This window comes from Gigantopelta aegis, chromosome 3, assembly GCF_016097555.1.
Source record: "Gigantopelta aegis isolate Gae_Host chromosome 3, Gae_host_genome, whole genome shotgun sequence".
Classification (NCBI taxonomy): domain Eukaryota; kingdom Metazoa; phylum Mollusca; class Gastropoda; order Neomphalida; family Peltospiridae; genus Gigantopelta; species Gigantopelta aegis.
Genome location: NC_054701.1, coordinates 7,746,505 through 7,818,593, shown reverse-complemented (window position 1 = coordinate 7,818,593; position 72,089 = coordinate 7,746,505). Strand labels below are relative to the sequence as shown.

General features: G+C 37.8%; 1 protein-coding gene across 1 annotated transcript; it reads right to left on the bottom strand.

Moving 5' to 3' along the window:
* Positions 1–26,898: 26,898 nt before the first annotated feature.
* LOC121367458 (beta-1,3-galactosyltransferase 1-like) lies at positions 26,899–57,343 on the bottom strand. The gene is made up of 2 exons (XM_041491638.1): positions 57,114–57,343; positions 26,899–28,261 (listed from the first exon to the last, which is right to left on the bottom strand). The coding sequence occupies exon 2, from the start codon at positions 28,253–28,255 to the stop codon at positions 27,002–27,004; it is 1,254 nt and encodes a 417-aa protein (XP_041347572.1). The 5' UTR covers positions 28,256–28,261; positions 57,114–57,343; the 3' UTR covers positions 26,899–27,001.
* Positions 57,344–72,089: the final 14,746 nt, after the last annotated feature.

Sequence of the window (72,089 nt, the reverse complement as noted above, 5' to 3'; positions counted from 1 at the left end):
ATAACCAGCAGACAGCCATGCCATGGATACATGGTTGATATACTTGGGCAATAAGAATAACAAAACCACCCAATTGACCCTTTGCCACCGCCCCAAGAGCAACAAATTCATATGGTGTATAAAACAATGTTTGTTCTTGACTAATGTAAAGAAAACAAAGATTTTTTTCTCTGGAGCTTGGCGTGACCAGCCGATTGATCAGGTCGGGCCTTCCTGACCTCCCGTCTGCATGAACTCCGGGCCAAAGTGGTGTATTGTCAATGGCAATATACTCGGTTGCAGGCATTAACCATAACTCAACCACCAGGATCCCATCATCCACTTCACGGGTCGCACCTCACGGCAAACAAGGCGCCTCATACGACGAGTTGTGTATTTATTGGCCATTCTATAAAAGAATGTTCACCCCTGCACCACGTTGAGGTTAATGCACACGCAGGGGATATTTAAATGATATGATGTAGGTGGGGCATGTTAGAAGAGTTAAAGAAATTTAATTGTGATGTTACATAAATGGTTTGTATTTTTTAATTTATTCCATTTAATTACCTTAAAAACAAAATATTACATAATTGAATATATATTGGAAAGAAGTATTGGAATGCAGTATGTGATTTCGTTCTAATGTAGGGGAGACTACTCGTGTGCAGCACGTTTTTCGGTATAGGTCTCACTACACAGATCACTTCCGGGTGAGAGTTGATTGATGACGGTCCACTATAGTTCCTAATTGTGACACATGTTATGGTTCACATATTCACTTGTAGGAAATGGTGAAGAATTAAAACAATATGTATGTTTAATGGTAAGCCTTCTGGCTGTATTTTGCCCATGTTATTTTGTAATATTGTGCATCGACCTTTTGGGACATGGGTATATAGCGCAAGTGACAGCCGGAGTGAATCGGTTAATGAAGCCTTCTGGCTGTATTTGGCCCATGTTATTTTGTAATATTGTGCATCGACCTTTTGGGACATGGGTATATAGCGCAAGTGACAGCCGGAGTGAATCGGTTAATGAACCACCTGTTCGGACCAGTGTAAAAAGAACGCAGGTCCGTAGGACCTCGGTTCCTAGGAATAATAGTCCTATCGGACCTCCATAGCTTAGGAACCATAGTCCTACCCGGACGTTCATTCCTGGTTTATTTTTAAGTTGTTTTTATCCTAGGACTTGTATTCCTACCGGACTTAAATTCCTTCTACAGCAGTGACAGAAATACTAGTCCGGCAAATTAGATGTCCGTTTATTATACTCTGCAATTTGCACGAGCTGCCAGAAAGACACGAGAAAAAACAGTGATGGTTTGGCAGCCTTCCCTCGTAGTGTGATGGATAAGTGTACGAGTCTTTTAAGATAATTGTGGGTTCAAATCTCCATATTTTAAAGTTTGAGTATCAACTTAATTTAAAACAATTTACGCATAGACTTGTGGATCAGACACGTAAGTGAATGTTTGTAATCGTCTTACATTTTTGTTAGCATGTTGAAGTAGGACGAATATCTTGCTTTTTGCAAAAGTATATAATGCAACTGCAGATATAAAGTAGGCTATATGTCCATGTGTTCAACACGAATAAATATACCCACCCCACTCAATATGTAGCCCAAAATTGATATAAAAAAATATATATGAAAACTGGTAACTCCAAAAAACTTAACATTTGGTGAACAACAAAAGACAATTCCTATATACACTAACATAATTTTTAATGTAAGTCCGTGGGACTTTTATTCCTGGTACTCCTAGTCCACAGGACTTTCAATCCTATTATTCCTAGTCCTCTGGAATTTATTTCCCGTATGTTTGCTTATTACATATATATGATTCCTGAAAATCCCTGAAGTAAAACTTTAAAAACTGTACTTAGTTCTAATAGTACTTATAACTAGTACTATAATGACCAGTTACTACAATATAAAATAACAGGAATAATAAGCATAAAAAATTGACTTTTATTGATGAACAATTAAAAATAGCATCAAAACACTTAATTATTACACTGACTGCATGACCATGAAAAGCACAAGATATGAGTTGGGGAAAGGGTCTGTATTATTATACCTGGCCGTTCGGAACACCATAAGCATTCGAGACTGGGTGGAGGTAGGAGTCGGGGAGGGTGTCACTCTGACTGATTTGTTTGGAATCCTATTTAGCGTCTTGGTAGTAATGCGAATATAAATATACGTTGTGTTCACATTCGGACATTTCCGTTTCATTCGGCCAATAAAATTCAGCAAAAAGGGAGCCTGAATGCCTATTGCCACCAAAACTGTCAGGTGTAAAAGTGTCATGATTAGTTAGTCTGTTTAAAAAGATCTTTGTAAATTGTGTGTGCATATTATTGACAGTATGATAATTGTTCAGGGGTTACCGTTTTGTTTTAGTCGGTGTAGTAGCCCATTGAGCTGCTAAAACCCACTCTTAGTCATTGATATTTCTTTTAATTGATAAACATTAATGAAAACCATTTAACATATGTTTTATCGATGGTATGTTTGTTGGGACTAAGATATCATAGAGGCTAGAGTCTGATATGTCATATGTTGGACATTAATTTTTGAAAATGAGCAAACTTGACAAAGCAGGCACACGTTCAGTAAGCTATGCAGGGGAGAGGTCTAGAAATTTGCTTTGAAGAGGGGTGTTTAGAACAAGCCACCCCACCCCACACCCTGAGTACACGCGCCTGCAACATTATTGACAATTAGGTACAAACTTAATATTATATAAGATAATGTATATAAGGCAAATATCACATTTTTATAGGTAAATTATTATTATTATTATTATTATTATTATCAAATACCAGTATATAATGTCTAACAGATAATTGTGTTGGTATATCATATGGGCAAGTTATACTTATTTGCGAGTACTAATATGCTTCGAATTATGGAAAATGTTTTTGAGTTACTTTTAAATGTTTAAACATTTATTAGTTGGAATAATACGCAATGAATAAAGACCTTGGTTCTGCTCATGTAATAAGGTCAACAAAATGTTTACAAACTCTTGCAAATGATATAAATGGAAAATATTGGAATAAATAGAAAATATTTAAATAAAGAGAAGCGCTAGTATCCTAAGTTAATTAAATAAACCAAAAAGGAAACTGTTTTTCGTTTTGTTTACATTTATAATTTAATTTTTATGTGTATGACCGGACTTAAATTTTGATTGTCCAGGAATGCAAGTCCGTCCCGGACTTGATATCCTGTCCCCTGCGTGTGCTGTAACCTCACCGTGGTGCAGGGGTGTAACATTCTCTTTGAGAATGGCCAATACAGCACAAATTGAAGTTTAGAGTAAAATTCGGTGTCCGTAAAATTCTGTGATATTTGTATTTGTATGTTTGCACAGTTCTTTACACTGTTTTTGTTTAAACCTTGAATTTTTATGTTGATGTTGATCATCACTTTATTTATTTGCATTACCATAGTTTGACACCCAATAGCCGATGTATTTTTCGTGCTGGGGTGTCGTTAAACATTCATTCATTCATTCATTCATTCATTTGATATCCTGTCAGTCAGACCAGTATTCCTAAGGAACGTAAGTCCTAGGACTTGCATTCCTAGGTATATTAGACCTAGGACTTGCATTCCTAGGAGATTAAGTCCGGCCAGACAACTGTTCCTACGAACTTGCATTCCGTTTACACCGGTACTACAGCCAGATGCGGTCATATAGCAAAAAACTGAGACGGAAATGTTCCCAATTTTGGAGTGAAAATAAATGCTTATATAATGTATATTCGCAATGGTGTATGTTGTTAGTGCCAACGAGAACCCGTTCTATTGGCAATCTTCGTTTGAAGTTGGGCAATTTAACATGGGTTTCAATGGCAGATGACATCTGTGTAGTGAGACCATAGGCTAGAAAAGATGTCAGGACACTCCGACCTCAAGATAAATAAACCACGTTAGCCAATTAACAGTATTTTCAGAGTAAATATTATCGACAAAAGCAGGCATATACATGTTATCTGTTCCCTTGACTGTTTTTTCATACATGAAATAACTTGACAATAAATGCACATCAGCAGAAATTAGTAAATTGCTACAGAATTAAAGTAGGAATCAATACATGGCCAAAATATGAATCGATACCCAAGACACAGTATCGTGTATTTTCAGTAGTATCGGGATATATTGGTGTATCCGTATCACCCCTATTAATGATTTGTACGTATAGTTAGTAGCATATAAATATAACGTTTAGCTGCTTCCGGTTTTCTAAATATAGCTGTAGCGGGAATTGGCGAGTTAATGGTGGCATTTTGCCAAGCGTGATTACTGCCTGTTTTTAATTAATATTGCTTTTGTTTTTGTTTAAAAGTTATAAAGTTTAGTAATGGAAATGGATTGGCCGACTACAATTAAACACATGCCCTATAATGCTCTGAAACGCTAAACCATATCCCATGACACATGTTTTAATGTGTAAGTTAAACACACGCAACAACATTCACAAACAAACAAGTCATGCGATATGTATACTTAATTTTAAAGTATTTGACAATATGGGAAAGCAGATTTCGATCATATGATAATTATTTTGTGTACATACGTTTAGCTACAATACAAAACAAAAGCCCCCTCCGACCCCGCCCCATGACTCCCCAACCCATCCCAGAACAAACAAAAGCATACCATTTAAATAATAATGAAGAACTGCTTTGTGTAACACAGTTTGAGACAACCACTCCACATAAAGTAACAACATTTGGACACATACCCACCACCTCATGCATTAAATGATATTTGAATGGCTGAAACCACAATTGTTAAAGCAGTAAAATAGTAAATAGTTAATACAAAAATTCATTAATGGTAATTTTTATATGCCTATCTATGGTGGATTGTATTATGGTCTGCTAACATAATTAGAATTGAATCATACCCGTAACATATTCATTAATATTTATGGTTTTCCATCAAATTCCTGATGGGTGTATCATGTACCTTACCGGTACTCTTGTTTTTTTTTTTTTACATACATTAAATATTATACATGTTCTCATTTCTTTTTTCAGGTTATTGTACATCTTTAAAACTGTGCAACTGAATACGTACCGGTATCCTTCTTTTTAATTACAAATATATACAGTGATATAAATTGTGTTCAACACTTTTAAATTTAACCATGGCAGAAAGAAAATTAGCAAAATTTATTGCAGAACATCAGGTTAATATTCCTTCAATAGATCCCAGCTGTTTGTGTATGTCTGGTCAGGTACCTGCGACATTACCAAAATCTTTTCTAAGGAAAGATACATTACATTGAGAGATGAAACCTCTCGAACAGTACAAGACATTGTTAGCATTTACAAGCAGTTAATGACCTTTGTCTTAAATGTGGGTGGGAAAGTTAGGTTTGTCGGTACGATATTCCACTCAGCTGTTGACTGGAATGCATCGAAAGGTCTTACAACAACTGATCAGTTTTTGTTGGTGGATTCACAAATCAAAGAACAAGTGGATTCACTTAACAAAGCGATTGAAGATTTGAACAGTGATCTTGGTCGCTGTACCTTAAAATTTAATTGTGACCTTTGTCGTACTCGAACAGCCGGCGAATGTTTACTCGAACACCGCTGAAAGATGGTGTGCACCCAATTCCAATACTTGCCCAAAAGTGACTATTGAGGTTGCATTTGGACATTGTTGAGGAATGTTATAAACTTAACTGTACTGTTTCCAGTCCAGAACTGGAACTGCATGCTGATCAGCAAGAAGTGCTTGCCCTACTGTGTACTTGAAATATTTGTTTGGTGAATCTGGTACATGGGTTAGGTATGATGTATCTAGTGCTGTTGCAGTAAAGGTTATTCCACATTACCATTGGTCACAACTACCATATACTTGTATATGTAGGTTGCTCTGTACAATTGGTAGAATGGCATTCAGGAATAGCACTTCCTAGACAGGACAGCACAACCATATCTATCACAAATATGGGTCCACCAGTGCACTTCAAGCAGATACTCTACCACTGACGTAATATATTTTATATTGTGCAGTGTTCGGGTCTTATATGAATAATGGATTTTTTTTTGGCCAATGGATAAAAATTATTGTGGATTGAACGGATTATTTCTTGTTTTTAATCCAAAGTTATTACTATAAAATTGCAGTAGGCAAATATTTTTAGAGTTGCTGTAGGCAATTATCCTAAGGTTCATACCCTGTGTCACATGCCTAATTGTAGTTTTTATATTTCAGGACATTGGCTACAATTATAAAGTGAACTTGGTACCATACGTTGCACATAATATATATATGTGTATTGCTATTCGAAACAAGAGGGAGAATTATAAATGAGCAATAAACACCTGCGAATTGAAAGGAGTCATAACCATGAAATAATCACATTCTTCATTATTTCATCACATTGTTCATTATTTGGGTTAAAATGTTTACTCCTGTACAAGGATACATATATAATTGATGTGTTTAATTAAATTACTGAAATATTAAAAACTTATAACCACCTACAAATACTTTATATATATTTGCAAACATTACATTTCAAGTTCATATAATTTGGCAATGTCTGTATATAAGAAACAGTATATGCAGGGCTTCTACATTATGGTAGCCTCACTCCCATGGCTAGTAATATTCAGTGTTGGGCTAGTAAATAACTACTGAAAAAACCCAACCTTGTCTTATTTTGTAAACATGAATATCCTGACCCCTCTTGTCACCTCCAATCTAGGTTTTTTTTAAGCTCTATCTCCCTCTTTAGACAACATATTGATTATTACTATTAGTAAAATTGTCTATATTTAAAGTAGGGCTAGTTAATTTTTAATCATGGATAGTACATTTTTAAAATCACTGATCCATGGTTAAGGGATTTTTTTTATAAAGTTCTAAAAGCCCTGAATATATGTGAACAACAGTTTCACTAATTGTTGTATGAATAATTAAATAATTAATTTTTGAATGTAATGGTTGAAAATCTAGCTGGGTTACAGCGACCACATTTTATACGTCATTGGGAGTCAAGGTGGCACTAGAAGTGTCTTTCTTCTTGAAGGCAAAATAAAACTTAGTAGTTAGAAAAACATTTTTGTTCTCATACCCTGACTTATGACCAGTTATGTTTTCATGTATAAAAAATTACATGAAAGGCCTATTGAGAACAAAAATTATTTTAGAAATGCTGACAATTAGGCCGAAACCTTTGGGGTGACGCAATATTAAAAGAAATTGCAATTGAATGTGTAGGTAATATTTTCAATTTCCTACAATATAATTTTTTTAAAAATTAAAAAATGCAGTACTCCATAAATTATTCAATGGATTGTCTTTTCTCTAAAATTATGAATGAATGAATGAATGTTTAACGACACCCCAGCACAAAAATACACATCGGCTATTGGGTGTCACAAATGGTAAGTATATATTTATGTAAAACCACAGTGTAAGGAGCTGGGGGTGAAAAGTATAATACAATACATAAAATCAAGGTAAGTACATTTTAAAACTTTGTATAGAAATCAGTGTTTTAAAAACTTTACAATTAATTCTGGATGAAATTTAAAAGATTCCAAAACATTTCTGTTGCCAAATATATCATTTCTCGACGGCTTGAGATGATGACACTTCACCAAAATGTGGCGCACAGTGAGTGTACATCGACAATGTTCACACTGAGGGGGAGGGTCCTTCTTTAAAATAAATGAATGCGTCAAACATGTATGGCTGACGCCGGCACGGCACAAGACTACTTCATCCGTCCTGCATCGCCCGCATGATGACTGCCACTCTCCCAGGACTGCCTTGACAGAATGAAGCTTGTTCGCAACCGCACCGCCCTGCCAAGTCGAAAAGATATATTGGTTAAAGGGACATTCCTGGGTTTGATGCACGTTTTAAGATGTTATCGACTAATAAAGAATTTTTAACGATTGTAATTACATATCAAATATATTTTTCTGCATAACATATTAGTGGCTGTATATTAAATGTGTTTCTAATCGTTCTAATATTTGTAATAGGTTAAATTTCATTTTATTTCCAAAAATATAATTTTTTCGTACGTACGAAATTATTTGAAGACAATATCCAGTTTGGGCTTCTTACAAATATTAAGACGACCAAAAACACATTGAATATACAGACACTGATATTCTAAACCAGAAAATATATTGAATATGTAAGTTTAATCGTACAAATATTTTATTAATCGGAAACATCTTACAATGCAGCAAACTCAGGAATGTCCCTTTAAAGGGACATTCCTGAGTTTGCTGTACTTTTTAAGATGTTATCGACTAACAAAGACTTTTTAACGATTGTAATTACATATCAAATATATTTTTCTGAATAAAATATTAGTGGCTGTATATTAAACGTGTTTCTGATCGTTCTAATATTTGTACTTGGTTAAATTTCATTTTATTTCCTAAAAAAGATTTTTTCGTACGTACGAAATTATTTGAAGACAAAATCCAGTTTTGGCTTCTTACAAATATTAAGACGACCAGAAACACATTGAATATACAGACACTGATATTCTAAACAAGAAAATTTATTTAATATGTAAGTTTAATCGTAGAAGTATTTTATTAGTCGGAAACATCTTACAATGCAGCAAAGTCAGGAATGTTCCTTTAATGATTGCCCAGGTTTCAGCAGTAAAGATTGATGCTGAATCAGGAAAAATCTCATGGGAATCATTGCGTCTGATGGACACACAAGCCACTGAATTCCCATCCCGTGATCCGTCTGTGTAAACAGGAATGTAATCACAGTACCTCTCTTGGATTTCCATGAAATGTTGTTTATAAATAACTGCATATGTGCGATCTTTTTTTAGATGCACAAGATCGAATACAATTTTTGGTGGTTTGATACACCAAGGTGGCAAAATAAAATATGACGGCGTTTCCAAAATGTCTGTTAAATCAATGTTGGAAACTGATAAAAACTGCTTAATGCGAAGACCAAATGTTCGAATCGCATCAAATAACCTCATATATTTATTATCAAACACCTCATTGTGTGCAGGATGTTTTGGCATTGATTTAATCTTTGTAGAAAACTGCAGAGAAAGCTTTGCACGTCTAGCACCCAAACTAGGTTCGTGTGCATCGACATACAAGCTCTCCACAGGAGATGTTTTGAAAGCGCCAAGACAAAGCCTAAGTCCCTGGTTGTGTATAGGATCTAGCATTTGCAAGTAAGACTTACGTGCTGACCCATACACAATGCACCCATAATCAAGTTTAGACCGAACTAAAGATCTGTAAAGTCGGAGCATAACCTTTCGAACTGCTCCCCATTCAGTCTTGCCAATAACGTTTAAGATATTGAGGGCCTTTAAGCCCTTCTTTTTCACATACTGTAACTGAGGAACAAAAGATAGCCTCCTGTCAAAAATAATCCCCAGAAATTTGGTCTCCTCCACAACTGGAACCGGAGTTTTGTCCAGAAACAGATGAGGATCTAAATGGTGACCTCTTTTCTAGCAAATATGCATACAGACTGTTTTTGACTTTGAGAATCGAAATCCATTGTCAGCTGCCCATTGCTGAAGTTTATTCAAACAAAGCTGCAACTGACGTTCAATGATACTCCGGAAATACTGGAAACCAACGCGAATGTGTTCTGACCATTTCAAAAACGTTTTGAGAAAAAAATACCCACTGAAAATTTAGCGCAGAGAGCTGACCCACCTAAACGACCAACAGTCAGATCTCGAAGACTGGAGAAGCCCCACAACCGATTCTGATGGTGCCACACTTGGGCCAACCAAATGCCAAGTAGAGATGATGCATGGGTAAGCCATTTCTCTTTGCAGCCAGTGCACCACGTCTGGTATATTAAAGGCCGTGGTATGTACTACCCTATATGTGGGGTGGTGCATATAAAAGATCCCTTGCTGCTAATTGGAAAGAACAGCCCATGAAGTGGCGACAGCGGGTTTCCTGTCTCAATATCTGTGTGGTCCTTAACCATGTCTAATGCCATATAACAAAAAATAAAATGTGTTGAGCGTGTCATTAAATAAAACATTTCTTTCTTTTTTTGTTACATGTACATGTATTTATGTACTTTTAGAAAGAAAAAGGTTGAGGTCAGCGGGTAGAATTGGGGTTGGTTGGGAAATATATATATATATATATATACATGTATATATATTTTTTTTGGGGGTGGGGGTGGGGGAGGCTTAGCTAATTGGAAATTCTCATTATGCATAAGTTTATAATAATGAATAAACACTAGGTAGAAATGTTCACATAATCTTTATGTACATGTATACAGTTGTAGTATTTAAATCAACATCTATGGTATACTTCTAGTGAAGTAATATATTCAAAAATATGGTATGTTATCTGTACTATTTTATTTATAATAGTAATAAGTTTTCTTGTATTTTCAGATATGCCAAACCAGCAGGTGATGAATCGAGTCTGGATGAAGATGCCATCCAGTCACAGCTGCCTTCTCAGTCTGTACAGTCATGCACCACCACATATAGCAAGTCTGAAATATGTTTAAAAAAAATGGCGTAAAAGGAAACTGAGGCTTATTGACGAATTTTGTTTAGTAATGATGAGACTTAGGTTAGGTTTACTTGTGAAAGACCCGGAGTTCAGATTTAAAGGATCCAGCAGTACTGTTTCAAACATTTTTAAAGGGACATTCCTGAGTTTGCTACATTGTAAGATGTTTTCGACTAATAAAATATTTCTACGATTAAACTTATATAATTAAATATATCTTCTGGTTTAGAATACCAGTGTCTGTATATTCAATGTTTCTGGTCGCCTTAATATTTGTAAGAAGCCCAAACTGGATTTTGTCTTCAAGTAATTTCGTACGTACGAAAACATTATATTTTTGGAAATAAAATGAAATTTAACCTAGTACAAATATTAGAACGACCAGAAACACGTTTAATATACAGTCACTGATATTTTATGCAGAAAAATATATTTGATATTTAATTACAATCGTTAAAAAGTATTTCTTAGTCGGTAACATCTTAAAAAGTGCAGCAAACTCAGGAATGTCCCTTTAACACCTGAATATCATGTATGTTTACATATTTGCAAGCTTTAGTATTTTTGCCAAAGTTGAAAATTCTGAAATCACATGTTCCAGAGTGCTTTAAATTTTTTAGTGATACCAGATTTGTTTTAGATTGCACCGAGATATTTATTCAAACTCCTTTGGAAAACCAATCATTGACATATTATTCCAATTATAAATCGCATAATACCTTTAAAGTTCTCATTGGAATAAGTATGACTGGTGCAGTTGTTTTAATTTCAAAACTATGGGGTGGTAGTGCTTCTGATGTTGAAATAACCAGAGCGAGTGGTTAACTGGAACAATTAGAGCCTGGAGATGCAGTTATGGTAGATAAGGGTTTTATACATTTGAAGCAGGATTTGATGAAGAGAGGAGTGAAAATGTATTGTCCACCATTCAAATGTAAAGAACAATTTTCAAAAACTGAAGGTGAAATAACAAGACGAATTGCATCTGCCAGAATACATGTAGAAAGGAAAATGGAACAGATAAAAAAATTCCGGATTCTTCAGGGAATTATGCCACTTGCTCTTAGTAAGACAGCTGATGAGATTGTTTTTGTGTGTGGTGCATTGACAAATTTATTGCCACCATTAGTAACTTAAAGATGTTATCTTGAGTTTTCATTCCCCTCAATCACAGTTAAACATATCCTACTTTTCTCCCCATGTTTTAAACATAAAGTACTACACCGTTAAGTGCATTTTTCTCCCCATTTTCAAAACAATATTTTACCTCCTCCTCAGTGTGAACACTGTCAGTGTACACTGACTGTGCGGCACATTTTGGTGGAGTGTGATCATCTCAAGCCGACAAGAAATGATATATTTGGCAACAGAAATGTTTTGGAATCGTTTAAATTCCATCCAATGTTAATTGTAAAGTTTTAAAAACACTTTGACTTCTATACAAAATTTTAAGATATACTTAACTTGATTTTATATATTGTATTATACATTCCCCCCACAGCTCCTTACACTGTGGTTTTACATGAGTCTATATAAATATGTTCATATACTTACCATTTGTGACACCCAATAGCCGATATGTATTTTTGTGCTGGGGTGTCGTTAAACAAACATTCAATCAATCAATCAACCTTAACATGTTTTAAACATAAAGTACTACACCGTTAAGTGCATTTTGGCCTTTATACTACAACATTTTTAAAATGTAAGTTGGAGGTTGCTAGAAAAAATAAATTGATACATACAAAATTAATGGAGGTAAAAGTCCATGCTAAGCTACTACATCTTAAGATGATCAGAACTGTATTGGGTACTAGTATACAGATAATGATATTTTAAGCAAGAATCAAACACGTTTAAATGACTAAAACCTTGGGGAGTGTCCTTTTAAGTTTCAAGAACATATGTTTAAATTTAAAATGACCATAATCTATTTAATACTTTCTTATTTAGCTGTTTCACTGGATGCACTACTAAATTGGAGTTGTAACAGATATTTAAATTGTCTATAATGAGGTAAAATGACATGCAAGTTTTCAGTGAATCTGCTGGTCTTGGCAATGGCGCTATTCTCACCTCTCTTTGAATGAATGAAATAACACCTTTTAGCTAATTCATACTTATTTCCGCTGATTTTTTGTTTCTTACTGCGTAAAAATGTTTATTAGATGAGTCTTTTTCAAATTCAATATATCTTCAAACGTAGTTTCTCCAGATGATAAAATATTCGACGAATCCATACTGGCGTCTTCAAGACGATCTTGGCAGTCAAACGCATAGGTACTTGATGACAGGATAATAAACTATTTCCCAATGACACTACTTCATGATACGGTGGTTACTGCATTGGGTTAGTCACTGTGATTGAAAGCCCAATGTCCGATAAACATTCAGTACTATTTTTGTTTTAACAGCACCCTATCCTAAGCATTTTGATTCGCGTTTTATTCCCGGCCAGGACGAAGTGAGGATTTTACCCCGCCCATAATGCAAATTTTAAAACACGAAACCACATGACAGAAATGTAAAAAAAAATACTTTTGCAGCTTAATGTGTATCATATGCTTCTTGAAAAATACCGCATGACGTTGATATAATCAGGTATTAAAAACACTTCATCAGGACCATCTTGACAATATAGGCTACGTGTTAGTGGTTATCATTTTTTTTCTTCTTCTTCTTCTTTTTTTTTTCTCTTCCTCTTTGACAACAGCAATATTTTCAGGGGTTTGTATGTAGGCTGGTACGTGCTAAGAGGGTTTTTTGAGGGGTATATTGTGGTGTATTGACAATATTTTCAGGGGTTTGTATGTAGGCTGGTGCGTGCCAAGAGGGTTTTTTGAGGGGTATATTGTGGTGTATTGACAATATTTACATTATCCTGTCAAACATATTTACATTAGGTTTTCGTCATAGGTAAATGTCTAAGCATCTTGTTACACGTATCAACGGCACCAAAATTCAGATTGTCACCTTAAGTACTCTGACAGCGATACAGAATTATATATTTTCAAAAAATCTAATTCCACCAAACCACCTTTATTTGTAGTAAATGTAAATGCACATGTAAACATGCCCCCACCAGAATTACCGAAAAGAACTTTACTATGAATGACATAAGAGGTAACTCAACCAGCCTTCTATACATTTTATTGTTCAGTGTAATGATCACGTGGTATATCGTCTAACTTTGGCAGGTCAGATGTCGGTGTTGCAGACGATAACTTTGCAGGGATTTGTGATACCTGGATTTCGCTATGTAAGGCATTTCATTAGTACTAAAATTTTGCATTACAAAAAACTGATAACATGCACACTATTTATAGTATTATAATTAAAACATAAAGTTGGCAGTTTGACTTGAAGCATTTTTAATATTGAGAGAAAAAACACTTCGTTGTTTATGTTCAGGCTGACAGTGACATAATATCTCGCGATGCATGCAGTTACAAACAAAGTATCGAAAACATATGTCGATCGAAATTGTATGACGGTACGGATTGGCTGGAACGAGAAACGGCCTAATGGGCTCACCGACGGGGATCGATCCTAGTTCCACCGCGCTACCTGCCGCCCCGGTGGTAAAAAGGTCTCCTGTTAAAGGCACATTCCTGAGTGCTGCACTTTTTAAGATGTTATCGACTAACACACCTTTTAACGATTGTAATTACATATCAAATATATTTTTCTGAATATAATATTAGTGGCTGTATATTAAACGTGTTTCTGGTCGTTCTAATATTTGTACTAGGTTAAATTTCATTTTATTTCCAGAAATATATTTTTTTCGTATGTACGAAATTATTTGAACACAAATAACTGTTGGTGTCCCCCTTACAGTAGAGTGGCAGTCATCCTACAGGCGGTGTACAAATGATGAATTAGTCTTTTGCCGTGCCCGTATCGGCCATACATATTTGACACATTCATTTATTTTAAAAAAGGACCCTCATCCTCAGTGTAAACTTTGTCAGTGTACACCACATTTTGGTGGAGTGTAATCATTTGAAGCCGACGAGAAATGATATATTTGGCAACAGAAATATTTTGGAATCGTTTAAATTCCACCCAGAATTGATTTTAAACTTTTTAAGACAAAGTTTTAAAATATACCTAGCTTGATATCTGTATTGTATTATACTTTTCCCACAGAACTTACATTGTGGTTTTACATAATTGTATAAATAATATTGGTTTTACATAATTGTATAAATAATATTTAGAGAATAACTAACGATCTATGAGAAATTACGGATTATCTGTCCCAAGTGAATTAGTGTTTTACAACATTGATTCACGAGGGATAGATAATCCGTAATTCCTCGTACTGAATTGGTTATTCTCTTTATTACCCATTGTCAGTCTTTAACGATTTAAAAAATATATTTACGTTCCCGCTGCAGTAACAAGCTTACCAGCCATAACAATATCTTCATACGCACCGTTACCGGTGCACACATAACAGTATCCACAGAAGAATAGTTAAATAATAAAATAAAAACCAGTTTTTTTTAATACTGGTACATATAGTGTTTATTAATTTTTGAAAATGATCACAGTATAATATTGTCAGGTCACACAGTACAAAAACATTTTTAATTTAAAACATCCAAATTAGTTCTTTTCAAATTGTTATTATGGAAGAAATAGTCGGCGTTATAAAAAACGAATACAGAAAATGTGGTAACAACAAAAGAACCATTGAAGTTAGAAAGGTATTGGTCGCAAGAAAAAACACAGAAACGACTCGAAACTAACAGAACAGTGCGTGACCCTTGACACGTCTTAGTTTGAGCCAGTTTGTTGCACATGGCTTACATGTGATTGTGTGCTGTACAATTTAATCGGAATCCAAATCGGACAGTATACGTCGCCGTTTAGCCGAATTTTTGGAAGTGTTTTGTTGTTCGTGGTTGTTTTTATCGTTGCTTTTGGCGTTGCTTTTGGCGTTGATGGTAATGTTGAATGAATGAATGTTTAACGACACCCCAGCACGAAAAATACATCGGCTATTGGGTGTCAAACTATGGTAATGCAAATAAATAAAGTGATGATCAACATCAATATAAAAATTCAAGACTTAAACAAAAACAGTGTAAAGAACTGTGCAAAAACACAAATATCACAGAATTTTACGGATACTGAATTTTACTCAAAAATATTTGTGCTGTATTGGCCATTCTCAAAGAGAATGTTACACCCCTGCACCACGGTGCGGTTACAGCACACGCAGGGGCTTGTCACTGTCACTCACAGAGCAGACTATATTGGGATAAAAATACAAACTATGGAATTATCGGTGATTCCGTTGTTGACGTAAATGATAAAAAGTAGTTCCGGTAATAACATTCTGTTTTTATTTGTTTACCGAAAAAGTTCAGTTTTGAAGTTCATGGAAGAATGAACGTTGGTTTTTTAGATCACGTGATAGCATTTTAACCAATTCAGACGCCTATTACAAAACAGTAATTATAAAATGGAATTATTTAGTAATAAAATTCATATGAAAAATTAACTAAATATAACTAGGTTACTTTCAGGCTGTGAAATAGACCACAATTCTTAAATACCTTAAAAGACTGAGTCTTATTCACCTGGGACAGGTAAGGTATATACACTTCAAATACTTTGGATACACAGACCTATTTCCACTGCATAGGCATCTCTCTATCTCTATCCCTCTCTATATAATATGCATTAAACTTTGCCACATAAAAACCACAACACCCGGGGCATACACCTTTTCTGTGTAATGGGTGCTGTCTATCTTCCTAAATTCTATTAATAATAAATACCGAAAATAATACCCTTTAATCTTTATTAATTATCTAATCATTAAGGTTGTGAGTTTGGTCTCTACAAGTTATCCCAATAATTTTCACATATGTAAAACCCGAGTAATTTAGTATTCTATAAATAAACCCAACCCACCTATCGGAGGGAATGATTGACCGAAACTGACAAATCATTGCGGGATCCGTAGTTATACCCCCACCAAAATCCAGCAATACTGGTTAATATCCAGCACTGCAGAATTATGCATTCCGCAGATCGGGGTAAAATCCAGCAGTGCAGGGTTGAAAAACCAATGACGTCATGTACCTGAACAACGTCATTAGGTAAGTTACAAGCCTTTACACCTTAATTACTATGCTATGAGAAGCAAATAAATACAGTTAGGCTTATATATAGAAATAAATATAAGTTCCATATCAGATATAACTTGCATTAGTAATATCTGAAATAACAAATATTTACCTGAACTACACAGCGTAACAGACGTCAAAAATAGCAGTGACAGATACCCGAAAGTAACTCTAAAATCCAGAACGAGACTCGTATAAAAGCATGGCTTCGATCTTTTACATTTGTGGCTGTATAAAAATGCCAATTTAACAACTTAATAACACTTGACAAGGTAAGTTATCTGTGACTACTGATAATATAAACAGTAATGATTATGTATATAAATGTTATACGATAAACAAGGCCTTGTTTTATTGTCCGGGCGCAAAGAATTGCGCTGTTCAATGTAAACAAATATAGACTTCGATGCACATTGGCGCTAAAACAAAATGGACTTGAATTATAGCTTAATAATTTATCAAAATAATTTACTGGCAATATCGTAATCCCGGGTTCTCACAATATAACCGTAAATAAAATGTGTTGAGTGCGTCGTTAAATAAAACATTTCTTTCTTCTTCTTCTTTTGTCCCCTGCATGTGCATTAACCTCATCGTGGTGCAGGGGTGAACATTCTTTTTATAGAATGGCCAATAAATGCACAACTCCTCGTATGAGGCGCCTTGTTTGCCGTGAGGTGCGACCCGTGAAGTGGATGATGGGATCCTGGTGGTTGAGTTATGGTTAATGTCTGCAACCGTGTATATTGCCACTGACAATACACCACTTTGGCCCGGAGTTCACGTAGACGGGAGGTCAGGAATGGCCCGACCTGATCAATTGGTGGGTCATGCCATGCTCTGGAGCATACAACCCTTTGTTTTGTTTATACAGTCAAGAACAAACATGGTTTTATATACCATGTATCTGTTGCTCTTAGGGCGGTGGCTAGGGTCAATTGGGTGTTTTTGCTTTTCAATGCCCAAGTATATCAACCATGTATCCCTGGCATAGTTGTCTGCTGGTTATCATCAGCACCATGTCCCTTCGGTGGTGGGTGGGGGACATGGTTGGTGAATATTTCATTTATTAAATATGGGTAACATCCAGAATTTAACTCAAAATTCTGATGGGATCCTGAAAAGGGTCCACACCGAAGTTTTGGACTCCTTGTCTTCGGACGAGGAGTCCATGACCACTTTCCCATTATTTTGGAGAATGATGGACCACCATCACTTGAAAGGGTTCAAAGGTGGAAGTTGGCAAAGACCAATTGGGGTCAGTTTCAGCATCTGTGCAGCACTCGTCTGCAACAATTTGCCATTACTGATGCTGATGATTCCATGTCTTTGTTCACTTCCATCTTGAAGGACATTGCAGATGAAACTATTCCTAAGACTTCGGCAGTGCCAAAGCGTTTCAATAAACCATGGTTTAATTATAAGTGTAAGGATGCATTCAAAGAGCGAAAGAGGTTGCTTGAGAGGTTCAAACGTGGACCTACTGGGGATAACCTGGATGCATTTCGTATTGCTAGGGCTAAGGCTCGAAGAGAGATTGGACAGAGTAAGAAATCATCTTGGAGAACTTTTGTCTCCAAGTTGAATTCACAAACATCAGTAAGATCTGTCTGGAATAGGATCCGTAAAATTAAAGGTAAAGAATACAGTAATACAGTTCATCATTTGTCTGTCAATGATACGGATGTCACGTCTCATCGTGACATTGCCAATGCATTGGCAGACAACTTTTCTCATAACTCATCTTCTGCTTTCAGTACAGATGCCTTTACATTTGTCAGAAATAAAGCTGAAAAGCAGTCCATTAATTTTTCATCTGAAAATGCTGAAGTGTACAACAGGCGTTTCTCTATGGAGGAATTGCAGGATGTTCTTCGTAGAGCCCATGATACTTCAGTAGGGCCAGATGAAATTCATTATCAGTTATTAAAACATTTACCTGAATCATCTTTGATGGTTCTTTTGAATATTTTTTATTAACATCTGGATTTCTGGAAAGTTTCCTTGTGATTGTAGGAAAGCTATTATCATTCCTATTCCCAAGCCTGGTAAGGATCCAACTAATCCTACTAGCTATCGCCCTATCGCTTTGACAAGTTGCATTTGTAAAACCATGGAACGATTGATCAATCGTAGACTTGTTTGATATCTTGAATCCCACAAATTGCTTACTAACGTGTAATGTGGGTTAACATCTAGACGTAGCACGGTTGATCATCTTGTCAGATTTGAAACGTTTTGTAGGGAAGCTTTCATCCATAATCAGCACTTGGTTTCAGTGTTTTTTGATTTGGAGAAAGCTTATGATACCACATGGAAGTATGGGATTTTAAAAGACCTCCATGGCATAGGCCTTAGAGGTCAACTTCCTATTTTTATTTCTCAATTTTTAAAAGATAGATCTTTTAAAGTTCGGGTGGGGTCGACTTTGTTCGACATTCTCCAACAGGAGATGGGTGTGCCTCAAGGTAGTATCCTGTCTGTTACTTTATTTTCTGTGAAAATTAACAACATCACCCAGTGTTTAACACCTGGTGTAGATTGCTCGTTATATGTCGATGATTTTCAGATTTGCTATAGATCGTCCAATATGAGTATCATTGAACGTAAGTTGCAGCTTTGTTTCAATAAACTTCATCAATGGGCAACTGACAATGGCTTTCGATTCTCAAAGGCAAAAACGGTTTGTATGCATATCTGCCAGAAAAGAGGTCTCCACTTAGATCCACAGTTGTTTTTGGACAAAAATCCAATTCCAGTTGTGGAGGAGACTAAATTTCTGGGGGTTATATTTGACAGGAAGCTATCTTTTGTGCCCCATCTCAAATATGTTTAAAAGAAGGGCTTGAAAGCTCTCAGTATTTTAAAAGTTATTGGTAATACAGAATGGGGAGCAGACCGAAGGTTATGCTCCGTCTGTATATATCTCTTGTGAGGTCTGAACTAGATTATGGATGCATTGTGTATGGGTCGGCACGCAAGTCTTACTTGCAGATGCTAGATCATATACACAGCCAGGGACTTAGGCTTTGTCTTGGTGCATTTAGAACATCTCCTGTAGAGAGCTTGTATGTCGATGCACACGAACCTTGTTTGGGTGCTAGACGTGGAAAGCTTTCTCTGCAGTATGCTACCAAGATTAACTCTTTACCACAACATCCTACACATGATGCGGTGTTTGACAACAAATATATGAAGTTGTTTGATGCAAGGCTAAATGCTATTCGTACATTTGGTCTTCGCATTAAGTGCTTTTTGTCTCTTTCCAACATTGATTTAACTGACACTTTGGAAACTCCTTCATATTTTGTTTTACACCCTGGTGTATTACACCACCTAAAATTGTGTTTGATCTGGCGCATCTGAAGAAAAATCGCACAGATGCTGTTGTGTATAAACAGTTTTTCATGGAAATTCAGGACAAGTACCGTGATTACATTCCTGTGTATACAGATGGGCCACGGGATGGGAATTCTGTAGCTTGTGCTAGTTTTTCCATCAGACACTATCATTTCCATGATACTGCCCGACTCGGCATCAATTTTTAGTGCTGAAGTTTGGGCAGTCACTAAAGCCTAAGAAGAAAGCAAAGATTCCATAGCATCCAAGTTTATTATTTTTACTGACTCACTTTCGTGTTTCCAAGCTTTACGTAATATGAAGCTGGACCATCCCTTAATTGGGATGGTGATACGAAAGTGTGTCTTTTTATCTATTGCGAATAAACTTGTTGTATTTTGTTGGGTGCCCAGCCATGTTGGCATCAGGAGTAATGAAAAGGCAGATTCAGCTGCCAAGTCTGCTTTGGATTTGGCTCATGCCAGGGTTGGTGTGCTTTATACTGATTTTAAAAATAATATCAACAAATTTATCTTTTCGACTTGGCAACATGATTGGGACGGTGCGATTGCGAACAAGCTTCATGCTATCAGGCCAGTCTTGGGAAAGTAGCGGTCCTCCTACAGACAGTTAAGGAAGGATGAGGTAGTCATGTGTCGTGCTCGCATCGGTCACACTTACTTGACCCATTCATTTATCTTGAAGAAGGATCCTCCACCTCAGTGTGAGCATTGTCAGTGTCTTGTGACTGTGCGCCACATTTTGGTGGAGTGTCAGTTTCTGAAAGAAACGCGAAAAGATATTTTTGGTGAGAGAAATGTGATGGAATCATTTCGATTCCATCCAGAATTAGTTTTATAATTTTTATATATCTGTGATATTTGTATTTGTTGCACAGTTCTTTACACTGATTTAATTGAACTGTTGAATTTTTATATTGATGTTGATCATCACATTTTTTTGTTGCCTTTACCATAGTTTGACGCCCAATAGCCGATGTATTTTTCGTTCATTCATTTAAAACACTTCGACTTCTATACAAAGTTTTAAAGTACATTGTATACTTACCTTGATTTATATATTGTATTATACTCCCCCCACAACTCCTTATACTATGGTATTAGATATATATGTGTGTGTGTGTGTGTGTGTGTGTGTGTGTGTGTGTGTGTGTGTGTATAAAGGTTATTACCAGTGTTTTTCGGTATCGTCAATTTCATATATTAGGAATAAAAATTGTATTATGCGAGCATAATACATTATTTTTATTCCTAATATGTGATATTGATGATACCGAAATGCACGAGGGTAATAATCTCTTGATCATATAAGCTCAAGCTTAATACAACGTGTTTTTGTAAACTGTACACGCAACTTTAATTCCATCCACCATTACTAGATATTCAAATGACGTAAGAATATGTGGCGCGGTGTATTTGTGAATGGAAATGACGGCAAACTCGAATGACGTTATTTTGGATGTCCTTACATCAAAATAAAGTTATGCTTAACGTTTTTTGTTTTCTGAACGCTGGACAGCTTTCAATGTGAAATTGCCATTGAAATGTTTTTATTTGATGACTATGAATGCATACGTCAATCATGGAGTGTCGCCGAAGTAAGTTTGCTTAAATGTCAATAAACCTAGTGCCGAGACCTCGACTAATTTACATCTAATTTGGAAAGTTATCAAATTCTTAAAGTATGTGATTTGAAAAATATCACATACTTTGATTGCACTGAAAATGTAAGATATTATATGATACATACATATATATGTAATAGTTTCATTTACCATCCATTAAAGGCTTTTGTAGGAGATATCGCTGGCACTATAATTTGCGATTTTCTCCACAGGAGATATCGTTTCTTGTAATCTTGATTGGTTAAATTTTAATCACAAGACAATATTTTGTTATGTCACTGTGTTTGTTTCAGCGCTAAACCTATCATTAGTGACGTCACGCCACTGCCGTTCTGCTAGTTAATGAGTCTACCGCAGCCAAATATAGTGACATTGAAACCACATTACTGAGATTGTTTACAACTGTCGCAAATGAAAGGAATAATAATGGATGATAAAAAGAATACCCCCCTCGTGTCTTGTTATATCATAATTTATCAGCACCTGTTGATAAAAGTATAAAAAGCCTCAGATTAAATACTTTTATCAACTCGTGCTGATAAATTATGATATCACAAGACATTCGGGGAGTATTAGCGTAGTTGTTAAGCGAAGTCAGTTTGCAGGTAACGGTTCAAAGCATATTTCATACTGCAACTACTACTTCTGACCCTACTGATTACGAATATTAAAGGATGCAATAATTTATTTGCCATTTAAAACGAGATATTAGCGTTTAAAGTTTCTAAAGAGAAAATGGCCCGCGCGGCCATCCATAGACGTTCGACGTAAGCGGTGCTTGTTTTGAACGTAAGTTTACCTGTACTGGAATGACGCCAGTTTATTCCATACTTTCTATGTATCTACCAACTAAAAAGACTGTGGTGTGCATTCTGTTTTAGCAAGTTAAATATTACAGCTTTGTAACATGGTAAATGAAGTACTACTAATAATAAGACCAGTCGGTTAAAATAAAACAAACAAAAAAACCCCCAAAAAACGTCACTCGATCCTCGTATATACGACGTGTTTCCGGTCGGTTCGAAATTACCTATGAAACTGAACTTTGTTCATTGTTTAGCTAACTGGAACTTAATTATACTTCTGCATTTATTTATTTCATGTTTTATCCATGTCAGTTATTTTATTTCCACTAAATTATGCCGGAATTAGCGCTAACTGGGCAAAATTGTGATGTGTATCGGAGGCGTAAATCTATGGCATACCGTTAGTGTCCAAAATCACCGTTTTGTTGTTTCTTTGTAAATGTGCAATGCATTCGTTTTAAATAGCCGTTCTTTGGAGAATATAAACAAGAAGGAAATCGCGTGCGTGTAGTAAGCATTGTGTGTGTCAGTGGCGGATCCAGAAAATTCATTTTTTTGGGGGTGGGGGTGGGGGGGTGAATGACATTTGCCGAACAAACATTACCGAAGGATTCTCTAATATAAAAAAATTGAGAAAAAAATTGAAACATTTACGGGAGGTGGGGGGCTTTTGGGGACCTCATATATCCGCCACTGCGTCCGTCCGTGTGTGTGTGCGTGTGCGTGTGTGTATGAGTGTGAGTGTGAGTGTGTATGAGTGCACACATGTCGGTTAATTTCCCTGAAGAGGTTACTCTGCTTTTGATAAAAGTGGAAGAAAAAACACTTCTGTATAACGTTTTCCATTTGCCTATCTCGTTTTACAGATACCATGAAAAGAGCATATTGTGTTCTGCACCCCTCTAATGATCCTTCCGCCGTGCATCAGACATCTTTATCAGCTTCCTTTAGAGATGTAAATTGGAATATATGTATTATCTGTCAGGAAAAATCTAATGAAAAACTAGTTTCCCCAACACAAGTTGGACATGGAGGGTCTGGGTATCAGTTTGTGGGAGAAAAACTTCAAAATTGGGTGATGGACAAGGTATTGTTGAAACATTTCGAAAACGTGTTGCTGTGTGGCATAAAATGTGCAGAAACAAACTTAGTTCCAGAAATTTGGAAAGAGCAAAACAAAAGCATCAGAGAAGAGATATTCCAAGTCCCGCAAAGACGAGGAGACGATCTGTCCAGCATGAGACGGATTGCTGCTTTTTTTGTGGGGGCCCCGCTTATACTGACCCTCTTCATACAGTGTTAACACTGACAGAAGACCAAAAGGTCAGGCAATGTGCAACTGTTCTTCAAGATCAACATCTCTTGAAAAAGCTCGCAGCCAGAGATATTATGGTATACAGAGTCTGTGGCTATAGTGTCTCCAAACGTGCATCAAAAGCCTGCCAAACTGATCATGCTGCAGATGACAATGAAGAAACTTTAAAAGGTATTGCCTTTGCGAGCTTGTATCATATTTACAAAGTTTTGGAAACAGCTTCAGTTTTTCACATGACTACCCTCATCAACTTATATCAATCTCGCTTGGATGCACTGGGTGTGAATACTTCTATCCATTCAACAAGACTTCGACATAAACTTTTGGCAGCTTGTCCCATACTACAAGAATGCAGTGCTGGAAAGGGAAAAAATATAAAGCTAATATTCAAACGAGATGTGGAAGGGGCTTTCCAGAAAGCTGTCGACCATGACTCCGAGGCTCTATTAATAGCTCAAGTAGCCAAAATTGTACGTCGAGAAATGTTTATAACTCAACAAACTTTCACAGGATCATTTGAAGATCATGCACAAAAGCAATCAGTCCCACATGTTCTTAATGCTTTGATTACTATGATTTTGGATGGACCAGGCTCTAATTTAAAGGATAGGGTCCAAACGCAGTACACACCGATGCAGGAAGAAGGTCGAACTCAGGCAGCCTTGACTCTGTCTCAGCTCATAATCTTCAACAGCAGAAAAAGGATTCACACACAGAATCCTCAGACCAGGCGTCATCATACAAAGAGCAAAGAAACACCGGTTCCCGTTTACCTGGGATTAAAGATACATGCTGAAACAAGGAAGAAGGAGCTAGTTGAATGTCTGTACCAGCTTGGATTGTCTATTTCCTACGAAAGAGTGATGGGAATTTCTACAGACATTGCCAACACCGTCTGTACAAAATTTGAGGGAAGGTGTTGTTGTTCCACCAGGACTAACATCAAAAGTATTCACTATTGGAATGGTGGATAATATCGATCACAATCCAAGTTCTACAACTGCAAGTGACTCTTTCCATGGGACAAGTATTTCGATGGTACAAGAGCCAGGCATTTCTGATTCAAGGCCACTGAACCTTGTGATCATCCCTGAGGTCCAAGGGAACAAATGTATCCAACCACTGCCAAATGCCTATACACTTGTTTCACAAGTTGAAAGAAAGAAGGAAGTTATGGTACCAGCTGTTTTGGGGCCTTGTCACTCTGATGTCAGCCAGGAGATTGCAAACAATACAACACAACACAATTGGCTCAAAACTGTTCACTCTACGATCGCTTTGCAAAAAACTGATACTCAAGATTTATCAATTTCATGGAGGGCTTTCCACGCATCCAATCAAAAGCATCAACATTACTCCATCTCCCTCTACGCCACCGCCTACACGACACCTCGGACCCGGCATCACTGATGGGCGGACTAGTGAAACCAGAGCTGAAACAACTGCCTGATGGAAGCGCATACGAGCTACACACCATCAAGTCTACAGCCGGCAAGACGGGGTTGGTACTAACTCAGCGCCAAGAAGGAGTCTACCGACAAGCGGTCCTGGTTAGAGAGATGGATAGCCACACCATCCACAGGATCGTCAAGGCCTTTTCGGCAACGACTACCGGAGTCTCGTAACCATCCTCGCCAACCAGAGATGGAAGCACTTCATCCCCGCCTTTGCCGGTTCTCCGCTCATCGGTTCGCCGTAGGCCAACCTGCACACCCTAACGGCCTTAACGAGGCCACTTACGTGGACATATAGATCGGACTTTTAGACCTTCGTTCAAAATTTTATGTCGAAATTACTTTAAAAAAAAAAAAAAAATTATTAAATAGTCCGATCCCCTCTTCTTTCTCTTATTTATTTTTGGACTGTCCTTCTAAAATGCTCCAAATTATATAAATATTCGGCCGAGCAGTGAATTCTTTTTTTCTTTTCTTTTTTTAAAATTATTCTATTAAAGGGACATTCCTGAGTTTGCAGCAATTTTTAAGATGTTATCGACTAACAGACTTTTTAACGATTGTAATTACATATCGAATATATGTTTCTGCATAAAATATTAGTGGCTGTATATTAAACGTGTTTCTGTCCGTTCTAATATTTGTACAAAGTTAAATTTCATTTTATTTCCTAAAATACTTTTTTTCGTACGTACGAAATTATTTGAAGACAAGATCCAGTTTGGGCTTCTTACAAATATTAAGACGACCAGAAAGACATTGAATATATAGACTGATATTCTAAACAAGAAAATATATTTAATATGTAAGTTTAATCGAAGAAATATTTTATTAGTCGGAAACATCTTACAATGCAACAAACTCAGGAATGTCCCTTTAACCTTTTTACTAATTGCTATTTTCAAAATTCTGTCCATTTTCAACACTACCCCGTCCCTCCCTCCCCCCCACACACATCCCGAGTCAGGCCACCGATCTTATCGGAGGTCTGACTCGGGATGGGCGTGTTCGAAACCCTAGTGGTATATGGGCACGTTAAACTAGTTATCATCATCTGACTGTAATGAGAGTGTATTTATGTCCAAATGTCCGTCTAGCTCTCTTACAGTCCACCCCAGGTAGGACATACACATCTTTGATTATACAAGTCGCTTGGCACTGGTTGGTACGGGAAAATACCAAAGAATGGATGCACCCAGGAAGTTCGACCCAAGCAATTCAGTCGAGTGATTTACCCACTGAGCTAAATCTTGCCTCATTGGTAGTCGAAGACGCTAGCCAGTAAATCGCCGGCTATCAAATGCCATGCTAATTGATGCAGTAGGTTCGAATCCTGCCAATTGACACTGTATTTTTCAGGGGTGGGGATTCTCCTGGGATCAGCTGTTTTTCCCTCATGGGACATTGCGTTTCCTCGCATTTTAACCGTCCTTTCCTCCAAAATGTGTCAGATGGCACAGATTTTACCAAGGTTTTCAAGAATTCCCGGGACTCCTCTAGATTTCCTCTTTTTTACAGTTCAGCAATTCCTACCCCTGGTTTTTAAATATTACATCCGAAGCAAGGAGCATTTTTCTGATTTATTTTATTGTTTATGTGTTGACTGAAATGGTTTCATTTCTAGAGGATCGGTTACTGCCAGTTCTGGACTATGAAGAAACCGACGCTTTCATTTTATTTATTTATTTGTGTGTTTTTCAACAGAAAGATGAAATAATTATATACAAACATGTAACATATTTCTTATTCAAAACACTTTTCTTTTTGTTTCTATATAATGCGGAACTGAACTTGTTCTAGGACGTCTGTTGAATTCTTAAATATGTTCTGAATATCAGAATTAATGTTTGCGATATTCTTGACACGTGTTGCATTGCTTTCCATTGCAAGCACAGTGTCCCATAGAGAGTACATCATGGCCGTGTTAGGTAGATGGAAGAAAACAAAGTCATGGTATTTGCCACTTTTTAACGCTTTTGAAATCACCCAAGCTGTAGGCTTGAGAACGTAAGCCCTGTTGTACTTTTGTCGCGCGACGTTCAGTTTGTGCGCAAGCAAACCTGTGACGTAATAATCATCTATCCAAAAGAAAGGAGTATTCAGAGATACCTCATACAATCTCTGCGTCACGTCAGCAATCATCAAATAAGCCGACCCGGAACAGTATGCCAAATAGTGGTCTGATAAGAAATCTTCTTTAGCCATGTACCATTTAGAAAGTTTGTCGCGTTTCACTGATGCATTTACATACTGATTACATAGAATTTGTCTGGTACTTTCGTAGGGTAATCCAAAATTTGACAGTATATATCTCATAAGTACATAAAAATTAACAAAAATATCATCGTCTGTTTTTAAAACATACACAGCTTGTCTACAGAACGTGGACACCCACTTCAATCCAGCGATCGCCTTGTAGGTCAAGTTATAATAACTGTCGACGAAATCCTCCTGGACTATGTCGCCATGGATACCTGACTCTATCCTCAACGACGCCATCACCCCTATGTCTGCGACCTGTCCCATTATAAACACCACGAGGATTGTCTTGTTCAAATATTTCCACTTTCCCCATGTCTGTCTGATCACGGCTCGTTTCTCGAACCTATCCGGTGTACTATGAACGTATGTTATAATGAAGATATCTTTTCTGGCGCAAAATGTCTCGGGATTCAGAAGATAACGAAACGGATGGGGATTTACAAACACGGGACCGTTTAGACGTGCATCTGCCTGTGTTGTTCCGGTAGGTGTCAGGGTTGTCGTCCTAGGCGACAGTCTAGATCTTTCGCCTCTTATAGCCGACAGTCTAGATCTTTCGCCTCTTATAGCCGACATCATGACGCCATTAGCTGTTATGGTTCCCTCTGCACGGAACTGCATTAGCAAACCAACGAATACGAGAACTAACGTTATGACAATTCCGTATTTATACATTCTGCGAATCCTAGGTAAAATCATCTTCCGAGAAGAAAACTGAAATAATTTCTTCCCAACACTTTTAGAGAGAGAACCCGACGTCATGGTCACCTGCAATTAAACGAATACTGTGATTTATTTTGTGACGTAAAATAATTTTCTGAACTAAATGAATGAATGTTTAACGACACCCCAAAAGATAACGGCTATATCAAACATATGGTATCTTTTGACAAGTTGTCTAAGAGGAAACCCGTTACATTTTTCTCTTAGCAGCAAGATTTGTTTTTGTATGCACATTCTCATAGGCAGGGCAGCATATACCATGACCGTTGATACATACTAGTCGTGGGGCCCTGATTGGGACGGGTAAAATAAATAAATCAGAAAACAGTCTGAGAATGGGTCCACTGAGGTGGTTCGATCAGGTGAACGTTCTACCGATTGAGTTAAATCCCGCCACAGAAAGTGAATGAATGGAAGTTTATTTTGGTTAACGACACCAAAAGAAAGGCGTATTCAGAGATACCTCATTCAATCTCTGCGTCACGTCAGGTATCGTCATATAAGCCGAACCGGAACAATATGTCAAATAGTGATAGGATAAGATAAAATTTGATTTATTAATAATCGGCTATTGGACTGTATAATAATATTTTCATATACTTACTTTTCTAACACCCAATAGCCGATGTGTATTTTTGTGCTGGGGTGTCGTTAAACATTCATTCATCGGCAATTGGATCAAACATATGGTCATTTGGATACAGTCAGAGGAAAGCCTCTACATGTTTTCATTAGTAGCTAGGGATCTTTTACATGCATCATCCAACAGACAGGATGGTACACACCAACACCTTTGATATATAAGTCGTGGTGCACTGGCTGGAACGAGAAATAGCCCAGTGGGCCCACCATCGGGGATCGATCCTAGACCGACTGCACATTGTGCATGCGCTTTACCACTGGGCTATGTCCCACCCCTGAATGAAGGCATGTTTTAACGGCACCGCGGCACAAAACAGGCAATTGAGTGTCGGGCAGAGAGGTATATGAACGAGTCAAAATCGATAAAAACACTTAGTGGTGAAAACAAACAGTGTGGTTAGACCATATTAAAGGGACATTCCTGAGTTTGCTGCATTGTAAGATGTTTCCGGCTAATAAAATAGTTCTACGATTAAACTTCCATATTAAATATATTTTCTTGTTTAGAATATCAGTGTCTGTTTATTTAATGTGTTTATGGTAGTCTTAATATTTGTAAAAAGCCCAAACTGGATTTTGTCTCCGTACGTACGAAAAAATATATTTTAGGAAATGAAATATTAGAAAGAAAGAAAGAAATGTTTTATTTAACGACGCACTCAACACATTTTATTTACGGTTATATGGCGTTAGACATATGGTTAAGGACCACACAGATTTGGAGAGGAAACCCGCTGTCGTTACATAGGCTACTCTTTTACGACAGGCAGCAAGGGATCTTTTATTTGAGCTTCCCACAGGCAGGATAGCACAAACCATGGCCTTTGTTAAACCAGTTATGGATCACTGGTCGGTGCAAGTGGTATACACCTACCCATTGAGCCTTGCGGAGCACTCACTCAGGGTTTGGAGTCGGTATCTGAATTAAAAATCCCATGCCTCGACTGGGATCCGAACCCAGTACCTACCAGCCTATAGACCGATGGCCTGCCACGACGCCACCGAGGCCGATAAAATATTAGAACGACCAGAAACACATTTAATATACAGCCACTAATATATTATGCAGAAAAATATATCCGATATGTAATTACAGTCGTTAAAAAGTGTCTGTTAGTCGATAACATCTTAAAAATTGCAGGAAACTCAGGAATGTCCCTTTAACAATATATATAGAGCTGTGGTAAATATAAAATAACAATCTTCCACCTATCAGCACAATGACAGAACATTTTAAAACGGAACATATCTGTAAAAGTATAAGAGACATGGGTGAATGCGTGCTGAATTAGGCACTATAAAAACCCACGAGAATGTTGCCCCCCCCCCCCCCCCCCCCCCCAACTCACAGAGACAGACTTTGAACTATTGTCCCAACCAAATTGTTAACAACTACAAAAAATGACTCTCCTACCTTTAATTGCCGTTAGATTTCCTCCAAAGTTTGTCCAGACAGAAATCTTGAAAAAACCAATTACAATGACACAGATTCCATTTGTACGATTAAACTTACATATTAAATATATTTTCTTGTTTAGAATATCAGTGTCTGTATATGCAATGTGTTTCTGGTCGTCTTAATATTTGTAAGAATCCCAAACTGGATTTTGTCTTGAATTTCCGTACGAACAAATATTTTAGGAAATAAAATAAAATTTAACCTACTACAAATATTAGATCTATCAGAAACACGTTTAATATGCAGCCACTAATATTGTATGCAGAAAAATATATTTGCTATGTAATTACAATCGTTAAAAAGTCCATGTTAGTCGATAACATCTTAAAAACTGCAGCAAACTCGGGAATGTCCCTTTAAATAAAGGATAGTATATGAATATTATGAATGCACATGGACCATTATTTACTGTCAAACAAGCCGGTCCCCGTAAGAGTATTAGTCCTCTTATTGGCAGTGCAGGAAGGTGAAATAGTCTTGTGTCGTGTTCGCATTTGTCACATATACTTGACGTATTAATTTATTCTGAAGGCCCCTGCGAGTGCTGTAACCTCGCCGTGGTGCAGGAGTGTAACATTCTCTTTGAGAATGGCCAATACAGCACAAATTGAAATGTTGAGTAAAAGTCAGTATCTATCTGTGGTATTTGTATTTTTGTACAGTTCTTTACATTGTTTTTATTTAAATCTTGAATTTTTATATTGATGTTGATCATCACCTTATTTGTTTGCATTACCATAGTTTGAAACACAATAGCCGATGTATTTTTCGTGCTGGGGTGTCGTTAAACATTCATTCGTTCATTATTCTGAAGGGGGCGGGATGTAGCCCGGTGGTAAAGCGTTCGCTTGATCCCCGTCGGTGGACCCATTGGGCTGTTTCTCGTTCCAGCCAGTGCTCCACAATTGGTGTATCAGGCCGTGGTATGCACTATCCTGTCTGTGGGATGGTGCTTAGTGCATATAAAAGATCCCTTGCTGCTAATCGAAAAGAATAGCCCATGAAATGCCGACAGCGGGTTTCCTCTCAATATCTGTTTTCCTTAACTATATGCCTGACGCCATATAACCGTAAATAAAATGTGTTGAGTGCGTCGTTAAACCAAACATTTCTTTCTTTCTTTTCTTTTTATTCTGAAGGGTCCCCCACCTCAGGGTGTACACTGCACACTGGCGGTTCACATTTTGGTGAAGTGTAATCGTCGTTGGCCAACGAGGAATGATATAGTTGGGAGACAAAATGTGATGGAATCGTATTAGCTTAAGGCTATAGGACAATGGGGGACAAGATCTATTTTCCCACAGCTAACCTTAACCCCGAGGGAACATAGCGCTGACCCCTACAATGGTATGCAGGCACAGCGGATGCAAGTAAACAGGGGGTGGGGGCTGACTGAGCTCGAAGGCGCAAAGCAAATGTCTAAGGAGTTCAGGGATATGCTAGATGTCCTGAAATGCATTTTCCTGCCATGCAGACCAGGGACTAGTATACCATTCCAAGATGATATTCACCTGTGTGTGTTGAGTGCGTCTAGTTAGCCCCTATTTTTTAAGACACTGTTAAGTTTTCAGGCTTTTTATTTTTATTTTTTGTCTTAAGGTCACTTTCATCTCTGATTTTAATATTTGAAAACACAAAAACTAATCAGATTTAGATTTTTTTTTAATTTTCATTATTATTCATACTTACCTAGTGCTAGCACAACAAACATGCTATTCAGCCTGAGTCATACCTTCACACTGCAGAATTCTCTCCCTTGCCGGATATGCGTAGTGTTATCCTTGCACGGCCTACCTGTAACCTCATTCTCGGTTCCAAGTCCACCCAAACCCACCAAGGGAAGTCCTCCCTATGGTGGGTGGGAGGTATAGTTTGGTGTGCTAGCACTACGTAAGTATGAATAATAATGAAAATTAGAAACAAATTTTCTAATAGTCTTAGTCAACTTACTGTGCTAGCACAACAAATATGCTATAACGGACGTGAAATGACACCGTTAGAGCACTTGAATTCAACATTAAAGGGAAGAGGTAAGAAAAGGGAAGACTTACCCGTAACCAAAAAATTCCTTATAAGTAATGGCATGGAGATAGGACGAACCACGACATACGGGAACAAAAGCACGACATACGGGAACAAAAGGAGTCAAAGAGATTTTTGGGAAACAAAAGGGGCTTCCCAAAAGAACTTAACTCATCCCAAAGAAAAGGGGGGGGGGGGGGGGAGACATCTCTCCAGGGAGAGGTAACGGTAATCAACACAGCAAAGACCCATCCTTTGTAAACGGGTGTGGTCTTAAACATGTCCAATACAGACACGGCGTGTTGAGCCGCAGTGACTGTCTGGATCATGTGCGTACCGTCAGGTCCAACCGCCATATCTCGGAAATAAAAACGGTCAAAAGTGGGCCGCCCTTTCCAGAGCTACACATTCATGACCTTTATAATATCTAAAGATTCATGAAAGTTTATGGACGCAGAAATGGCTCCGATTTCATGTCTTTTAACGGAGAAATTCCGTAACATATGATTATCCGCCATCTCATATGCTAACTTGATAGCATCACCCATCCATCGAGACAAAGCATATTTGTTGACGTCGCCGGGCCAAGTGGTATAAGAAATATACAATCTCTTTTTACCCCGCCGGCGGTTCTTCGTACGATCCAAATAGTAATTCAATGCCCGCACCGGGGAAAGAAGGCTACCAGAGTTGTCAGATGGAAGCGTACGAGATAAACTGTGAATGATCATAGGAAAAGTCTTTCTCCGGAGTCTGGCTTTTAGCAACAAAGATAGAGTCGGTACATAAACTGAAAAATCCGTAAGTTGTAATTAACCAAGTCATACAAAAAAGCATTTAAGTCACTGATCCAACGACAAGCCTCCAGTGAGACCAGAAACAGTCTTCCACGTAAAAACGCGAACACTAGCAAACTTCAACAGCTTATAAGGCGCACCCTTAAGAGTGCGTCCCCGGCCAATGGGTACCTGCGCGATCCCCGACCTCTATCAAGCAAAATCGAAAGGTCGACGGTGCAAACTGCGAGGAGACCTCCGTTGCTACCGAAGTCACCGGACCCTCTGGGTAAATGTACGGAAACAGTCCAACAATTCATTAAGGGACATTACCATGTTGGGGAGCCAATGGAGCGTGCAGCCATGAACTTACTTGGGTCATAACCAAAGTCAAGAAGAGGCGATCGGTGCATACCTGTAATAGTTGACTCTTTCACCAGGTGGACCGAAGCAATAGTCATCCCTTATCAAGAAGTCAATACCGTTGCCAAAGCCTTTGTGAATAATTTTGTTTGTAGGTTTGGTTCTCCTTTACAGTTACATACAGATCAAGGAACACACTTTGAATCGCAACTTTTTAAAGATGTGTGTAAGCTCTGGGGAATTCGCAAGACTCGCACCACTGGGATGAGACCCCAATCCATTGACAATATAGAACGTTTTAGCAAAACGCTTGGTGCTATGCTGGCAATGTATTGTGAGAAAGACCAGAGATCCAGCGACTATTTACCACAAGTCATGCTGGCTTACAGAGCGTCATCACATTCTACCACAGGCAAGAGTCCAAACAAAATGTTTGTCTTTTTTAAGAAGAGAAGTCTTTCTCCCTATGCATGCCATGATTGGACAACCTGAAGATATGAGTTGTCAATACTTACCTTTTGAAAGTTAGTCCATGACCATGGAAGAAAATGTCTGAAAAAGAATGCAGCCTGTCAGAAGAAAATGTATGATACTAAGGCTAAAATTAGATCATTGAAAGAAAGGCGAGCTGTTTGGCTACATAATCCTGTGAGAAAGCCAGGTGTTTGTCAAAAGCTCACATCAGGCTGGAAGGGACCTTACCTCGTTATCAAGAACATAGATGATCTTATATACCTTGTCAAGACTGCCAAAACTTTCAACATAGACCGCCTGTTACCTTATAGAGGATGCAGTTTTCCAATGTGGATTATAAAGCAACAGTTGGTCAGAAAGAAGTTTATAAATCAAGACATTTTCATGACTATTGTTCATATTTTTGTTGTTGTTGTTAAGTACTAGTTTGTTGAAGTTCAGGTTTCCCAGTCTCTAGTGGAACCTATAGCAGAGTCTAGGATTTGAAAGAAGCAACGCAGTGGATACAGATTACTTTATTACAGATACCTTAATTTATAAAACTATAATTGTGATTGGGATATCTGCTTTGATGTAAACCTGCAATGACACCGACGATGATAGAACTACATAATTGATAACTGCTGGTGGATCAGATGAAGTAAATATTTGAAGATCAGGATGGTACACGTGGTATCTGCAGATAGTTCTTTGAACATCTTGTGAATGACTGAATGAAGAATGGAACGTCTTTAATGAAAAGAGAGAGAGAGAGATGAGTTGTAGATCGAGCGAGAGTTAGGAAGCCTCCGAAGATGTTTTCAACAATGAATGAATGAATGTTTAACGACACCCCAGCACAAAAATACACATCGGCTATTGGGTGTCACAAATGGTAAGTATATGAAAATATTATTTATATATATTTATGTAAAACCACAGTGTAAGGAGATGTGGGTGAAAAGTATAATACAACACATAAAATCAAGGTAAGTATATTTTAAAACTTTGTATAGAAGTCAGTGTTTTAAAAACTACAATTAATTCTGGATGGAATTTAAGATTCCAAATAATTTCTGTTGCCAAAATATATCATTTCTTATCGGCTTGAAATGATCACACTCCACCAAAATGTGGCGCAGTCAGTGTACACTGACACTGTTGGGGAGGGTCCTTCAACATGACCAGGACTGATCACCCTAGGGTCTTCTGAACCGAAGGTTTTTCTCTTTTCTTCACTATTGAGTTGTACAGACGAAAATCCACAGTAGTCAGTAGTAGGTGACTGAGTATTTAATATTAATAGCTATAGATTCCAAACCTGAGTGTGTGTGTGTGTGTGTGTAGTTATCCCTCTTTGCCAGCATTGGGTTACAGTAGATAAGCGGTGCTATAGTAAAAATGAAAATTCACTTGTCTTTGAAACAAATTTGATGGAGATAATACAGGTTTCATAAACATGTGTTAAGAAACAGACTTTCTGATATCTGGAAATACCTATATTGAAATACGGGGAGTAGAAAAAGTTGCAGATGGTGTAGAACAAGATCTTTACTTGCAGTAAAATGGTGTTCTAGAGTTTCATGCGGAAATCTCTAGTGACAAAGTTCAGGCTCTGATCATCAATGTTTCAAGATAAGTACATTTCCAGAGATCACGACAGTCTAGTTCAAGTGACCTATATTTCTTTAAAGAATTATAGATGTCTGCTAGAGAAAGTATTCTTTAATCATGTTTACCGAGTTCCATTAACCACGATGTTTGATGCCTGATAAATTATAAATAACATTTCTCAGGAAGATCACATTTTATCATTAAAGTGACCCAATTCACAAAATAGGAATTGAAAAACCACCATACAATGATTCATAGAAAAATGAGAATCCTGTGTTTTATGCCAAGAAAACACATTTTTTAACAGGGTAGCAGAGTGGACGAGACATTGTGAAGCGTGACATGAACTTAGGCTGCATGAACTGCGTGTGGAATTTTGTGGGGAGCTCAATGCAGTGTGGCTTTCGTTTAATCCAGAAATATACGTGAGAGTCATGAATCCACCATCATGGTCCGAAGAACTTTCATTAAAAATAAAGAAAATGGCTTTACAGTGGACATCACATACAATAAACGCGATACCAACTGAAGATGGTTTGATGGAATGCTTGGAGAAGATAGGGCATCCAAATGCCTCACTGTCCACGTCTATATCATTCCAGCATGATGAAGACGCAGTTTCAATCAATGCAGAATTGATTGTTAGTGAAACCAAGATGTCAGAACCTACCCAATCTACATATGATCTAGAGAATGCATCATTAAAGCCATCGGAGGCATTGCAGTTGGTATGCCTCGCTCAGAAGAGACACGGCAGAAGCAACCTTCACAACCCCTGGTAATAAGACAATTTATAAAACGAGGCTATCCCATTGACCGATAGAGAAATCAGCTCAATTGCAAGGAAGATGCGGGTGATGGATACAATTCCTGATTGTCGTCAGCCTACTGGGGATGACCATCTTCTTCAAGGAAAAAATTTTAAGGTGCGGTCAAAGACGGTGGCGACTCTACTTTCCATAGATACCAATCACGTGAGTCATACGCCGCTGGAAACAGAAAGAAAGAAGTGTTTTATTTAACGACGCACCCAACACATTTTATTTACGGTTATATGGCGTCAGACATATGGTTAAGGACCACACAGATTTTTTTAGAGGAAACCCGCTGTCGCCACATAGGCTACTCTTTTACGACAGGCAGCAAGGGATCTTAAATTTGCACTTCCCACAGGCAGGATAGCACAAACCATGGCCTTTGTTGAACCAGTTATGGATCACTGGTCGGTGCAAGTGGTTTACACCTACCCATTGAGCCTTGCGGAGCACTCACTCAGGGTTTGGAGTCGGTATCTGGATTTAAAATTCCATGCCTCGACTGGGATCCGAACCCAGTACCTACCAGCCTGTAGACCGATGGCCTGCCACGACGCCAACGAGGCCGGTCCCGCTGGAAACAGAGACATCCTTCCATGCAGCGCAAGAGGTTAAGTCCTTCTCCCGCAACACACTGAGTAGGAATGTACATGATATGGCAACACAACAGCAGACGACTCCCAAACAACCAAACGAACAATCGTTAACAAATCAAGATGCAACTATGACAACACCTTGCGAAAGACGTAAACGGATACTGGTCAAACGATGCATGCCACTGGTACCACCTGCTCGTCGAGGATGGGGACAAAGTAAATTAGTATGCAAGTAGGCAATGTCCTCCTACTATGGCCGCCCTCTGGATGGTAACAAAGCGTCTTCTACAGTGGGAGTTTGCTGCAATGACCCTAAAGCAGTCTCTTCAAGACAGGATCCCAGTGATAGACTGGCAATATCTCCAGGATAAATGAAATATGCTAGTCCTTCCTGGTAGCCCCTCAACAGGCCAGAAGGGATCAATGTCGAAATCAAGGCTATACAATTATATAACCCTTTCAGGAATTGCTCTAGGAAAAACAACATCCAAAGAAGAAGAAGAATCTTTTATAAATCAGATGCAAGAAGCAATGTGTTACAGAAGTACTGATACTGACATAGTCATGATGGCGACTGAAGCTGCTAGAATACCATTACCGACTGGAAGCATCACCAACAGAAGAATGAAAATTGGGTCTGTGAAAGACAATATCAACGAAGTTACCAAAGTAATAATTCTCTTTTCTTTGGGACTACGTAATTGGTGAGTTTTTTTAAATTTTAGATGGTAGTCTACTTAATCAAGAGTTTCCCAGAATTATTTATAATAATAAAGCAGGATGCTGATAATGACAATTACCATTTTAGGGGTGGCAGGTTATTCCACAATACCTTGTGATGTTAATAAAACTGGCACGTATTTTATTGTATGCATGGACAAAACATGATACATTTATTTCGACACTTTGACAATCGTGGTTTATTTTGTATTGATAATATATACTTATTGCTGGCTTACTGGGATGGTATTATTACAGAACATTACGGTGCATCCGTAAAAATCAGGTACGTTTGTTTCTTCAGTTAGAAGACTTAATTCTTGACGTGACGCGTTAATATTAGGTAACCACCGGCTCGCCAGAGGGCGTATACAAAATGGCTGCGTCCGTTATATACAATAGCCGTCACATTTAACCGTTTTATTATTTAAATATAATATTATACTTGTTGATATTAAGCAATAATGTGCATTATATATCGTTCAATATGCATACCAGTCCAAAAGCCTTGTTCGACCATTCGTTTAAAGAAGTGCATGAAGTGGCGCGGCAATTTTTAACAATGAATGAATGAATATTTAACGACATCCCTGCACGAAAAATACATCGGCTTTTGGGTGTCAAACTATGGTTAATTTAAATTTTTAACAAAGTCCTGAATAAACCGCCTACTATCCTGCTAGCCGTAAGCCCTCGTAGTTGTATCTCCGTTTTGGGAGTCGTCCATTTCGCCAGTCGTTATCTTTTTTGGATCAGGTAGGATTCCATCTATAGAACTTTGGTGTAATTTGACAGGCGAGAAAGTACCATATCCAGTCGTGCCAATGTCTCCTCTTGGGCCAAAAAGTAAGACAGCATCCATGAATACTATCAGGGTCTAGACGTTTTGATCTCCAAATATGTTGTCTATTAAATGCATTAAAGTTGCTGCTGCCCCAGTGACACCAAAGGGCAATCTGGCATACCCCCCCCCCCCCCCCCTTTTCAGGCAAAACTATACCTTTTCTTCTGAAATGTACACAAATAACCGTAGCCTCTTTCGCCCTCCTACTTTAAAAATCGTTCCTACGGGGCTGGAATGTATAGTATGTGTCGTGAATAGGACAATGTCCCATGGAATCCTATAAAAACACATACATGCCATAATTTCAATGATTGTTTTGTGTCGTACACGTGCATATTTTTCTCTGTAACAAAATAAATAAATGGTAGATAAATTAATCAATAACTGTTTGCTATAAAAATGCACACGTTTGATTTTGGCACTATTTTATTGTGTCAGTGATGTTATAAAGTACTCTTGCAGGTTTCAGGTATTGGGAATTTCCCTTTTATATACTAGCTCAGTTGGTAGATCATTGGAATCTGATATCAGTTCTCATTCGATTCTCAGTTGCAAGATCATTTGGCTCCCACATGGAGAGTCCTGGCTCGATTCTTCTTAGTGGAGATTGACATGTTTATTACACTATATAGACACACACACACACACACACATATTATTTTCTTGGTGTCGATAATTTAGACACGCTCACAAACAATTTACATGCATATTCATACATATGTTTTATATTTCAGATGAACAAGCTACTGGTAAATCGCTTGATATTGGTGATTTTCTGACGAAAACACTAATCACAGACGAAGAGAAATATCAGCTGCTAACCAAACACGTAACACCTGATAAAAACAGTCTTTCCAATAGAAAAGAAACATGGACAAAATCGTACATTCCAACTATCGTGGCTCAAGAGGTATCCTGGTGTGGTATATTCTGATGTTGCTCAAGGTGGTATGTGCATTTATTGTTCACTGTTTGGTCAAACCAAGTATCAAAATCTGCTTGTCACACGACCATACACAAGTAACTACAATAAAGCCTCTACAGTTCTAGGCAGTCACTTTGACGGAAAGACTGGCCGCGGTGACCAATACCACAAGCAGTCCTTTGAGGCAGCAATGGAGTTCAAGAAAGTCACGTCTGGCATTCAGGTATCAGTGCACGAGCAACTGAACAAGGCTCTCCAAGAACGAGTACTAGAAAACAGAAAAAAAGTTAGTCCATCGTGAAAACAGTGCTGTTTTGTGGAAAGCAAAATATCCCACTTAGAGGACACCGGGATGATGGCAGGCATTTGAATGAGGTTGGCCACAATTCAGGCAATTTTCAAGCACTCCTCGAGTTTCGTGTTGATGCAGACGACACCATTCTTGGGAAGCACTTTTCCACTTCTTCATCACATTGCAATTACAGATCAAAAACGATACAAAATGAATTAATCACTCTGTGTGTTAACTACATACGTGAACGTATATTATCCGACGTGAGAGATGCTGGATTTTATTCAATATCTGCAGACACACTCAACACATTTTTATTTACGGTTATATGGCGTCAGACATATGGTTAAGGACCACACAGATTTTGAGAGGAAAAGTTTGTTTTATTTAACGACGCCACTAGAGCACATTGATTTTTAATCTTATCATCGGCTATTGGACGTCAAACATATGGTCATTCTGACACTGTTTTTAAAGGAAACCCGCTGTCGCCACATAGGCTACTCTTCTTTACGACAGGCAGCAAGGGATCTTTTATTTGCGCTTCCCACAGGCAGGATAGCACAAACCATGGCCTTTGTTGAACCAGTTATGGATCACTGGTCGGTGCAAGTGGTTTACACCTACCCATTGAGCCTTGCGGAGCACTCACTCAGGGTTTGGAGTCGGTATCTGGATTAAAAATCCCATGCCTCGACTGGGATCCGAACCCAGTACCTACCAGCCTGTAGACCGATGGCCTGCCATGACGCCACCGAGGCCGGTCGATTTTGAGAGGAAACCCGCTGTCGCCACTACATGGGCTACTCTTCCGATTAGCAGCAAGGGATCTTTTATTTGCGCTTCCCACAGCCAGGATAGCACAAACCATGGCCTTTGTTGAACCAGTTATGGATCACTGGTCGGTGCAAGTGGTTTACACCTACCCATTGAGCCTTGCGGAGCACTCACTCAGGGTTTGGAGTCGGTATCTCGATTAAAAATCCCATGCCTCGACTGGGATCCGAACCCAGTACCTACCAGCCTGTAGACCGATGGCCTGCCACGACGCCGGTCTATCTACAGACGAAGCAACAGATCTGGCCAATCATGAGCAGCTAACGTTGGTCTTGCGTTTCTGTGACAAAAACGATGACATTCGTGAACAATTTATGGAATTTGTACAGTGCCATTCAACTACTGGTGAGGCATTAGCTGAAATACTTGTAGGCAAAATTAACAACGATTGGAAACTATCATTGTCACAATGCCGAGGGCAAACATACGATGGTGCTAGGAATATGGCTGGATCTCAGAAAGGGACAGCAGCGAGAATCATGGAACAAAACCCAAAAGCCATTTACACACACTGTGCAAATCATCGCCTGAATCTTGCTGTTGTTAAAGCAATGTCAGTTCAAGAAGCACGAAACATGATGGATACTGCAGACAGACTCGTGCGCTATTACAAGTTTTCTCCAAAACGTCAACACAATTTGGAGAAGTGGATCGACAACATCGGTGCAAACGAGATAGCAAGGAAGAAGTTAAAAGAATTATGCAGGACCCGATGGGTGACTCGCCACGATGCATTTAATGTCTTCACAGAGTCTGGAATCTGACAATTCCAGTAATCGATCAGCTGTTAATGGGCCTGCACGACCGGTTTGGTGCTCCCCAGCTATTAATCACAAATGCATTACATCGTGTTCCCGCTGTAATCAAGGTTTGACCAAATGCCGAAGTAATTGATAATGTTAACGCGTTTGCTGCCGAATATACACACGACCTCCCTAGCCCACAGAATTTGGATGCAGAACTTCACTGCTGGCTGGCTCGTTGGGAATCGGAAGCAGACAGTGTTGTTCCCCAAAATGCAGCGGCGTCCCTTAAATCTGCAGATAGAGCATTTCCCCCCAACATCCACACTTGTTTAAAATTGGTCTGTATGTGAGAGAACAATCAGTGCCCTTCGTCGCCTTGAGACATACATGCGAAGCACAATGACAGAGGATTGCATAAATGAGCTTGCTATGATGCACATCCATTATGGTTGTGAGGTGGACATTGATGAAATCATTAATCAGTTTGCTCGGCTACATCCCCGCCGCATGCAGCTCATAGACATCCTCCAGTGAAATTTGGCAGTCATTCTCCCATTCGTGAGTGATAAACCTGCTTATTTTCGAAGCAGCAAGGGATCTTTTATATGCACATTCCCAAAGACAGAAACGCACATACCACAGCCTTTATTAAACAAGTAGTGGGACCCTGGTCAGTGTAAATGGTTACACCTACCAATTGAGCCTTGTGGAGCACTCGCTTATGTAGAGCATCATTCCCTGGATTAAAAATCGGTTGCACCTACTCAATGAGCCTGGCGGAGCACTCACTCTGGGTTGGGAGTCAGAAAGTGAAATCCACGAGCGGGATTCGAACACTGTTCCTACCAGACTGTAGTCTGCGTCGTATACACCACGGAGGCCGGTAGTTGCATCAAGCAGTACAGTGATTTATATATGGCGAGCGTAGTGACGTATGCTACCCAACTCGACACACTAGAGTTAATAATACATTAAAGCCGCACACCCTAGTTCCATCCAGCGAAAATAAATTATAATTTGGTTAATCTACAAACCTGTAACACACTTAGATCACGTTTTTATCAAATGGAGTGAAAAAGCAGGTTTTATATCGATATAATTACAAAGTTTCCGAATTTATACGATTTACTGTATTCTGATTGGCTGACGTCACTAAAAAACCAAGCGTTATCCTTCGATAAACCTCATAAAAATACGTCATCACGGAAGACCAAGATCGATTGGAACTATTTTTAGCTGGATGGGCGAGAATCCCAATGACCCAGTTCGGTGATCGTTTTAAAAATAGAACAAGGAAGTGACCTTTTTTCTCGATTAAAAAAATAAGGTAAACTGGATGAGATATTCATGTTATAAAAAGAAAAAAATTACAATATTTTTTTTATCAGAAAGTTTGTAATTATTTGTTTTTATTTTGTAAAAAAAAAAACCCAAACCATTAAGTCTGCTGTTGTCGTCTGACAAAACAATGGATAGGCAAGAGCCCTTGTCATACGGAAATTTTTCTATAAATAAATCACCATTTCAACCAGAAAGCAATACAATGGACATCGATCCGGAAATGGATGTAATTATTGCACAAATGAAAACTGAAGATTTAGAAGAAACCGGTAAGAAAAAAAGAAAAAAATCTTTTTTCATTATAAAAATTAACCACCCCTCCATCACCCATTCCTAATAGTATTTAAAAGACCTAGTGAAAATTATAATTATGTTTTGTTTTCCTTTAAAAAACAAAAGATCGATTTTCACATATATTTGTAGGTACAGAATTCCCTAAAAAATGACAACCGATGAACTGAAAAATTTAGAAAGCCATGGACAAAGTGAATCCACAAAAAGAAATACAAGATGGGGTGTGAAGCTTTTTTAAGGTACTAAGATAAAATAAACAAATGTAAAGCATTAGTCAGTATAATAATAATAATAAATTGGGGACGCAATACATTAAAAACCCAAGCAAATAAACAAAAGACAAACAAACAAAAAAACCAAACAAAAAACTAATAAAATATTGTGAGTACCAGTTTAGTCCTGAGTTTAATTTTTTTTTAAAGCATGGTGCATTGAAAGTGGAAGGCCTATTTTAGATTTGTCTGCCGTTGTTTCGACAAGACTAGCTGGTTATCTCAAGCAGTTTTATGCCGAGGCAACGCCACAGCATGTAGAAGAACGAAAGAAAAGTTTGCCAGAAAAACAAGCAATGGAGTATCACAAAAATTCGTTGAAATGTATCCGCGCTGCTTTAAACCGAAGACTGAGGGACCTGAATAGAGATATTGACATTGTCAAAGATAAACAATTTAAAAATGCAAATTACCTATTAGATTCAAAATTAAAATTTATGGTAAAGTCTGGAGCGTCCCGCCCAACAATGCACAAAATATAATCCAGTCAGGGGATTTGACCAAAATAAATTCTTACCTCACTGCTGATGATGATGCCGAAATTCTAATGTACAAAGTGTGGTATACTTTGGCAATACATTTTGTAACGCGGGGTATTGAGTTCCATCACCAATTAAATGTGCAGTCACTTGAATTTTGCGTTGACGATTCAAACAGAGAATATGTAAAATTGTCCCACGAAACACAACAAAAAAACGTCCAGGGTGGGTTACAAAACTGCGAAGCATTTTCTGATAAAAGAATTTATGCCTCTGCGGATAAAAATTGCCCTATTGCTGCTATAAGAAAATTTTTGAGCCACCTTCATCCAGAATCCACAGCACTGTTCAATAGGCCCCAAAAATCCATTGTAAACGATATCTGGTATACCACCAAACCAATCAGTAAAACAATGTTTTCAAATTTCATGCCAAAGCTGTCAAAACGATGCAATTGCAGTGCAATATACACAGGGCATTGTCTTAGGGCAACTGCCATTCAAATGCTAAGCGATGCTGGAATAGAACTTCGACACATAATGATAATGTCCGGCCATAAAAACGAAGCAAGTGTCCGCAGTTACAGTAGAGAATTCTCGTCGGAACAAAAACGACACATTAGCGACACGCTTGCACAAAACGCACATGGTGCTAATTTGACATTATGTAAATGTGAAGAAATTCCCGCCGCATTGGGCCGTGCGCCAGATGAAATTCCTTCTGTAACTATTGAAAACACACAATCGAATAGCACATCCATGTCAGCACAATTCTCTTCCTTATCACACGGCTTCTTGTCCAACAGCACTTTCAATAACTGTCAAATTTCAATAAACATGCATTAGAAATAACCGCACAACACCAACAGTCACTACACGTAAACAAAAGTTAATATCAAGGTCACTTTGCGATAGAAAAACACAAGACAAATCTGCACATGAAATTGTTTAATTTTTTAAAAAGAAGTTATACGTTGTTGTAATATTTCGTTTCCTATTTCCTTTCATGTTCAATTAAATTAAGGACTATATAAGAATTGTTTTCTTAATTATTCATTTATTATGAAAGAAAAGAGCGCCGATTGGTACTGTCGTACAATATAGAGCTAAATTTGTACGTGTTTAAGTGAAAAAATAGTTCTAATTAATAAATGATTTATTACTTTCAGTTTTGACTTGATGATAAAATTACGAAAGAACAGTTGTATTGTGAATATATATATATATAAGTTAAAATAAAGATATATACACTGGTTTTGTTGATTCAATACTTATTTTTATTTTTAGACGGACAATTACCAATAGTATGTATACATGTATTCCTACGCTTATTTACAGAAAATGGTTGACGGTAAGAACGAAAGAAATTATTTTTGAGTGTTTTAAGGTACACTTCTTGTACAGTTTGTAATTATAAGAATTGTTTCTAATTTTTTTAGGAATTTATCGATGTATAAAACTCACAAATGTAGTATAAAATCGCTTCGCTACGCTACGCGATTTTATACCATTTGTGACTTTTATACATCGATAAATTCCTAAAAAATTAGAAACAATTCTTATAAATACCATGGGAATCCCCATGTCCCAATTGCTTGAAATAATTTTGAAAGTTTGTATTCTGATGTCACCGGTAGATGTCGCTCGAAGCACAACAATGCCTACGTCACGACAAATTTCACAGACTTGGGGTGCGTTCTTTTCACCTCTCCTGGACATGTTCTAACTGTTCTGTCCTGGTTGTATCCCCTCTCCAGATATCGTAGGACGTAGCAAAATTATTGGTTTTAAGAGTTTGTAACGTTTTGTATTGAGATACTTACTTGTCTGAACTTTATTGTTACTGAAAATGTTCACGAACTGTGAAGAAAAATCTCACAAATGAACAACAACAAATCGGATGTTGATTGCGCGACCCGTGCACGAGAAAACAAACCGAACCAAAATGATAACGGTCACGTGGTATACCAACGTCTGTGACATTGAAATGAAATATCCCGTCTAAAAATAGATTAGACCTTGTCTGCTCAACGTTTTTTTCTCAAACGTGCGTCCGTTTTTCAGAAATACGAAAAATGCATTTTGTGGTATTACAAACACCAGGATTACCAAAAAAAAACCCCACTTCAGGTGAATGGAAATGTATATTCTAAATAATAAACGGTAAGTAAAGTGCAATTTTATTTGTGAAAAAAAGGGTTTAATAGCGAAAAACAACGCCGTAATGGTTAACAACTAGCCGTAACTAGGGTGTGTCCCTTTAAGCAATTTGCCTTTGTCGGATTTTCCTCTGAACAATTACAAAATGATTGAAACATATAATATAATAGTTTATTAAATGAACGTAGCCTTCTGCGAACGGTTTTATGTCCATTGAAGACACATGCGGGCGCCCCAAAAATAACGACTTATTCCAGAATTTGAAAAGATTTAAAAAATTAAAATTGTTCTAACACATGAACAAACACCTAACAATTGTCCAAAATCAACTTCAAAATGTTTTCTTTTTTTTACTCAGATGCGAAGAAATAGCGTTTTTTACCCTTTATATTTGAAAATTTTACGGGGGGGAGGGGGGGGGGATGCCCCCGGACCCCCCTAGAGGCTCAGGCGCTTCGCTCCCTCGGTCAAGGCACGAAGTGCCTTGCAATTTCAGACACACACACCCTCTCATTACAGCTCTAGATCCACCACTGTAAGGGGTAATTCGACGTAGCCTAAGTAGTGTATATCCGACTCATTAGATGAGGTAATCTTTATATCTTTATGTACTTTAACCCCTACAACATATAAACCAAGGGTAGGGCTATACGTTACTCGAGCTAAAGATAAAGCCAGTCTTAGAAGACGGTGACCAGTTATTCTCAATATATTATGTTAGCCGCAGTTTAAAGAATGTTCTGAACTTTCGTTAAACAAATAGTTATTCCTCTGTGTGCATTTATTGTTCACTGTTTGGTCAAACCAAGTATCAAAGTCTGCTTGTCACACGACCATACACAAGTAACTACAATAAAGCCTCTACAGTTCTAGGCAGTCAATTTGACGGAAAGACTGGCCGCGGTGACCAATACCACAAGCAGTCCTTTGAGGCAGCAATGGAGTTCAAGAAAGTCATGTCTGGCATTCAGGTATCAGTGCACAAGCAACTGAACAAGGCTCTCCAAGAACGAGTACTAGAAAACAGAAAAAACTTAGTCCATCGTGAAAACAGTGCTGTTTTGTGGAAAGCAAAATATCCCACTTAGAGGACACCGGGATGATGGCAGGCATTTGAATGAGGTTGGCCACAATTCAGGCAATTTTCAAGCACTCCTCGAGTTTCGTGTTGATGCAGACGACACCATTCTTGGGAAGCACTTTTCCACTTCTTCATCACATTGCAATTACAGATCAAAAACGATACAAAATGAATTAATCACTCTGTGTGTTAACTACATACGTGAACGTATATTGTCCGACGTGAGAGATGCTGGATTTTATTCAATATCTGCAGACGCACTCAACACATTTTTATTTACGGTTATATGGCGTCAGACATATGGTTAAGGACCACACAGATGTTGAGAGGAAACCTGCTGTCGCCACTACATGGGCTACTCTTCCGATTAGCAGCAAGGGATCTTTTATTTGCGCTTCCCACAGCCAGGATAGCACAAACCATGGCCTTTGTTGAACCAGTTATGGATTACTGGTCGGTGCAAGTGGTTTACACCTACACATTGAGCCTTGCGGAGCACTCACTCAGGGTTTGGAGTCGGTATCTCGATTAAAAATCCCATGCCTCGACTGGGATCCGAACCCAGTACCTACCAGCCTGTAGACCGATGGCCTGCCACGACGCCACCGAGGCCGGTCTATCTACAGACGAAGCAACAGATCTGGCCAATCATGAGCAGCTAACGTTGGTCTTGCGTTTCTGTGACAAAAACGATGACATTCGTGAACAATTTATGGAATTTGTACAGTGCCATTCAACTACTGGTGAGGCATTAGCTGAAATAATTGTAGGCAAAATTAACAACGATTGGAAACTATCATTGTCACAATGCCGAGGGCAAACATACGATGGTGCTGGGAATATGGCTGGATCTCAGAAAGGGACAGCAGCGAGAATCATGGAACAAAACCCAAAAGCCATTTACACACACTGTGCAAATCATCGCCTGAATCTTGCTGTTGTTAAAGCAATGTCAGTTCAAGAAGCACGAAACATGATGGATACTGCAGACAGACTCGTGCGCTATTACAAGTTTTCTCCAAAACGTCAACACAATTTGCGAGGAAATAGCGTTTTTCACCCTTTATATATGAAAATTTTACGGGGGGTGGGGGGTGGGGGGGGATGCCCCCGGACCCCCCTAGAGGCTCAGGCGCTTCGCTCCCTCGGTCAAGACACTTCGTGCCTTGCAATTTCAGACCCCCCCCCCCCCCGCTCATTACAGCTCTAGATCCGCCACTGTAAGGGGTAATTCGACGTAGCCTAAGTAGGGTATATCCGTCTCATTAGATGAGGTAATCTTTATGTACTTTAACCCCTACAACATATAAACCAAGGGTAGGGCTATACGTTACTCAAGCTAAAGATAAAGCCAGTCTTAGAAGACGGTGACCAGTTATTCTCAATATATTATGTTAGCCGCAGGTTAAAAAATGTTCTGAACTTTCGTTAAACAAATAGTTATTCCGCTATGTGATATTGTGACGACCCTGAATTAGAGGGTGTCCTTCTAAATGAAGGCAAAAGATCACCGACAAGATTAAAATTCAAGAATATTGATTTAACAACCTTAAAACAAATACACAGATGAAGTGTATGTTTACTGATTCAGTTAGTCATATAATTCAAATGAGTAATTAAATAAATAGGAATAGGTTACTTTCAGGTTATCGCATATCACAGTTTTTCAAATACCTTAAAAACTGAGTCTTATTCACCTGGGCCAGGTAAGTAGTATAATTATTACTAATATACGAAGTCTCCTACGTTATAATATATATATATATATATATATATATATATATATATATATATATATATATATATATATATATTGTCGGTTGTGGACCGAATACACGAATATTGTGAAGAATACACACTTTAAAGGGACATTCCTGAGTTTGCTGCATTGTAAGATGTTTCCGAATAATAAAATATTTCTACTATTAAACTTGCATATTAAATATATTTTCTTGTTTAGAATATCAGTGTCTGTATATTCAGTGTATTTCTGGTCGACTTAATATTTGTAAGAAGCCCAAAGTGGATTTTGTCTTCAAATAATTTCGTACGTATGACAAAAACAATATTTTAGGAAATAAGATAAATTTCCTAGTACAAATATAGAACGACTAGAAACACGTGTAATACACAGCCACTATTATTTTATGCAGACAAATATATTTGATATATAATTTCAATCGTTAAAAAGTCTGTTAGTCGATAACATCTTAAAAAGTGCAGTAAACTCAGGAATGTCCCTTTAAATACTTTGTTCAGTTTACATAAACCTATATCTACTACATAGGCACTCTTATCTCTATATCTCTCTGTATACATTTAAGCATAAACACTACAATACCTCGGGAATACACCTTTTCTGTGCAATAGGTGCTAACTATCTCCCTAAATTATATTAATAATAAATGCCGAAAATAATACTCTTTAAACTTTATTAATTATTTGATGATTAAGATTGTCAGTTTGGTCTCTACAAGTTATCCCAATAATATTCCGTAAATCCCGTATAATTTAGTAATTTATAAATAAACCCAACCCGACTATCGAGGCGAATGATCGACCGAAACTGACAAACGATTGTTTGACCGATATATTAATATATTCTTTAAAAAAAACGTAGGGGAACCAGAAATATTAATGTTAATATCATTAACCCGAACATACATTTTGACCACAGACATCTTAGTAAAGAACGTTCAGGTCTGTTTATCAACACACCGAAACACATTCCATAGTTTGCCGTTGGATAAACGTCCCACTATGTCGTCTGCAACAGTGGATAAACGACCCACTATGTCGTCTGCAACAGTGGATAAACGTCCCACTATGTCGTCTGCAACAGTGGATAAGGAAGGAAATGTTTTATTTAACGACGCACTCAACACATTTTATTTACGGTTATATGGCGTTAGACATATGGTTAAGGACCACACAGATATTTAGAGAGGAAACCCGCTGTCGCCACTTCATAGGCTACTCTTTCGATTAGTAGCAAGGGATCTTTTATATGCACCATCCCACAGACAGGGTAGTACATAACACGGCATTTGATATACCAGTCGTGGCTGGAACAAGAAATAACCCAATAGGTCCACCGACGGGGATCGCTCCCAGACCGACTGCGCATCGAGCGGGCGCTTTACCACTGGGCTACGTCCGGCCCCTGACAATGTTGGATAAAACCCAAGTAGATTAGAAAAATTCGTGGACATCCGAAACACTGTACTCGTGAATACAGGCTAATGTTTTACTACGTCATATGTGTATGGTGTAAATAGGGCGTTATATCTTAAAGGAGCTAAATCACGGATTTAGTGGGCCCTGTTTCTCTATATATGCATTATAAATGGAAATTACATTCATTTGGAATACCAAACTTAGTTACTGTATGACCAACTACGATCGAGGGAATTCCACGACACGCTTCGTTTTTAAAATTTGTAAGTCTTCTTGTAAAAAGTCATAAAAATAAGGAAAAACAGACTCGTAGTGATGAGGCTATATATATGACAACCGTATAATGTATTTGTGGATTTTATATATAAACGATCGCAATGTATAGAGACTTGGCAAATGAGGGCCGGCTATATACATGGCAAATAATAAAAAATATATTATTTCATGACGAAAATAACCGCGAATACGCTGAAATAAAAATAATAAACAGTCGGAACATGAACTCACCATTTATTATTATTATTATTATTATTATTATTATTATTTGGCACGTGTGCAAATTATTTTGACTGGTTCGCAAAGTGGAATTTCAGTTTTAATATATAGCGTAAAAAAACCCCCAGTGTACTGTTGCATGTATTGTCGTCCAAAGGTTGGCTAATTATTACTTAAAGGGACACACCCTAGTTACGGCTAGTTGTTAACCATTACGGCATTGTTTTTCGCTATTAAAGGGACATTCCCGAGTTTGCTGCATTATAAGATGTTTCCGACTAATAAAATATTTCTACGATTAAACTTACATATTAAATATATTTTCTTGTTTAGAATATCAGTGTCTGTATATTCAATGTTTTTCTTGTCGACTTAATATTTGTAAGAAGCCCAAACTTGATTTTGTCTTCAAATAATTTCGTACGTACGAAAAAATATATTTTAGGAAATAAAATGAAATTTAACCTAGTACAAATATTAGAACGATCAGAAACACGTTTAATATACAGCCACTAATATTTTATGCAGAAAAATATATTTGATATGTAATTACAATCGTTAAAAAGTATCAGTTTGTCGATAATACCTTAAAAATTGCAGCAAACTCAGGAATGCCCCTTTAAACCCATTTTTTTCACAAATAAAATTGCACTTTACTTACCGTTTATTATTTAGAATATACATTTCCATTCATCTGAAGTGTTTTTTGGTAATCCTGGTTTTTGTAATACCACAAAATGCATTTTTCGTATTTCATAAAATGGCACGGGCCTCCGAGAAAAAACCGTTGAGCAGACAAGGTCTAATCTATTTTTAGACGGGATATTTCCATTTCAATGTCACAGACGTTGGTATACCACGTGACCGTTATCATTTTGGTTCGGTTTGTTTTCTCGTGCACGGGTCGCGCAATCAACATCCGATTTGTTGTTGTTCATTTGTGAGATTTTTCTTCACAGTTCGTGAACATTTTTAGTAACAATAAAGTTCAGACAAGTGTCTCAATACAAAACGTTACAAACCCTTAAAACCAATAATTTTGCTACGTCTTACGATATCTGGAGAGGGGATACAACCAGGACAGAACAGTTAGAACATGTCCAGGAGAGGTGAAAAGAACGCACCCCAAGTCTGTGAAATTTGTCGTGACGTAGGCATTGTTGTGCTTCGAGCGACATCTACCGGTGACATCAGAATACAAACTTTCAAAATTATTTCAAGCAATTGGGACATGGGGATTCCCATGGTATTTATCGATATAAAACCTGCTTTTCACTCCATTTCATAAAAACGTGATCTAAGTGTGTTACAGGTTTGTAGATTAACCCTGTAGCACAAGCCACAGAATTCCCATCCTGTGATCCATCTGTGTAAACAGGAATGTAATCACAGTACCGCTCTTGGATTTCCATGAAATGTTGTTTATAAATAACTGCATCTGTGCGATCTTTTTTTTAGATGCACAAGATCGAATACAATTTTTGGTGGTTTGATACACCAAGGTGGCAAAATAAAATATGAAGGCGTTTCCAAAATGTCTGTTAAATCAATGTTGGAAACTGATAAAAACTGCTTAATGCGAAGACCAAATGTTCGAATCGCATTCGGTTTCGCATCAAATAACTTCATATATTTATTATCAAACGAGTTTTCCCCGACTCTTTTAAAGGTGCATTATCTTTATTTACGAACATCAATATTAATGCTAATATTATTTGTAAATACTAACTGGTAATGTGTTAAATTCCCATATCCTCACAATATTTCACTGTTATATGATGAAGTATCAACACCCCAGTAAACACTTGCCACTCCAAACACCTGTATCCGTCCTCATATGTCATATGTTACAAAACCTGATGTGGTATACAACTATCAGCGGAAACATGGTTTGTTGTTGTTTTCTGAAAGCTACAATATCGAGTATTCTAAAAACTGCGATATTGGGTATTCTAATAGCTGCGATATCGAGAATTCTACAAACGGCCATATTGAGTATTCTAAAAGTGCGATATTAAACATTCTGAAAGCTGCTATATCGATTATTGTAAAAGGTGTGATATATAGCATTATAAAATCTGCAATATCTAGAATTCTAACTGCGATATCGAGTATAATCAGACGTTTTTATTTTAAATTTCGTCTTAGGGTACACCATTTTATAATTTTAGGGACGAGGTTTAATCGGTCGGTAAAGCACTCGTCCGAAGTGCTTTAGTCGAAATATCGAATCCTTTCGGAGACCACATTTTCTGATGGGTTTTTGACCGTCTCAACCAACCATCATGACTGGTGTATCAAAGGCTACGGTATATGCTGTCCTGTCGTTGGGAAGAGTGCTTAAAAAATCCCTTGCTGCTAGCACAAAACATGTATTGGGTTTCTTCTGAAGACTGGATAAATCAATGTACACCAGGTGTGTCGTTATACTAAACAAATTTTCTTTCATTTTTATTTCCACATCTCATCTTGGTCATGTGATATCGCAATACTCAAAATGCAAGAAAGCTGTGAACTGGTTAACAATTTAATTTTTAAATAGAACCTTCGCCCTCAAAAGGAAAAATTGACGATGCGTTGATCTGCTCACTGGGCGCTTCTAACTTGAAGCCGTCAGAACGTCCTACTAAACATACGGTAATCATAAAGCAATACCAAAAACATAGGTATGTAACACGAACCACCCATAATTTTACTCTTCACTTATTCTAATGCAGAGTTACAACACAATTTAGTTATATTTTGGACCAACCTTAAAGGAAACATGTCACGTAAACCATATTTGGCACCAACCATGTACAATTAATTATAAATTGAATCACCTAAAAAAAAAAATTATAAAAAATTAATTACTTAAAATATCTCCATAAAAGAACCCCAGATACGAGCTCTTAGCGGAAATTGCCGATCTTTAATGAGCAGGGCAATCACGAGGTCCGTGACGTCAGAGACGCGTCGCTTGATCTGACGCCTTACACTTAAAAGCATTAGTCCGTACCACGCATAAAGAATCTAAGACTTGCACAGCTTACCAAAACAATGAGTGTTCGTTCGCAAAACGTTTTGCCGTATCAATATGAGCTGTTAGTAAATGAAGAAAGACACACATTTACTTACAACAGTGATACTGAAGAAAAAACGGATAGCGAGTCGGAGGGTGGAGAAACTGATGGTGCCAGACCAGACCGGTCGACCAATTTCCAGCCCGGAGCCCGAAAGTAACCCGGAGACAAAACCAAAACTCGGATGCTAAAACCGAGGTGTATACTGTTCATATTTAGCATAAAGATACACCTCGATATGATGTATTTAAATATGTAAAAAATATAAATGTAGGACAAACATTTTTGGGTGGGTTTTTTTTTTTAGAAAATATCGCATTTTTTATGTTCGGGCTGTACATAATGAAATCTGTATGCACAGTGTAAACAAACGCTCTAATTTACGACAAGGCGCTTCACTTTAATTAACCTGGCTTGTAAAACAACATAAATGACTTGAGAGTATAATCAACTTTTAAACTAAATATATTTCTATTTGCATCAATAGAACGAAATGGGGTTATAGTATTTTTCTCTCATAAACAAAAGTAGCATATTATTAGGCCTATTGGTTGGGTGCGTTAGAGTAAAAACGACCACTCACGATACCCAAGTGATAATTTTCTTTTCTTTGGTACTACGTAATTGGTCAGTTTTGTAATTTTAGATGGGAAAGTCTACTTAATCAAGGGTTTTACAGCATTATTTACAGTAATGAAGCAGGGCGGCTGATAATGTCCATTAACATTGTTCTATAGTCGCGACAGGTCACGCCACAATACCCTGTGATCTTAAAAAAACTGGCACGTATTTTGTACGTATGTCTAGACCGTGGTAATCACTTACCTGGTCGATACCCTGCAATATACACCTGCCAATCAGGAATCACATGTGCAGGCCACGGAAAGAAAGGACCAATTAACTAAAACGACACTCCGATTCTCAAGTCAGCCCGTGGATGAAACATAATAGTTATTTCGACACCGACAGTAGTGGTTTATTTTGTATTGAACTTCGTGTTGCTTTGGGGCTTCGGGCGATGAGGAACGTTTTTGTGACGTATTCCGCCCGAAGATTAAAAACATTATTTAAAATTATTATTGTTTTCTACACGTTTTTTAAAAACATATTTAAATACATCGTACTGAGATGTATCCTCATGCCAAATCCCATGTTTGTATATGCCATATTTAATTACTTATTGACGTTTCCTTCTTCGGACGGTGAATACAGATTTTGTTATGTAGGCCTACAGCCCTAACATGAAAAATCTTTTTTTTTCCAAAAAAATAAATAAATAAAAAATTCTACATTTTTGTTTTAACATATATAAATACATCATGCTGAGGTGTATCTTTGTGCCAAATATGTACAATGTACACCTCGGCATTCGCAACCGAGTACTGTATTTGTCTCCGGGTAACGTTCGGGCTCCGGGCTGTAAATAGGCTGACACCAAAGTACTATGCGGTGTTGGTGTCCAATCTTTTCTTTTGCGATAAAATACACGCGTCTTTCTTCGGATACAATCCTTTGGAAAACCATAAAAAGACAATCCCGACCGTTTAAAGTGTTTATTTTTACACCCAAAGGCTGCGCAGTACGGCACTGTTGGACTGAAAAGATCGTAAGCCCCTTACTCCATATATAAACAGTTAACATCAATGGAAGAGTACAGCGGCTCTGACGTCACTTCCCTTTTTTTCCGAACGCTCACGAAGAAATATGCATAAATCGTACTTTGATACTGATTAGCGTAATTTCTTCATTTTAAGTTAACTACACGTATTTTATTGTTATAAAGTTATTTGTATATTATTTTTATATCATTTTTCTTTTAAAATGAGCTATAATATGATCTCGTGTCATGTTTCCTTTAACGTAAAATCAATTTGAATGAATGAATGTTTGTTTAACGGCACCCCAGCACAAAAATAATCGGCTATTGGGTTAAAATTTGTGTCATAAAGGTAAAGTGTTGTGTAATTCGAACCTTTATGTTAGCTAGATCGAATCTAATCTAATCTAATCTAATCTATATTAATTTCATTTCACATTCAGCAATATCCATTGGTTGCACCATGTTGTGTCCTGTAGCTAGGTCAGTTTAATAACAAATATACCAACCTCCAAAAGAAACTTTACACACATAACATTTAATAAATATTGTTGCTAATGGAAAACAACCACTTCAGAAAGCACCTTACAAACACTTTGGATGTATCACGAAGTACATTGTGACATTAACATGTTGAACTTCATGACACTTCATTTATTACACCGCGGTGGAAGAGGTACCCATCTGATATGTTTTGTCTCTTCACATTGTGCAATATGCTTTTTGAGAGGTCACGACCTCTGATAATTTCCTGTCCATTCTTATAATGTTAGCAGATTCCATTTAACAAAGTATATATTTTAATAATTTGTTTTAGTCTTAAATATCTTTATAATAGTGTTTGTGTAAACTTCATTTATATATCTGTGGGGTAGGAATTCAAAATGTCATTGATAAATAGCTAAATGAAGTGACGTCCTTTTCACCGGTCTTTAATCTTTATGTCTTGTTTATTTATTTTGAAAATCATTCTGTGCGATGTTTGTTCATTGATCTACGGTGTAATAAACAAAATACTATACTCGTTCCCGTTTATATTACAACTTGTGTGTTTTTAATCGTAGACGACTCGCTTCCGCTCATGATGTACGATTGAAAACACACTGGTAATATAAACGGTCTCTCACGGGAACTCGTTTAATACTCTCTGTATCCCACTATTCCCATTGTTGGTTTTCTGTAATACAATTTCAAGCCGTGTAAAGTTTCTTTTGGACGTCATCATATTAGACAGTCCTTCAACGTATGGGTGACCGAGATAAATGTCAACCAGTAGGTTTTCTTTTTCTTTTGTCACAGTCAAAACGCCAGTCAGTGAACATTGCAGACGTTATCCATGCACTGTTGTTATTTCAGTACTGACATTTCATGTCAACATATTTTCGTGCTTATATCTAATCAAGGTTCAAGCACGCTGTCCTGGGCACACAAACACCTCAGTTATCTGGGCTGTCTGTCTAGGACAGTGGGTTAGTTGTTAGTGAGAAAGTTCTTACACCTATCCATTGCGTCGTTAAATCTCGCTCAGGGTGGGAGCCGGTATTGGGCTGAGAACCCAGTACCTACCAGCCTTATGTCCGACGGCTTAACCACGACACCACAGTGGCCGGTTGACATTACAAATATTGTACTTGTTTCTGAAGCCATCATTAGCAATCGGATTAAATTATTAGTTAACGAGACACGATGAGAGAGAGAGAGAGAGAGAGAGAGAGAGAGAGAGAGAGAGAGAGAGAGAGAGAGAGAGAGAGAGAGAGAGAGAGAGAGAGAGAGAGAGAGAGTGAGTGAGTGAGTGAGTGAGTGAGTTGCATTGTGTGAACGCAAATGACTACTTACGTGATTTTTACGTGCACTGTCATTAGCGTCAAGTGGTATACACTTTACATATCCATTCCGCCTGTTGCCAGTACGCCATCGACAGACTACAACGAGGATAACACGTACTAGGATTTCACCCGTGGATTTCACTAGATCGTGACAGATTGTAAGCGGTGGTGTCGGTTGCAGTCGTTCGCTGGATGTAACCAGAGTACTGGATAACAATAAAAGCCAATCGTACGTGAACTCCATTCGTGTTCATTCGCTCGTCTCTACCGAGAGTTTTGCAACCCCACTATTAGTTACGCAACTGTGTAACCACAGGGGGCGGGACGTAGCCCAGTTGTAAAGCGCTCGCTTGATGCGCGGTAGGTTTGGGATCGATCCCCGTCGGTGGGCCCATTTCTCGTTCCAGCCAGTGCGCCACGACTGGTATATCAAAGGCCGTGGTATGTGCTATCCTGTCTGTGGGATGGTGCATATAAAAGATTCCTTGCTGCATTAGGAAAAATGTTGCGGGTTTCATCTGATGAGAACTTGTCAGAATTACCAAATGTTTGACATCCAATTGCCGATGATTAATTAATCAATGTGCTCCAGTGGTGTCGTTAAACAAAACAAAATTGTGTGTAACTACATACGTAAATGCTTAAACACCTGCGTTTAAGAAAAATAGGCTTCGTAAATCCGTCCCAATATTTATTTATAATTATTCGGCGACATACACACACAGAATGCATGTTTTGAATAAATATTTGTTTAACGACACCCCAGCACAAAAATACATATCCGCTATTGGGTGTCACAAATGGTAAGTATATGAACATATTATTTATATATATTTATGTAAAACCACAGTGTAAGGAGCTGTGGGGAAAAGTATAATACAATATATAAAATCAAGTTAAGTATATCTTAAAATTTTGTATAGAATAAAAGTGTTTTAAAAACTTTACAATTAACATTGGATGGAATTTAAACGATTCCAAAATATTTCTGTTGCCAAATATATCATCTCTCATAGGCTTGAGATGATCACACTCCACCAAAGTGTGCCGCACAGCGAGTGTACACTGACAGTGTTCACATTGAGGAGGAGGGTTCTTCTCTAAAATAAATGAATGCGTCAATTATGTATGGCCGATGCGGGCACGGCATAAGACTACTTCATCCTTCCTGCACCGCCTGTAGGATGACTGCCACTCTCCCAAGACTGCCTTGACAGAATGAAGCTTATTCGCAACCGCACCGTCCCAATCATGTTGCCAAGTCGAAAAGATAATAGGTTAATATGAAATTTAAAATCACTGTAGGGGACACCAACATGGACACGGGGCAAGTTCAAAGCGGACTTGGCAGCAACATCTGCCTTTTCGTTACCCTTAATGCCAACATGGCTGGGTACCCAACAAAATATAACATCTTCATTGGCAATTGATAAAATGACACACTTTTGTATCACCATCCCAACTAAGGGATGCTCCAATTTCATGTACTGTAGAGCTTGGAGAAAATAATATACTTGGATGCACATGAATCCGTAATCTGTTCCAGGGCTTTAATGATTGCCCAAATTTCAGCAGTAAAGATTGATGCTGAATCGGGCAATCTCATGGAAATTATTGCGTCTGATGGAAACACTGTAGCACAAGCCACAGAATTCCCATCCCGTGATCCGTCTGTGTAAACAGAAATGTAATCATAGTACCGCTCTTGGATTTCCATGAAATATTTATAAATAACTGCATCTGTGCGATCTTTCTTTAGATGCACAAAATCGAATACAATTTTTGGTGGTTTGATACACCAAGGTGGCAAAATAAAATATGAATGCTTTTCCAAAATGTCTCTTAAATCAATGTTGGAAACTAATAAAAACTGCTTAATGCGAAGACCAAATGTTCGAATCGGATTCGGTTTCGCATCATATATTTATTATCAAACACCGCATTGTGTGCAGGATGTTTTGGCATTGATTTAATCTTTGTAGTATACTGCAGAGAAAGCTTTGCACGTCTAGCACCCAAACTAGGTTCGTGTGCATCGACATACAAGCTCTCCACATGAGATGTTTTGAAAGCACAAAAACAAAGCCTAAGTCCCTGCTGTGTATAGGATCTAGCATTTGCAAGTAAGACTTACGTGCTGACCCATACACAATGCACCCATAATCAAGTTTAGACCGAAATAAAGATCTGCTCCCCATTCAGTCTTGCCAATAACTTTTAAGATATTGAGGGCCTTTAATCCCTTCTTTTTCACATACTGTAAATGAGGAACAAAAGATAGCCTCCTGTCAAAAATAACCAGCAGAAGTTTGGTCTCCTACACAACTGGAACCGGAGTTTTATCCAGAAACAGCTGTGGATCTAAATGGTGACCTCTTTTCTGGCAGATATGCATACAGACTGTTTTTGACTTTGAGAATCGAAATCCATTGTCAGTTGCCCATTGTTGAAGTTTATTCAAACAAAACTGCAACTGACGTTCAATGATACTCATACTGGACGACCTGTAGCAAATCTGAAAATCGTCGACATATAACGAGGTATCAACGCCAGGTTTTAAACACTGGGTGATGCTGTTAATTTTCACGGAAAATAAAGTTACTGACAGGATGCTACCTTGAGGCACACCCATCTCTTGGGAGTGAGAATCGGATAACGTAGATTCTGTAAGAAATTTGAAATAAAGTCAGGCATACAGCCTCTTAAGCCCATGCCATGGAGGTCTTTCAAAATCCCATACTTCCACGTAGTATCATATGCTTTCTCGAGGTACAAAAAGACCGATACTAAATGCTGGTTATGGATAAAAGCATCCCTACAAAACGTTTCAAATCTAACAAAATGATCAACCGTGCTACGTCTAGTCCTGAACCCACATTGCATACACACACAGAGACATACATACATATGAGTGTGTATACAGCCAGTGTACCACGACTGGTGTAACAAAGGCCGTGGCATTGACTATCCTGTCTGTGGGATGATGCATATAAAAGTCTCTTGCTGCTAATCGAAAAAGAGTAACCCATGAAGTGGCGACAGCGGGCTCTCTCTCTCCCTCCCTCCCCCCCCCCCCCCCCCCCCTCTCTCTGTCTCTCTCTCTCTCTATATATATATATAAATCTGTGTGGTCCTTAACCATACGTCTAACGCCATATAACCGTAAATAAAATGTGGCTCCATAACCCTTATTTCTCACTAGTTCATGCCTTGGTATTACAAACACTAGAATGACCAGAAACACTTTGAATATGCAAAAATGGATAATCTAGAAAGAAAAAAAAATGCAAGTAGTGTCCAATTTCAATTATGTAAAACATGAACTCCACGTCAATCGGGACAAGTTGATGAATTAGTTATATATCATTTTAAACATGAAAGTCTATAGAACACGCAGAGTACAATATTTTGGGCGAAATTTAGCCCAGTTGACCTTTGAAGGTAAAAATATTTCTCAATCCATAATGCACGTGGCCATGTAATTCCGTCACAATATTTTTCATCTAGATTGTGTGGCTGCTAAATTAGTTATTCATATTTTGTAAAAGCTTGTTTTTAACCAAATTAAGCCATGTGCTAAATATATTAATACAGTTGGAGTAATTTTTCTATCCTGGGGGCTTCAAACAACCTGTGACAGAATTACGTGTGCACATAATTCCGTCACACTATAGTTTTGACCAGTTGAGATCATTGGTCATAGCCTAATATATAGGCGTAGTAGCCTCATTTTTGTTTTCATTTTGTAGCACAAGCTTCACCATTGGCAAGACTGCAGTAGAGCGCCAGCGAGAGAGGCGGTTGCGGTTGACACAAGATGCCAGAGAATATAACAAATACAAAAAACGAGACAGAGAAAGGAAAAACTTAACACCAGGTGAACTAAAGAAATTGAGAGAAAGGACCTTAACAGCAGTGAAGAAATATCGTGCTGGTGATGTCACTGACGGTACACTACAATGCTACAAATATGGAAATAGTGCATCACTAAATAAAGCTAAATCGCGGGTGTTAAAAGCCTTACCAAAAAGCCCAAGGAAACGTGCAACTGTCCTTAAAGCACTCGCTTGCGACATCTTAGATCTACATGTGGTTAACCAGCCAAGCCGCATACTACCCCAAGAAACAGTAGACACAGTCCTGGCGTTCTACCAGAACGATGCATTTTCCCGTGTGATGCCAGGAAAGGCTGACTATGTAACTGTTAGGAATTCAAATGGTGAAAAAATGAAAAAGCAGAAAAGACATTTGACAATGACTTTATCTGAGGCGTATTGTTGTTTCAAAGCTGACCATCCACAAATCAACATCGGAAAATCAAAGTTCGCTGAATTACGTCCGAAGTGGGTCTTTTTGTCATCACAAATGCCCCATAACGTGTGCGGCTACAGATATCACGAGAATGTCTTTCTTCTTCTCGAGGCTCTCCATCGAAAATATCCTGATGTCGTTCCACTCTACTCCAAAGAACTTTTCACAGCCAGATGCAAGTGCAGTGTCACAAGTGAGGAATGCATGTCCAACAATTGTGAACAATGTTCTGATGCCACTCTGTTCAACCAAGTGTTCCGAGATGTAGTCGAAGAAGACCCCACCTTCAAGTGGTATCAATGGGTAGAAGAAAACGGTTTCTTACTAAAGGCAATGACGGCGATGAGCTTGCCGGTCAACTCCCGAAATTCTTCTGGCACTCGTTCATCAAAGAGAAGCAAGCCACTTCCTACAACGACTCGAAATTGAAGGCCATGGAATCAGATAGCAACAGATGCCTACTTCAAATGGACATTGCAGAGAATTTCACTTGCATATGGCAGGATGAAATTCAAAGCGCGCACTGGAAGCAAAGGCAAGTTACTGTCTACACAGTTATGGTGTACCACCGTGGACAAAATCTGTCATACGTGATAGTGAGCGACTACCGTGAGCACGAACAGTCTGCTGTGACTGCATTCACCTCCCAGATCATGGACGTGATCAAGTCCAAAATGCCTAGTGTTGAGGTGGTTGACGTTTGGACAGATGGACCGTCAAGCCAATACAAAAACAAATACGTTTTCGCACTTGTCTTCAAACTCCAGGAACACCATGGGTTGCAAATACAGTGGAACTATTTCGCTACGTCACACGGAAAAGGTCCGAATGACGCAATGGGAGGTAATGTGAAAAGAATGGCACATCGCTTGACTATGGCCAGAACTATCATCGTCAATAATGCAGAAACACTTGCCACTGCAGTCAAATCCTGCGGAACAAATATCCATGTACACGTCATGGATGAAGCAGCAATTCAGCAGAAGTGTCAAGATTTTGGTACCGAAGCCCTCTGGAATGGTCTACAAACATTCAAAGGAACAATTACAACACATTTCTTGAAACCTCTTGACAAGGACAACATCCAGTTGAAATTTTACACAAGTGCTGACGAATACCGCAATCTTCCTGTTCGTCATAATATGCAGAATCACGTCGCAGGTCTAAGTGCCGCGCCCAGTGTCACCGCTGCTAACCAAGTGAGACCTCAACCCGTCGCAGGTCCAAGTTTCATAAAAAAAAATCGAAAAAACCAAAGCCATTAAATCCCACACCAGCACGTACACATCCTAAAATCAGAAAGGAGCCCGATGATGCCAATAGCGACGATTTATGCGGGTACTGCGGCCATTACTATGGCTCTGTATCTGACCCAAAATCAACGGACGGACGAATGGATCGAATGCCAAAAATGCCGCATTTGGGTACATGAATCTTGTGGCGAAGACTGGGGGGGGGGGGGGGGGGGGGGGGGGTATAGATGATGATGGACGTTATACCTGCTTACCCTGTCTTTAAAGGGTCTTGGTGGACTCGTCGTTTTTGTCAGTTCTGTGTGTGTTATCCCTGTGACCACCATCCAAACATCGGGCGGTTGTGGAACATTCACAACAATGCCTATAGTTGAGGACTAGTATCCGTTAGTACTGTAGAATCGGCCAGGAGCCGTTGTGACTTTCCAGATGGCAGCACCTACATTTTAATATGAAAAACCATTACATAAATTGAGAGTGCTGCCATCTGGAAAGTTGCAACGGCTCCTGACCGATTCTACAGTATACTAATATTATTGGTGAGGACCACTTTCATGTTGAAGCTTAGGATCAGTTGAATATTTCTTGGTTGAGTTTGTCTGAGGTTCTGGTTATAGTTCAAAATTTCTTTGTTGAGTTTGTCTGAGGACCATACCGTCTCAGCTGTTTTCGTGTTTAAGCTGCATGAGGTCCAGTTTTTCGTGTTGAGTATTAAGCCTTGTTGATGGTGAGAACAGTTGGCACAATTCCACGTGTCGCATGCTCATGTAGGTAGGCCTACCGTCATGAGATGCCCATTGGCCAGTGTTGATCTCATGTCCTGGTGTCAAATTGTTAACTGTTTTTATTTTGAATAAAAGATTGAGAATCACAGTTTGTTTTAATGGTAAATATATTGATATGACGGAATTACAGCATCTGTAATTCCGTCACGTGGCGGAATTACAGTGGGTAAGGGAGTTATTAATCTATGAAAGGTAAAGATATTTTGATATCCAAGTACAACCGAGACATTTACAACTATTTCGATACCTACTCAAAATATTCATGTGGGTTTGGTATGTTTAAAATATAATACTCAGCAGGAATTTAAGAAAGTGTACTTTATCTCAGAATGCTATGTCAGAGAGTGTAATTCCCTCACAGGGTCTGGCACTTTAAAAGGACTGCGTTTTCGCCCATTATTGAGATGCTGTTGACTAATAGAGACGTTGTAACGACTGTAATTACAAATATTTTTCAAAATAAAATACATTCCAAATAAACTACATTCCCTGGAATATTTTTTATTATTTAAGCATATAGAACAGAAAATCCAATTACGTTTGGTGCATATATGACGCCGCACTACGCTGGCTTATCCAGGTCAAAACAAAGCCATGATTTTGAAAGTAAACACTTTTTACGGACTCGTACCGATCTCGGTTTTCATTGGCTTATCACAAGTATAGAATTCCCCAATAAGAGATCACGTGAGATTTCGCAATTTTTGAACAAATTTAACTGTCTTGATTGAGGGGTCGTCTCAAATCTCCAAAACATATATCCACAGAGATATGGTACAACGCCTTTCCAGGGGTCGGTGAGTGGGGGATTTGCCTTGAACTTTTGACAGTGGCCAGCTGTTGGCATACGCGTTACATGTAAGGGGTTCTACTATTTACGTAACGCTCTAGGGGTAGAGGAAGAGGGTACTCTGTTCGATTTACGTAACATTTTTCAAGACTATATGTTATTTTTATTCATTACTTAGACATTAAAAGGTATTTTTTGGAAATGCGCGGTCAGACTAGGATCGATCCCCATCAGCGGGTATACAAAAAGACCATGGTATGTGATATCCTGTCTGTGGGATGGTAAAATGTAGCAGGTTTCCAAGGCGCGTGTGCAGGGATTTCAGCGGGGTTGGGGTTATAGACTGTGTTGAGCGAAGTTTATATGGGCCCCAAAAAATACATTTCGAGGTTTTTTTAAGCTTGGGCAAGTAAGGGTTTCGACCTCCAATACCCTTCAACTGCACATGCACCCGATTCCTCTCTAAGATTATATGTCAAAATTACTAAATGTTGACATCCAACAGCAGATGGAAGGAAGGATAGGATATGTTTCATTTAACGACGCACTCAACACGTTTTATTTACGGTTGTATGGGGTCGGATGATTATTATATCAATATGCTTTATCTTTGATGTCGTTAAATCCCCCCCCCCCCCCCCCCCCCAACTTTACCCTTTCCAAACGAAATAATATTTATTTGAATTTGTCGATTTTAACACGTAAAATTAAGAAGTGAAAACGTTCATTGTCTACTTTAGTATTTTTTTTTTTACCGGCCTCGGTGGCGTCGTGGTTAGGCCATCGGTCTACAGGCTCGTAGGTACTGGGTTCGGATCCCAGTCGAGACATGGGATTTTTAATCCAGATACCGACTCCAAACCCTGAATGAGTGCTCCGCAAGGCTCAATGGGTAGGTGTAAACCACTTGCACCGACCAGTGATCCATAACTGGTTCAACAAAGGCCATGGTTTGTGCTATAATGCCTGTAGGAAGCGCAAATAAAAGATCCCTTGCTGCCTGTCGTAAAAAGAGTAGCCTATGTGGCGACAGCGGGTTTCCTCTAAAAACAGTGTCAAAATGACCATATGTTTGACGTCCAATAGCCGATGATAAGATAAAAAAAATCAATGTGCTCTAGTGGCGTCGTTAAATAAAACAAACTTTACTTTACTTTTTTTAGTATATTTTATTTTAAAAATATATACATGATTAATGTGTTACTAGTATACAAACTAAACTTTGAAAGTCCTACTAACACTTTATAAAATATCAATTCTGAAATAGAAAGGTACGACTGTCGATAATACGTTGTCAAGACCAAACCGGTTTTAACTACAGCGCTAGATTTCTCTTTTAATTTTTTGAGACGAACCCTACAATTTGAAATCGGTAAACACACGCGTTAACTGAAACTGACAACAGGCTGTCGTTTGTGCTTTGCCGAGCTATGGCGGCAGAGGCGACGAATCAAGCGTATACGTTTGATGATATCCGTTCATAGCGAACACACACGACTTTTTTAAAAGTGCATTTGAGCTTGTATTTCACATTTGTACATGATGTTATAATATGGTAACCAGATAATGTAACTTCAAACTTGTTTCTGGTCGTCTACCATTGCACTAGGTCAAATTGCATTTTATTTTTTAATATACGAGCGTATATTGTTTTCATACGTACCAAATCCTGTTTTGGCTACTTACAAATATTAGGACGACCAGAAACACTGGTATTCTAAACATGTAATACTAGAACAACTTTAAAATGGATAGTCCCTTTAACGAACTGTTGAAGTAATCGATAACGTCTTGTTCACCTGTTGGTCTAAATTGGACCTGTTGGCCAAAATGCGGCACAGTGCAAGTCGTTGGGGAGGGGGATGGTAAGCAAATACACCATTTGTCATGAAAAACGAAGGGTGAAAATAACTGGAAATCTGTATGGACTTTGTTTTTAATTTTAAGGGTTTGTTTGTTTTGTTTAACGACACCACTAGAAAATTGATTTATTACTCATCGGCTTATTGGATGTCAAACATTTGGTAATTTTGACATATAGTGTTAGAGGGGAAACCCGCTACATTTTTCCATTAGTAGCAAGGGATGTTTTATATGCGCCTCCCACAAAGGACAGCACATAGCACGGCCTTTGATAACACATACCACTGGCTGTCACGAGAAATAGCCCAATGAGCCCACCAACGGGAATCGATCCCAGACCGACCGCACATAAGCGGGCGCTTTACCACTTACCACTGGCCTATTTTCATTCTAAGGGTGCATATCCATTGAAACGTTGTTTTTGTTGGGTTTTTTTTTTTTTGGGGGGGGGGGGGGGGGAATGTACAAATTGATGCATTTTAATGTACTTTGGAATGCTGTAGGTACCATTCATCAAGATGGACTTTTTACATTAATTCTCTACCCCCTTCGAGTACATTCACAGTCAAAGATACGTAGAATCCGCGTGGGTTTTTAAAAATGTTTTTCTGCGTATTTACCATCTGTCTCCGGTCCGAGTTTGTTTTTCCTGTTGGATCAGAAACACTACCGCCTCCGTGTTATTTAAGGTGTGCGCAAGCTGTTACGGTAGGTTTGACGGTAGTACTATACCAAATAGAATAGTACATGCCACAATGTTATTGTATGCACTAAAACTACTACTGCACGTATACACAATATATCAACCACATTATAGTCTATATATCTAAATACTGCAACCTCTCACACATAGGATTATCTGATATAACTGATTTTTTTTTACAGTGAATGAATGAATGAATGTTTAACGACACCCCAGCACGAAAAATACATCGGCTATTGGGTGTCACACTATGGTAAAAGCAAAACAAATTTATCACAGATAGATACTGACTTTTACTCAAAATATTAATTTGGGCTGTATTGGCCATTCTCAAAGAGAATGTTTCACCCCTGCACCACGGTGAAGTTACAGCACGCGCAGGGGATGTTTTTACAACACCCATTGTTTCACACACGATTGTAGTATTTAGTTTTACAGGTACCTTATTTCAAATTAGGGTACTTGGCACAGTGGTACTTGACGAGAAATTATCTTTTAAAATTCCATCCAAAGTTAATTGCACAGTTTTTAAAACACTTTGACTTGTATACAAAGTTTTAAAATATATTTACCTTGATTTTATGTATTATTTTATACTACCACTCTCTCTCCCCACACTATGGTTTTACATAAATATATATAAATAATATTTTCATATACTTACCATTTGTGACACCCAACAGCCAATATTTTTTTGTGATGGGGTGTCGTTAAAACATTCATTCATTCCTTCTAGTTAATTAGGAAATATTAAAAGGAGTAAGCTTTAATTTTTCATACACAAGACATGGTGTACACAGCTATATTCTTATATTTAACTTTGTTTTATATAGAACCGTTATCTTGCGAGTTTGGGAGGATACGGGGTGAAGAACACGGTGGACAGGACGATGTCGGCCGTCTTCACCAACCCACTAGCCACCAGATGCAACTGGTCAGGGAAAGCAGGGAAGTTGTCTTTTCGAAGTTGCTATTGTCAAAGGTCCTCAAAAGTAAATAACATTTATCCACATACAATTTAGTAATATGCATCAGAAAACAAACATTTAAAGGGACATTCATGAGTTTGCTGCATTGTAAGATGTTTCCGACTAATAAACTATTTCTACGATTAAACTTATATATTAAATATATTTTCTGGTTTAGAATATCAGTGTCTCAGATAAAGAGATTATTACCCTCATGTATTTCGGTATTGTCAATATATATCTCTTTATCATATAAGCTCAAGCTTAATACAACGTGTTTTTGTAAACTGTACACGCAACTTTAATTGACCCCTCCGTACGGCGTGATTGACAACCGCGCTGGACCAATCATATTTCGCGGTTCAAAAACCGCGGGCCCAAATTTGCTTGGAGGCCATTAGGTTAGACAACATAATTTGTTTTGATGTGTAACGTTTTTGTATAGTTAGCATTAAAATTAGTTAAAATAATTGTCACCTCCAACTGAATTATAATCATAGTAAACATATACTTCTGCTGACAAGTGTTAACAGCGATGACAACTATGCGGAGCCTACGATTGACGTAAAATCAGTGTTTTCCAGCGAAACCGTCACATGGTATTGAAAGTGAAGTTTTGCCGAAATCCATCAAAATTCAACTGATATATAAATTCTATGAAGGTAAGAGTTTATGAATCACTTTCCCTCCAATGTAATGGAATTTACTGACTCATTTAATCAGTCTTCGATGTATATATTGTGGTTAAGAATCCGTCGTTAAACTGCACAGTCAGAGGAATGGCCAAAATAAAAGTTTTGGTATGACTTCGATCGTTCCAGCATTCAGTTAATTTAGGCGTAAGTTAGGTTTAGGATTAGTGAAGGTATTAACAAGCATGCTGGAAAGTTTGGAAGTCTTAGCCTTTTTTCTTTTTGTTTGCATGTGTTTAGGCGTGAGTCTGTGTATGTGCTTTTGTGTGTGTGGGGGAGGGGGAGTGAGGGAGTAACCTATATATGGTTGTGAGCTTTAGGGTGATAAGGAAGTATTGTCTGGAAAGTTATAAATTAGGCAAATTTTATGTAGGGACCCTGAAATGTTTTGAAGCAAACAAAATTTAAAAAAAAAAAAATTGTGATTTTTTGCAACCGGAACAGATCTGCCGGTTACGATTTCTCGGTTTGATTCGATTTAAGCCAGTGCATCACGACTAGTATATCAAAGGCTGTGGTATGTACTATTCTGTCCGTTAGGTGGTGTATATATATACATAAAAGATACCTGGCTACTAATGTAGCAGGTTTGCACTCTAAACTATACAAAATGTTTGACATGCAATAGCTGATGATTAATAATTCAATGTGCTCTAGTGGTGTCTTTAAACAAAACAAACTTTAACTTATCCATTAGTCCCCCTCCACCCCACCCCTCAATTAAAACAACCCAATTTTACCATAATATATATTAAAACAATTCCTCACCTAACAGCAGATCAGTTACCAATCTTGGGTAATTTATAATAAATACTGGTAAGACATTTTATTATTTCTTTATTTTTATTCTTAGAATTTTGAACTTAATGGTTCTGCCAGAGGCTACTGAGGTTAAACTTATGTACCCTAAAATCTTGGAAATTAATAGATATATTTTTTAATGTTTAGATAAATGATAGTAAAATAACTGCTGTTTATAAATGGTCATGTGCTTGAAATGTAATGTCCTAACCCTAATTTCAAAACATTTCAAAGTTCAAACCCATAACCACCTAGATGAGGCACTTACATCTGTTTTGTTTTTATTACCTACCCTAAATATGATTTTCTTTTGGAGACAGTAGTTTTGTTTTTCATCATTATTTTATACCCCAAATTTTAGCAAAGCATAGGCATTTTTCTTCTTCCACATGTCATCTTATATGTAGCTTTGTGCAACTTTCTAATAGAAATCAAATAACATCATCAAAGTTAAATACATTGTTCACTACTTTTCTTAATTTACTGCTATACTTTTGAATTTTATACTTTGTTTAGTCACATTGATTTTGTTTCCTGTTAAAAAAATGTTTTCCTAAAATTAAATTAAACTTTAAATTAATACAACAATATGTAATTAAGTTACAGACTAATGTACTTCTGCAAATGGATGTGAAATACTTAACATGTTTGTTTTTATATATTTCAGCAACTGGACCAATGGATGTGGAGTCATTGATTAGATGTCGAAAATGAGATTCTGAAGACAAACTAAACAAATTACATTGCATCTTGATATTGAGAACAGAATGATAGAAATAATAGAACAGTTTCAACTGATATGTGAAAGAAAAACTGAGGCAGGGGGTGAAATTGCTACTGAAAATGAAACACTTTCAACAATTTCATTTAATACAATATATATATATATATATTTTTTTTTGTGTGTGTTTGACATATTGCTGCTAAGGAGTAATTCAGACTTCCAAGACTTGGGATTCAGTTTGACACCACCCATCAAATGGTAATCCTTAACTGCTCAGTTGACTACAAGTTTCGATGATAATGATTTGGAGATGGATGCTACAGAAAGATACATTTTTGAATAAATTTATTTACCTGTACCAGATTGTATGGGGATTAATATGTAAAGACCCTCTCTTTGAGAAAAAAGAAAATGTTAGGAAGTATTCTCATAATAAATATTAAACAAATTGTGCGAACTGCAATCTGTGGTTTAGTTTTATGTTATATATATATATATATAATTTTGCCTTTTTTAAATTAAATTTTTATTTTGTATTATTATTATTGTTCTGTAGGCATGGGTTGTCTTATAATATTTATTACTATTTTTTATCTGCCTATGCCTCTAGAACAGATAAAGCTTTGTGAGTATATTTTGTGTGACAGTAGAATAACAAATGGGTGGGTTGTGTGAGATGGGGGGGGGGGGGGGGGGGGGGCAGAAGCTTCAAGTTTGATTTCCAACAGTTGTTACCACAACCCATGAGTTTATAATTTATTTAAACACTGTTGTACTGGCTTAATTGGAAATATTTTACAGACTGTCCAGCTATCCTACGTTTTCGTACTTTTTGGTCTTTGTCCTATTTTTCCTACTTTTTCTTCAGAATACTTAGTTTTTCGTACTTTTTTGTTTGAAAATGCCACGAATTTCTGTTAAAGTGTGCATATTCCTTGTGTTATAAAAGTCATCAGTTATGGGAATTATTTTAATTTTTCTTGGCAGCAAGATATATCTCCCAATTTGTGGCACCATATAATCTCAACATATTAAAATTACACCCTCAAAGCCAATATATTTTCCAATGATTAATACGATTATAATGTACAATATGTATGTATGACTTCAGAATCTATAATACATTATGGAAAACTTAAATTAATCATGTTAACTCTGTTTTACTGTGCATCAGCATTCCTATGCATGTAAATATGTATATTGATCAATATAGTGTACAGTAATTTAAAATAACTGTATAACGTGACCGTTAAATAAGATTCACATTATTTTTATTATGTCTTGTCAGAACGGAGACAGGCCAATATGTCAGTATACATAACTGGAGGGCTAAAGATGTGGACCCCACCAACCCACCCTCTTTTTTTTTAATTTCGTGTATGGCTTTGGTGTCATAAATAGGGCAAGTGCCGTATATCGGTTGATTCTCTTGTTCCTCATCATATCGGAATTCCATTAATATAACAGTCGAACAACAACAACAACAAAAATTAAGATGAAAAAGAAGAAAAAATAAAGAAACAAGACATTTTAATTTATCAGTTCTGACAAGAAAAACGAGTATACGATGTTTTAAATGTTCTTTTGGTTGCATTCGACGTTCACTTCCGGGTTCTTGTGCTTCGATAAAAGTTACTCAAGTAAAAAGGGTTTCGTCGATTTAAATCACGTTGTCATCGTAAATGTACCCTGTAGTGAAATACTTGAATGTCTCCTCTTGTCGGCTTTTTATTTAAACAACGATATTTGTAAATAAATTAAGGCAAAAAACGTAATCGGCAGATCGGTTGATTTTGCTATCGACCTATGCGAATTGGCAGCCATTATTAAAAGTTTGTCTAACCTTGCATCACGTGTCACGGTGGGCGTGGTTAACTCGTCATACGGAGGGGTCAATTCCAGTCCGCCATTACTAGATATTCAAATGACGTAAGAATATGTGGCGCGGTGTATTTTTGAATGGAAATGACGTCATTTTGGATGTCCTTACATCAAAATAAATTATGCCTAACATTTTTTGTTTTCTGAACGCTGGACAGCTTTCAGTGTCAAATTGCCATTGAAATGTTTTTATTTGATGATTATGAATGCATACG

Coding starts and splice junctions, on each gene's coding strand:
- LOC121367458 (XM_041491638.1), bottom strand. CDS start 28,255: ATGACGTCGGGTTCTCTCTCTAAAAGTGTTGGGAAGAAATTATTTCAG.